Source organism: Camelus dromedarius, chromosome 12 (genome assembly GCF_036321535.1).
Source record: "Camelus dromedarius isolate mCamDro1 chromosome 12, mCamDro1.pat, whole genome shotgun sequence".
NCBI lineage: Eukaryota > Metazoa > Chordata > Mammalia > Artiodactyla > Camelidae > Camelus > Camelus dromedarius.
The window spans coordinates 12,689,116-12,758,023 of record NC_087447.1 but is presented as its reverse complement, the minus strand read 5'-3'; the positions used below and the strand labels follow the sequence as shown (position 1 = coordinate 12,758,023).

General features: G+C 36.0%; 8 protein-coding genes across 8 annotated transcripts; 6 read left to right on the top strand and 2 right to left on the bottom strand.

The window, feature by feature from the left end:
- Positions 1-542: 542 nt before the first annotated feature.
- Positions 543-1,480, bottom strand: LOC105090076 (olfactory receptor 5J3). Its single transcript, XM_010981263.3, is given in 2 exon segments — positions 543-1,174; positions 1,177-1,480. Coding segments are annotated over 2 exon segments (936 nt in total).
- Positions 1,481-11,832: 10,352 nt separating this feature from the next.
- LOC105090075 (olfactory receptor 8K5) lies at positions 11,833-12,814 on the top strand. Its single transcript, XM_010981262.3, has one exon. It carries the CDS (start codon positions 11,873-11,875, stop codon positions 12,812-12,814), a length of 942 nt encoding a protein of 313 aa, XP_010979564.3. The 5' UTR covers positions 11,833-11,872.
- Positions 12,815-16,962: 4,148 nt separating this feature from the next.
- On the top strand, positions 16,963-17,933 carry LOC105090073 (olfactory receptor 8K1). Its single transcript, XM_010981261.3, is given in 2 exon segments — positions 16,963-17,091; positions 17,094-17,933. Coding segments are annotated over 2 exon segments (969 nt in total).
- Positions 17,934-24,342: 6,409 nt separating this feature from the next.
- Positions 24,343-25,311, top strand: LOC135322599 (olfactory receptor 8J3-like). Its single transcript, XM_064491875.1, is given in 1 exon segment — positions 24,343-25,311. A coding segment is annotated over 1 exon segment (969 nt).
- Positions 25,312-32,477: 7,166 nt separating this feature from the next.
- On the top strand, positions 32,478-33,437 carry LOC135322569 (olfactory receptor 8U9). Its single transcript, XM_064491829.1, has one exon. The coding sequence runs from the start codon at positions 32,478-32,480 to the stop codon at positions 33,435-33,437; it is 960 nt and encodes a 319-aa protein (XP_064347899.1).
- Positions 33,438-44,539: 11,102 nt separating this feature from the next.
- Positions 44,540-45,499, top strand: LOC105090071 (olfactory receptor 8U9). Its single transcript, XM_010981259.3, has one exon. It carries the CDS (start codon positions 44,540-44,542, stop codon positions 45,497-45,499), a length of 960 nt encoding a protein of 319 aa, XP_010979561.3.
- A 4,606-nt stretch (positions 45,500-50,105) lies between these two features.
- Positions 50,106-51,042, top strand: LOC105090070 (olfactory receptor 5AL1). Its single transcript, XM_031459344.2, is given in 3 exon segments — positions 50,106-50,130; positions 50,133-50,813; positions 50,816-51,042. Coding segments are annotated over 3 exon segments (933 nt in total).
- Positions 51,043-54,439: 3,397 nt separating this feature from the next.
- On the bottom strand, positions 54,440-55,399 carry LOC105090038 (olfactory receptor 8U3). The gene has a single exon (XM_010981228.3). The coding sequence runs from the start codon at positions 55,397-55,399 to the stop codon at positions 54,440-54,442; it is 960 nt and encodes a 319-aa protein (XP_010979530.3).
- Positions 55,400-68,908: the final 13,509 nt, after the last annotated feature.

The window sequence follows — 68,908 nt, the reverse complement described above, 5'->3', positions numbered from 1 at the left end:
ACTGAGGTCACTGAAGTCTAAGAAAGGGAAGAAAAGTAAGCAAATCACTGCCAGTTGAAAAACCTCACTTGGAATTGTCCTCTCATTTTGAGCTAACATGGGGATTTACCAATATTTAACATTTAATGCATGTTTTAAAAAATAAGAGAAAATGTCATGTAAACAATTAATTTTCTTAGTAAATAATTTTAAGTATCTTAGAAAAAGTTTTAACTCCTTGTATCTCAAAAAGTACATACACATTCATAAAGACTCAGTTTTCCAAACACCAGAAAGTATGAATGCAATTTTATGGAGGAATAAAATAATTTTATTAAATTTATTGTATTAAGAGGGATTAGTGCAAATATTAATAACCTGAAGTTTAATGCAGTTGTGAGTAAGTCACTTCTAATTCTTAGTCTCATTTTCTCATGTGAAAAGCACTATGTAGGATAAAATGATTTGTACTATCCTAGAAATTCTAGAATTCATTGGATTCATGCTAATGTTAGCAAGTGAAGAACTGACTGTTGAGTGCTGTAGGAGTAAATGACTTGGAATTAACAGGGGGAATGTTTCATTTCTATGGCTCTTCTCACAGCATCCTTCACCTCTTTGTTTCTCAGACTGTAAATCAGGGGGTTTAACGTGGGAATCACTAGTGTGCAGAACACAGACACCACCTTCTCCTGTTCTACAGAATGCTGGGAATTTGGCTGAATGTAATTAAAGCTTATGGTACCATAGAATATGGTCACAGCAGTCAGATGAGAGGCACAGGGGGAGAAAGCTTTCTGTCTGCCTGCTGCTCAGTGGATCCTCAGAATAGCAACAGCAATGAACATGTAGGAAATGATCACAGTCAAGAAGGTGGCCATGGCGATGACCCCAGTGAAGGTTAATAGCAGCAGCTCACTCATGGAGGTATCAGAACAAGACAGCTTTAGCAGTGGGGGAACATCACAGAAGAAGTGACCAACAACATTGGAGCCACAGAAGGACAGTCTCCCTAAGCTTATGGTGTGTGTCAGTGAGTTAATCATTCCACCAATGAATGATCCAGTGACCAGCCCTACACATGTCCTCTTAGACACGGCTATCTTGTAAAGCAAAGGGTTGACAATGGCCACGTAACGGTCGTATGCCATCACCGACAGCAGGAAGCCTTCTGTGGTGATGAACACCCCAAAAACAAATGCTGCATTAGGCAGGCAGAGAACGAGATGGTTTCCCTCACAACCAAGAAGCTGGTGAGCATTTTTGGTGCGATAACAGATGAGTAGCAGGCAGCCACAAATGAAAGGCAGCTGAGGAAAAAGTACATGGGAGTGTGGAGCCTGGGACTGATTTGGATTAAGAAGATCATGCCCAGGTTCCCCACCAAAGTAACAGCATAAACCACCAGGAACAACACAAAAAGCACAACTTTCAGCTCAGCCCGGTCTGTCAGTCCCAAGAGAATAAATTCAGTGACAACCGCAAAATTCTCTTCAGCCATTGGTTAATTCTTTATCTTGAAGTCTGAGGTGAAAAATATATGTGAGTTAGAATGGACACAGGAGAATCTGATATTTATTATTAAAAGATAACAGAAACATTATAGGATTCTGTCCTTGGAGCTTGATTAGATTGCTTTGATTTGTGTGTGTGTGTGTGTGTGTGTGTGTGTGTGTTACGTGTAGTTCTATTCTGTAAGAAAATGATGAAAATGCATTTTGGCTCTCACAAATTTAATTTTGTCTCCAAAGTGCCTGCCTCTATAAGTAAATGACACCTGGCATGAAGGACATTGATGACAAGTGAAAATTTACAAAATTTAATTTAAGCCTTCTTTAAAACTCCTCATTTTTAGATATAAAAGAAGTGAATTACAAGAAGATCTCAAATGAGCTCTGCTATTACCTATGTAACTAATCCACAAAAGCACTATGATATAAGCAGAGATAGACAAAGATTATGAGATGGGATTCTGACCACCAAAGATGATGTCATGATCCTCTTAAAAGTGCCTAAATTTCTGGCCCCTTCTGATGCCTCCTTATCAGCACCATGGAAGGAGATCATCAGTGGACTCACTCAACTGCGAGACCCAGAGCACAGAGAACTACATCTTGCCTGCGTGGAGCAGTTAGAAGACATCGTAAATTATATGCTGATTTTTTTTCTTATGCATATTATGCTTATATACTTATTTATGTGTTGTTATATAAATTTCTATAAAAATGATATGCCTAATATTTTCTATATTTAATTATTTAATATATCAATTATAGTTATGCGCATATAAATATATATATGTACATACCCACATACACACATACATAGATAAGATAAAATTTAACATGTAGATAACCACAATTACCTATTGGTCTGGAATACTTTTTCTTATCCTTTATATAATTATATATATATATACATACATATATATAAACTGTTATGGTTTTCTAAATCCAGTTTCCATTCATTAAATAGTTTTTGTTACTTAGGCTTTTTGTTCTAATATATCCTGCTTTTTTAAGAAAATATATATATCCAAAATAGAATAGAGCTCTTCCATATTCTATATTTAGTCAAGATTAAGTATATTTTTAGGAATAAAGATATAAACACAATGATAAGATTTGGTTTATCTACATCAATTCTATTGATTTATTTTAATTAATATACTTAAGTATATTTTTAGGAATAAAGATATAAACACAATGATAAAATTTGGTTTATCTACATCAATTCTATTGATTTATTTTAATTAATATACTTAAGTGTATTTTTAGGAATAAAGATATAAACACAATGATAAAATTTGGTTTATCTATGTCAATTCTATTGATTTACTTTAATTAATATACTTCAGTTGCCACAAAAGGGAAGTGGTTGGCATTAGCCCAAACTGCTTTTAAAATATGTTTCTGTCATTTATTGATTTATTGACTTTGGTAAAGTAATTTATATTCTCTCAGACAGAGCATAATTACACCTACATCACACAATTTCTTATATGCTTCTTAGCCACTACCAAAATACTTGCCAAAATGTATTAGTTCTTTCAGCAATAATATTAAATCTAGGTATTTCAAAACCAAATATAACATTAGTCCATGACACCTGAACTATCCAAAACAGTAGCTAGTAACTTTATGTGAATATTTAAATAGAACTAGAGGAAATTTCTGCTCTTTGAATTAATTCCGAGTTCAAGCGTTCTATAGCCATTTGCAGCTAGTAGCCACTGCATTGAATGGCACTAATTACAGAACACTTCCATCACTGCAGGAATACGTGTGTTGGTTAGAAAGCTCCCCTAGCTCTCTGACTCATGTTTTAGAGTACCAATTAAATAAAATTTTCTCAAAGAAGGATTGTGAATAGTGTTCATTGAAAGCATAATTAAGGAGATGGGATTTCCAGACAGAATTTAGAAATTAAACTATATTCCTTGTTCAGGGATGCCCATCTCCTGCATAACTTAAGGTGGTATTGTGAATAGAACTGAATGACAGAGGGGGCATGGATAGAATGGAATTGGATTAAATATTGTAAACATTCATGATTCTATCTGATTTAAAACAAACTTTCGGATAATAAGGAAATTCTAAAAAGAAAAGAAAAAGATCAGTTTTTATAAAATAAGTTTAACTTACCAAAAGAAAATATTTTAAAATTTCAGCTCTAGAAACCTCATGTCCTTTTCCATGTTTTCTTACTTATAACAAAAACAATATATTAATAGTATGTAACTGAAGACACCTGCAGGTAAAAGGATTGAAGGTAAATCTTTACTATTAATACACAACAAGCAGAATACTGAACCAACAAATAAAGTCTTAACATATTGTTTTTTCCTCCAAGAGGACAAATTTGGATAAAAGAGAGAACTGTATACACATATACATTTTACATCAGCCTCTAATGAGCCCTTACAGCTTAAATGTTACAGAGCAATGCATGAAACCTTGGGAGGCCCTGCTCTTAAGGGACTTTACATTTTCCCATGACTCATAAATCTCCCTAAAGTCTGTAATTAACTAAAATGCTATAAAGAATTTAAGAAAACATCAAGCTAGGGGGAGGGGATTCTTGAATTCAGTAACATATAATAGGAATAATAATTGAGAAGAATTTCCTCCATAGAACAGAAAATGACCTAAGTGATAAGTGGTTAGACATTGCTAGGTTTGTTACAAATTTTGTCTTTATGCAGATGTTCAAGATAAGGAACCCGAAAATGCTGTTACTTTTAAAGACCCTTTAAAGACCACATGCACACACAACACACACAAACACAAGTTCTGATGGTTAGGTCGCCTGTCACTAATTTCAGCTTACTGTGTAGAGTACGTTGGAAAGAATTCTAGAAATGTGTAAATTCAAGACTTACATTCATCAAACTAATATTTACCGAAGGATGCCACCCTCTAGGCATCATGTTACACACCAGAGACAAGGGGGTTACCAGAATGATCAAATCTTCATTTTTAGAAAGATTGAATAATAAATATACTCCCAAAGACACTTAGATTATCTAGGAATCCGTTACTAAAACAGGAAATAGGCTTTTATAAATCATGGAGAAAACATGGAACATCACTATAGGGAAAAATGGGAAAGATGCTCAAATTAGACCGGTAGGGAAACTGGTAGTATGCATTTCCTGAGGGCTTTTGTCAGTCTTGGTACCTGGAATGTTGAATTTTAATAAATAGGCTGCTGAAAACAACTGGAAAATTAGAGGGAGGCATGTAACAGAAGTTTTCATATATTTGATGTCTCTCAGCACAAAACCAGGACCTGTGAGAGAAGGGACATGATTCTGGTCCCTGACATGGAGTGATGGTGTGTACATGGAGAACACAACAACCATGTCAAGATAAAGACACAAAGTCAGATCAGGAAGGGATAAGGTGCCTGGAACACGTGGAACTGGGTACTGGAGTGGAGACACCCAAGCTGACGAAGTGATCGCATATCAACGTGAGATGCTGGTTGATTTCTAAACTGCATCTACTCATTAAGGTGAGATTCCATAACGCTAGATCATAACAGCTACCAGGGAAAAAGAAGCCACCAGGGATCTGCATGATGAAAACCACCAGTTTACACAGGGTTGGGACACATTCAAGTTCTGTCATATCTTAGTGAGGAATCTCACTGAATCTCTAGGGCTTTCAGTGGAGACAGCAGAAGAGAGGACTGACCCCAGAGGAAAGGATGAACTGTACTCCACTCTAACAAAACTCCACATTAGCTCACAAAAGGATTAAGCAGACTTGCAAGTATATAAATTTCCTGCCAAAACAAAGCTCAACACTGTTTGAAAAAAGATTTAAAATTCTGGACTCAACTGAAAAATGGTCACAATGTCCAACATCCAAAGAAATATTTATATGCATGTTGAAGAAGAAGGAATATTTTATGCATAACCATTGACATTATGAAACATTAATAAATATTAACATTATGAAAAATAAATCATCATATCTGGACCCAGGAAAACCAGAGATGATAGAATTGGCAGATAAGAACTTTAAAACAGTGATAAACATTTCTAAGAATTCCAAGGCAAACATGAACATTAAAAAGAGAAGAATCATGATAGAAAACCCAATTGAGTGACTAGGGCAGAATACCATATCAGATATGAATATTTTATTGTGTATTTGTTAAAGGCAGATTATACATTACAGAAATAAATTAGTGAATTTGAACATAAGACAATAGAAATTATCCACACTTAAGTACCAAACGATTAAATAGAAAGCATTAAAAGTGTAGACACTTGAAAGACCTAAAAATAATACATACAGGGAAAAAAAAGATAAGAATGAACACACACTTTGTGACAAAAATAATGGGATGCAGAAGAAAATTGAGCAACCTCTTTAAAACACTGGAAAAATATCAAACAATAATTCTGTATCAGGCAAAAACATAATTTAGAAACTCAAAGAAATATACATTTTCCTTATTTGTTCCTGGTAATGACCAAGTAAGCTTTGCTAAGACATGCCACCTCACAGTTAAAAAACTAATATCTTAGAAAATACAAAACAAAACAAGCCTGCAATCAGTGGAGACAGAAAATCAGGCAGAGTCTGAAAGGCATTAGACACGAATGGAACCAGTGATTTTCTCATTTTACAAATTTTATTTTGAGAAAGGCCTTGATCCACTCCAAATGGGAAACTTGTATATAACACACTGCCTTTCTGAGCTAAAGAACGGAAAGCCAGAATGGGGACAAACACAGTCAAAGGAAAATAAAGGATGAATTCCAGGAAGGGGAAAGCCAGGGAATGTTAGATTCATACTCTGTGTACCAAGTTAACTGACCCTGAGCCATGGAAGTGTGGAGCAGATCCCAGTATGCCAGACAGAGCTAAAGATATGAAGTAACATTTGTATTACCACCCAGGAGACAGGACTTGTAGTTTGAGTCAAACCATGTTAATTTTCTGATAAAATATAAAAGAAAAAGAACAAATAAAATCAACCCTCTTAAGAAGTATATAACAATATTCAGACATCTTTGTAGCATGATATTACAATGTCCAAGATAGAATCCAAAATTCCTTGACACACAAATGTACAAGAAAATGAAAGCAACCCTTAAAGTGATGACAGAGAGTGGTTCTTGGTTCTGCTACCTTCTCAGTCATCAGAGAGTCTGTGCACCGTGGGCTGGGGCTTCACTACTTTATGGCTTCTCCTACATACCCCATCCCCTTTCCCACATCTGACTGTATATGTGGAGCGCTCAGGTGGGAGAGAGTTTTCTGCCCCTCCTAGTGGTAGCACAACTCTGCTTTGTATCACTGCAGGATCCTGGGCCAAACAACTGAAGCAATAAAACTTCTAGAAGAAAATTCGGAAGAGCTGTTTTATCCAGCACACATATAAAATTTCCAAAAAAACTGATTGAAAAATAATCACACTAAAATGGGCAAAAGTTTAGATACTTTAAAAGAAGCTAGATGAATGACCCATGGGTACAAAGGAAAGTGTTCATTATCTTTAGTCATCAAGTAAATGAAAATTAAAATCACAATGAAATGATTTCCCCCAGGTTCCATTTCAAAATAAAAAAAAAATCTACATCAAATATTGGCAAAGATATGGAGAAAATGGACATCACATATATATTTGTTGGTGATGTAAAATGCTATAGTAAGTTTGGAAAGCTTGAAGTTTTCTATAAACTTAAATATACACTTACCTCATGATAAAGTAATTTCACTTTGATCTAACAAAGAGAAATTAATCCACCTGTTCACAAATAAACTTATATAGGAGTGTTTACACTAGACTTTTTATAATAAATCAAAACTCAAATATCCATCAATAGGAGAATAAGGAATCGTGGCATATGCACACGGTGGACCGTGTATCCATAAGAACACAACAGAGATGAATTTCAAACTCATTATACTGAATGAAAGAAACCAGATTGAAAGTATGTATTGTGTGATTCTACTTATATGAAATTCAGAAATGGGAAAAATAAGTTTAGGGATAGAAACCAGAGCTGCAGTTGCTGGAGGTGGGACAATATTATTTGGGGAGTCAAGAGATAAGGAAAATTTCCTCCTGATGGGCATGGTCTAGGTTGTAGGGGGTATAAAGCATCAGGGAGATGTCTTTGGTGTTGAAAATGTTCTATATCTTGATTTAGGTATTAGGAACAAATAAATTATTCTTCAAAATGTATGCATCTTTAGCTGTATGTGAATTTCCCTCAATTCTTGTACATATGGAAGTTATAGAGAAAGAGGGCATGAGCGAAATGTTACGAGAAGGAAAGTAGTATCTTATATTAGATTTTATTCTTAATGAGGTTGTACTGAACATTACCCAAGAGTGGTGGGATTTCAGCTCAAGAAACACTACAGTTGAGGCAATCATTAGAGTAATACATGGCATTGCAACAATCGTTGTGGGTTTACCATAGGAAAGGACAAGGCAGGTATAGCACTCATTTAAAGATGAGGTTTTAATTTCTTTATATATCTTTAACCCAGTGCCTACTACATAGTTTTATCTGAATAATAAATTCAAAGAAAAAATCTTATGTGATGATGATAATGTCACGTAAAATGTATCATGAGTTTTGAACTGTTCCAGTTTTACTAGGATAAAGCTGATGTCAAAGTATTTTCCATTGTTACTTTAATCATCGACTCTGCATGGGAGTGAGTGCATTTATGTAGGTCTCCATAAACTGTACAGATCATTTATCTTATTTTGTCCCTTTCCTTAAATTGCCTGTTACATTTTTTTCACTAGGGAGTATATAGGATGGCCTGGATAATTAGTAAGCACCACAGGCAATTTAAAAAAAAATCACTGAGATAATTTGGGCTTAATCATCTGAATAAATTATATGCTATTTCCTCAGGCATCATCACAAAGAGAGAGGAAAGGCCTATATTCTCCCTACCCAGAGAAAAAGTAAATGTAATTTTGGAGAAAACCCAGTACTTCATTAAAGGTGAGTAGAGAGGAAGGTTGATTTTGATTATCACCTGGGTGTTGGTAATTTCCCATGGTTTCTGGCTGCTGACCATTGACACTCTTATAGTCACTGACAGCTGATACTTTATACCACAAAAGTTCATTATTTCCCTTTTTAACTGGAGTACTACAGTATTGTTAGGACTTTAAATCCTATGAATTTACTAGATGTCATATATCCTTTTGATTTCTGAATGTTGAAAGTGCATTTGGATATTGCATGTGAAGAAGAAGTTGGAAATATCTGAAAAAATCATCGCTGATCTCATCTATTAGAATCTATTAAGGTTAGGATTTCTAGATAAAATACAGGATGCCCAGTCACATCTGAATTTCAGATTAAACTTTTTTTCTTAGTATATGTCCTATATAATATTTGATAAGTATAGTTTTATATAAACACATCCAATGCAATGTTTGAAACATAATATGTTACAATATGTACTATATTATAATATTTTATAAAATTTTGCAATATTTTTAAATGAACATAATTTGAATATAAGGATACAAGTCCTTCTATATAAGGATAAACTCCCATGCATGAATATATAGATTTTTTTAGTTGTCTGCTTGTTTTCCCTACTGGTTGCTTACCCTTTGGTTAATTTTTTTTTTTCAGAACAGGCTTTACAAACTGAGTTAGTAGACTGGCAAATAAATAGAATTATTTAAGAGTTATGGAGAAAGCCCTGAAACCCAAATAATTCCAAACTGCTATCACCAGGTCTGAGGATGGAAAAGCAGTCATCCTTTTGCGTCATTTTTGTATCCTGCCTGTGCTAATGGTTAGCCCTAAATGGAAGTATATAAAATGTTGCATCAAGATGTCCAAACATGACCAGAGATATCCTTTCCCAAATAAGAAGAATGGGCAAGGTATTAATATCACTTTAATATCCTGATGGCAATGCTTTTCATAAATGCCCAGAAATGAGATTGCTGGATCATATGGGGAATTGCTAATCAACAAATATGAAATTTAAATTATGCAAGATGAACAGTATCAGAGATCTGCTGTACAACATTGTGTATAGTTAGCAATACTGTATTTTTCACTTAGCACATTCTCTTACTAGAATGGGCAAGCCCAAAGAATCAAGACATCTTCAGAGGGAAGTAATAACTGACACTGAAAATGGAGACAAACTCAGTAAACACTAGAATCATTCTTAGCAACACTGAAAACTTCAGAGTGATAAGATCGGGACTGGAATTTTGATTTCCTTTGCTTAACTCAGTGTGTCTCTCATTCTGCAGGAAAACCTTAATAGAAGGTCCTGAAACACTTGACTATTATTTGTAAAATGGTAAAAAAAACAAAACAAAACAAAAAAAAAAGCAAAACAAAAATCCTGTAAGCAGAATGGGACTCAATGGAGGAACAACAGACAGAATCATCCAGGAAAAAGAGAGAAATGGCTCAGCGATATTCACTATTGCCTTCCTCCCTCATTCCTATTCCTTGGATCGAACTGGCTAAATCCACACTAAAAACGAGCGATATCTAGAGTCCTGCCAAGTGCCGCTGGTGGCTTCATACTCCAGGTGACATTTTGCTGGACTCTGTAGGGGAGCAACTCCCCCCCTCCACCAAAAGTTTCTTTGGCATGTGGATTATTTCCACCTGAAAACCACCAAGGCCCAAAAGATTCAGGAAGAAACATTGAACTTCTCCCTTATCCCCAAGTAATTAGATAAATGGCTTGTTCCCAGAATAGAACTATCACCAGTGGCAGCTAAAGAGACAGTTGCCTAGTGTGGTGAGGGAAACTCAGGCAGTGCATCGAGATGAGATCAGTATTCACGCTGTGTACCATTGTCTGTGCATGGCCCAGCAAACATCTGTTTACCAAATACTTGCTTTTCCATCTCCATGTGAATTGCCTCCCTCACTTTTGAAATTTCAAACCACTACCCCCAACATCCTCTTCTGTCTTTAGCTGAAGATGGTATTTAAGGTGAGGACTTCAGTCATTTGGGCGAGTTACTCAAATTTCCTGGGTCTCTCTCATGTATACACAGTATATAAATTTTATTTGATTTTCTCCTGTTAATCTGTCTCACAGCAATTTAATTCTTAGACCAGCCAAAAGAACTTAGAAGGGTAGAGGAAAATTTCTTCCTCCCTGACAGCTCTGATGAAATAAAAATTTATACTCTAAGGCAAGTCAAAGAACTTTAAACATAAAAACTTTCCTCTGCCTTTTAAGCTCTTCTCCCCCCTTCTGTGCATTGAGTGCCTGCATTATGTACCAAACCGCCCCCATCAGCAGAAATACCCATCAGCTCAGCCATAAAGAGCAATGTTCTATCAATGAGGTAACTCCTTAGGAGAGAGCTTTCCTTTCTAATCTTGTCAGGGACCACGATGACCCATGACCCACTACTCACCTTGTACGGGTAGAGCTGGATCGTGTAAACTGTCAATAATACATCACTTAATGCACGTTCCTCTGTTTCAAAAAATTATGTAGCTGTGTTTTGACCTCTAATAGGTGGACAGTTCTCAGAGCTTTCTGAGAGGCTGTTCCTGGATTATAATCCTCAATTTGGTTTGAATAAAATCCTCCATTTCTTTCTTAGATCGACTGATTAAATTTTTCTTCAACAACTCCCAGAATTTTCACCTGATAGAGAGGAGTTTCTGCCTTGGTCCATTTGGACTGGGCAGGCTAGAACTGAGCATTTTATTACATTATAATAATTCTACCCTGCATTTTGCCTGATTGAGTATGTTGAACTCCAATGACTCCTCCAACTGAAAATCATGCTTACAGGGTTCCAGAGTTTCATGGAGAAGAAACTGAATGTGAAAGGAAGGGAATCCAGGTGGATTAAGATAAAGCAGGTTCATTATCTTCAATCAGAGTGGTTCCACTTGGTTTTACTAACTTCCTACATAAATTTATAAAATGCAGAGGTTGACACTTATCACTGAAATATTTTAAAATTCCAGTGTTATGTTCTTTATATACACTTTTGTACAATTTGAGAGCGCTGCAAGAATTCTCAGACAAAAATGGAAGTGTACAAAAGAAAAATTGGGATATGATTGTGTAGATGAAATGAAGTCTAACATTTCTCTGTTAACACCTATATGGATTTTTCTAAATCAATGGATATATTCTAAATATTTCTGATGCTTTAGAATCTCATGTGTCATAACAGAGCATGTGTTTCATTTGACTACCCTTTCTTGGGAAGTAAAAGAGTCTATCATTTATTTTAGTTTCAAAATCAGATGTGGAAATTATTTTCCAATGTCCTATTACTAAGAAAACATCCATTCTGTCTACATATATTATACTTTGTGTAGGTGACGCTACATGAAACTAATAATAAACCCACTGTTTTTTCCCAGAAAAGCTAACTGGACTAAATGGGCCAACAGAATCTATCATCGTTGACTGAATTCATTCTGATGGGAGTCACAAGGCAGCCTGAACTGCAGGTCCCCCTTTTTGGGGTCTTCCTCATCATCTACACAGTCACAGTGGTGGGCAATCTGGGCATGATTACCTTGACCCAAGTGGACTCTCATCTACACACACCTATGTATTTTTTTATCAAACATCTGGCTTTCATTGATCTTGGTAATTCTACTGTCATTTGTCCCAAGATGCTGGTAAGTTTCATTGTGGATCAAAATACCATATCCTATTATGCATGTGCCACACAGTTGGCTTGCTTTCTTATGTTCATTATCAGTGAATTTTTTATCTTGTCAGCCATGGCCTATGATCGCTATTTGGCCATCTGTCACCCTCTGCACTACAGTGTCATCATGTCCCAGAGACTTTGTCATGTGCTGGTGGGCATCCCATATCTCTATGGTACCTTTCAGGCTCTAATGTTCACTATTAAGATTTTTACTTTACCCTTTTGTGGCTCTAATGTCATCAGTCATTTCTACTGTGATGATGTCCCCTTGTTACTTACGCTCTGCTCAAATGCACAAGAAATAGAATTGTTGATCATACTATTTTCAGCACTTAATTTGATCTCTTCCCTCCTGGCCATCCTACTGTCCTATGTACTGATTCTGATATCCATATTTCGAATGCGTTCTGCAGAGGGCAGGAGAAAAGCTTTCTCTACGTGTGGTTCACATCTGACAGTGGTGGTTGTGTTCTACGGGTCTCTACTCTTTATGTACATGGAGCCTAACTCTGCTCACTCCTTCCATACTGATAAACTGGCCTCCGTGTTTTACACTTTAGTGATCCCCATGCTTAACCCCTTCATCTACAGCTTAAGGAACAAAGAAGTAAAAAACGCCTTTTATAGGATCTTTAAGAATCAATGCAAACTTTGTACCTAATATCCAATACGGAATATTGTTTTAATAAACTATGATAAAGGCAAACGTTACTTGATAATATTTCTAATAAATATAATTGCATTCTTTTTGGCTCCAGAGCAAAGGCTAATTAAAATGCACAGGTAAATGCATTGTTTTGCTTATATTCAGCCAAATGAATCTTCATATTTTAGATCTCAATTAAATGTCACTCCTTCCCCAACATCCCAACATTCCTTGCTGTTGATCCAATGCTTCCTTTAATGGTTCCACAGAATCCCCCATCTCTCCCAACAGAAACATTTATTAAACTCTATGTCACCAAACTGTGTTTGTTTCTGCCAGGTTTTTTTTTTTTTTTCTTTATGGCAGGTATCTTTTCAATTATGTTTTCATTGTATTTTCTGCACAAAACAGCAGTGTAAACAGTAATCCTCTTAAAGAGCAGATAATTGGATCGTGATTTTTTTTTTAATTCATTCTACTAGTCTCTGCCTTTGGAGACTTTAATCCATTTACATTTAAAGTAACAATTTTACAAGATTTCTTTGAGTTTCTTACTGAACATTAATTTGGTCATGCCTACAGTCAAAATGCACAAATCTATTAGCAAAGAATAATCACAGAATTATAAGCTGAATAATTCCAGAGATGACAAAGCCCAGGAAGACATTATAGTTACAAAAAGCCAGAAAGCAGAATCTTTGTTCAACACCTGGGCATCCAGTATAGAGGATCTCAGAGGTAAGATCTACTTTAGACTTCTGCTCATACAATTTGAAAACAAGTCCTAAACAGAGCCACCAAATCCCTGTTTAAAACATTTAACATTCTTTTAAGAAGACAGAAAAAAATGCAACACTTATTAACATAAAAATTCACAATATTTAGCCTTCAATCCCAAATACTAGTTGTGTGTGAGAGCAGGAACATGTGATCTCATCCAGGAGATGATTAAAATGGATTCTTAGATGACCGCGATGATGGAATTATTGGGCAAGGACTTTAAATTTATTATAAATATGTTCAACATACTGAATAACTTAATAAAAACACTAACCTTTTGAGGAGGCAAAAAAAAAAAAGATTAAAAATAACCAAATGGGACTTCAGGAGATGAAAATAGAGTACTAGATATAAACTAATATTTGCTGAATAAGGGTAACAGCAGATTATACAGTGAAAAAGAAACAGTAACTGCTCTTAAACACATTACAACAGACGTTACCTAAAATAAAGCCAGAGAGAAACAAAAATACTGAATAAATACCATGAAAATAGTCTTAGCGATCTGTAGAAAAATAACAAGCTACATACTGTACATCTAAGTGTAGATCCAAGTGGAAAGAAGACATTACATGGTGCAGCAAAACCATTGGAAGAATGTTGGACAGAATTTAAAAAAAAAGAAACCCTATAACCCAAGATATAAGAAGCTAAAATAATTCTAAGCAGGATAAACAGAAAGGAAATTATACCAAATCACATCACATAAAATGTCTGAAAACCAATGATAAAGAGAAATCCTTGGAATTCAACCTGAAATTGTCAACCTATAGGTTGACATAGGGATTATATGTCCATCAAAAATATTCTTGGTTAATGGACACTGTATTATCAAATATTGCATAATCTTTTGCTACAAAGTCATTTGTTCATTTGCTCGTGCATTTTGTGTGCATGTGTGTGTGATACATCTAATATGCATATTATATTTTGTAATTGAGATGATGACAAAGTTATACTTATGTTTTTCAGTGTTTAGTGATGTATAATTTATTTCATTAGACCCAGGCACAAAATATTTTTATTTTTCCTAGTAGAACATTTGGAGAATAATTAACAGGTATACAAGGCACCCTCCCTCAGGTGATTAGGTACATTTTTTTAATCCTTGAATCAGATCAAAACGTTAACAAAATGAGTCTCAAGGGGATAGCAAAACACTTAAAAACATTCTGCAACAGACAATGAGGATTAAAACAGTAAAAGTCAAAGCAGATTCTCCAGTAAGGTGAGTAGAAAACACTGATCTTCCACAATTTCTCAGGACATACAGCTTAAACCTAATCATCACCGTAGAGCTTGAAGGGCGTTAAGTTCTGCAAAACAGTTTCTCCCCTTGCAATGTACTTTCCGGTCATCAGTAGGACTCGTGTGCAGGACAGATCTGTTATGTCATCTCTGATACTCTGTTCTGTGCATTTAGATCATTTCAGTTTTTCAAATAAACTTAATGCTTCAGTTATCTATCTTAACAAGAATCTTTTTCTATCCTAATCCAACTGGTGTCCCTCCTGTCCCACTTTCCTTTCCTCTCTGCTTAGGGTGACCTTAATAAAGCAGAAGAATGTCTCTGTGTTTATGAGGATATATTCTGAAGACAGAGTAACTTTTATTAATACCACTTATTTCCTGGGTGACATTAGTTATTTCACTTCCTGTGCCCCAGTTTCCTTGACACTCAGATGGATTATGCTAATACAGTTGACCTTCGAACAACATGGGTTTGAACTACACAATCCACTTACATGCAGATCTTTTTTTCAGTACGTATGCTACTATGTTCATCAGTGATGGTTTGTTGAATCTGCAGGTGCAGAATCCCCTGTGGATATGGAAGGTGGACCATAAGGTTTAAGCATTTGCAGATGTTGGCATCTGCAGCAGGTCCTGGAAGCAATCCCCTGTGAAAACAGACAGCTGACTGTACAGTTTATTTCCTAGAGTTATTGTGTGGATCATATGAATCACTATATGTAAAGTGCTCAGGTAAATGCCTGGCATTTAATGAGTTCTCTATCAGTGCTTGATATTCATTTGTATTCTTCTTTCCAGTGGGTCTCTTTACATCAATTTCCATAATCCACCAGCATTGATAAATAATCAGAATGGCCAAGCCCTTTTTATGTAGAAGAGGGATGTATGATTGGAAGATCATTCGAGGTGATTCAATAGTCAGAAACAACTGATGTGGCAAATGAGGACAAAGATATTAACAATGAAATTCTGAAATTAAAATATTATAACATTGGATCTTCTGTTGGGAAAACAAGCTGGGCTATAGTTGGTGAAAAGTACTGGAATTTGTACTCAGTACTCAGAGGTTTTTCTAATCACCGTCTAACTCATCACTCCAACTGTTTAGAAAGTCTTTTTGTGTCTTGCAACTTTAAACAGATATGGTGATTGTTAATAATATAAGGTTTATGGTTTGGGTGTAGATTTTTTTCTTTTACAAATTACTTGGAAATTTTTAAAACCTGAAATATAATAAGTCACTTGATATATTTCAAAAGACTTGGGTAAAAAGAAGTAGGCCATAGTAGCTATCTCAAAAAAATGTCTTCAAAATGTCTTGCCCCCTTAAAACATGCTTTACTAAAGTGTCAGTGAATCTGTGTTTCGTGTTAGTCTCAGCCTATTGGTAGTGATTCTATCAACGAGGAAAGCCTGTGGGCACTCTAGTACCCCTTACTATTTGCAGTGGGCCCCCACAGACATTTCCCGAGCCAGAGCCATTGTGTGGTGGCTGGACCAGCCCTTGTGAATTTTGTTACAATTGCAGGATGCACCTAAGCAACAATTTTCAGGGAACTTTTGAAAAACAAGGTTTATTGCACACATTCTGGAGGGTACATGGCATACTCAGGGCCAGGCAGAGAGGCTGAGGAGAGAGGGAGAGAGAGAATACCATGAGTTCTGGCTTGATTGTGGTCAAGGGTGGGGCACCTAGATTCACTTTTTAATGGTGCGTTTAAAACATGAGTAGGAATTAAAATGCAGGAAGGGAAAAGCAGGGTCAATCAAGCAGTCAGTTACCTATATCATCTAGGATTTTCTAAAAGAGAATTTAACAGACAGGGAAGGCTGGCTACCTGATTGTGTAGCTGGAAATATATTTATTTGAGAAGGATGTCTTTGAAATCCTCAGCAATCAAAAGCTTAATGTCAGGAACTTATATTACAATCAAAAAAGCTAATCATTAGGCCCTTTCACTGCAGTGTGAATGTAGATGTGTATAGTTTTGGCCTGATGGGAAGAGGAATCTTTATTTACAATTTGAGACAAAGAAAAATGACTGTATCTCATGCACCATGTATGAAATTCTCTTAGAAGATAGCATCTCAAGTATAATCAGTACTGATTTTACACACAGGTCACCAGGATGAACCATATGGAGAAACATAATCATACTGCAATCTCCAAAGTGACAGAATTTATTCTCCTGGGGCTCACTGACAGCCCGGGGCTGCAGGCACCTCTTTTTGGAATCTTCCTGGTCATATAGTGGTGGGCATATTGGTCACAGTAATGGGCAATCTGGGCATGGTTATCTTGACCCATTCGGACTCCAAGCCACATACTCCCATGTACTTTTTCCTTAGACATTTGTCGATTACTGATCTTGGTTACTCTGCTGTCATTGGCCCCAAAATGATGATCAACTTTGTGGTGCATAGAAATACAATTTCCTACCATTGGTGTGCCACCCAGCTAGCCTTCTTTGAGGTTTTCATCATCACTGAACTGTTCATCCTATCAGCAATGGCCTATGATCGCTATGTCGCCATCTGCAAGCCTCTTCTGTACGGGGTCATCATGGCAGAGAAAGTGTGTTGGGGGCTGGTACTCACTCCCTATCTCTATGGCACCTTTGTGTCACTATTTCTCACCATTAAGTTATTTCAATTGTCCTTCTGTGACTCTAACATCATCAGTTACCTTTACTGTGACCGCCTGCCTCTGATATCCATGCTCTGCTCCAACACACATGAGTTAGAATTGATCATTTTGATCTTTTCAGGGTGCAGTTTGCTCTCTTCCCTCTTGGTGGTTCTTGTGTCTTACATGTTTATTCTTGTGACCATTCTCAGAATGAACTCAACGGAGGGGAGATACAAAGACTTCTCCACTTGCAGTTCCCACCTGACAGTGGTGGTCGTGTTCTATGAGACATTATTGTTTATTTACCTGCAACCCAAATCCAGCCATGCTTTTGCTATTGATAAAATGGCCTCTGTGTTTTACACCCTAGTGATCCCTATGCTGAATCCATTGATCTATAGCCTGAGGAACAAAGAAGTAAAAGATGCTCTGAAGAGAACTTTAACCAATCGATGCAAAATGTCCCATTAATATCTTAATATTCAGTTACAAATTAAGTCCAAAGATTGTTGTTTAATACCCTGTCACTCTGATTATAGCATCAAAAAGTGGGAATGTTTTACCAGATTCTTTTTCTCTTTTTCTGAATAAAACACTTTCTCTTAAAACTCCTTGTACTCTTTTCCAATTCAATTGAATAAATATGGCAGCCAGATAATTTAAGTCCCAAATGATTTTCAAGGTCATATTGGAACTTAAATTTTTTTAGAGGTAAGGCAGATCATGACAAATTTTTGCTCAAATTTGGACTTGCAGAGGTGAAAGAAAAAGTCTTAAATAGTCAACGTGGAGTACCATTAACCAGAAAATTAGTAATGTATATGTCACAGCAGTCGCTGTATATTAAATATAAATAAAATCGAACCGTGAAAAATGTGTAGGTTAGACAAGAGGCAAGAAAGTAACTAAATCTCTGATTATAACACAATATGAACAAGCTGCTTCAAGAATCTAAGCTGAATAAGAAATAAAGCATGAACTTCAGAATGGAATTTTCAATCTGATTGTGTTCATATTTTTTAATCTCAAGGCTAGAATGAGCATTTGGGAAGTTTTTTTTTTTTTTTAATTAAAAACCATGAGAGCTGAACACTGGAATTTGACACAACATAGTAAAATGATCATAAATCAATAAAAAATGTTAAAAAAAAAAAAACCGTGAGAAAAATATAGGCTAACTCTGGGTCTCCCATAGACTGTCAAACTATAGCTAACTTTGGCTTATGATAGCCTCCCAACAAACAAGTTGCGTTAAGATTGGCAAACTCAAGAAAAGTAAGTTATCTGGTCATTTACTAAAATGACATCAATATTTTGAAAATCTTTAGCAGCGATAACAAAGATTAGAGATGAATGACACACTCTAGGGTTAACTGCACTTTTATTACGTCTATTTTGTCTTCTTCGCGGGCTCGTGTATACACAGAGCCAATATTTTGAATGGACTCCACTAACAATACTTTATTCTCATTGTGTACTCACTCAGCAAATAAACAGATTCCATGTCTTAGTCTCCTCTTTGTTGTTTGAAATGGACTTTTTAAAATTTTTTAAATATATATGCTACCCTAGTCATGCTTGCTTCAATCTATGCTAACATTTAAAGAGAAAATTGTGGGAAATTAAATCAAAATCTGAACTAGGGTCTCTTTATCCCAGATCTATGCATTTTGTTTATTTTGTCCCTTTTTAATACACTGTGGTTTACTTTATTGAGAGTTCATCTTAAGTGTTCTCACCACAAAAGAAAAAAAATTGTGTGAAGTAATGGATATGTTAATTAGCTAATTATAATAATCACATCACCTTTATACACATATATCAGAATATCATATTGTACACTGGAAATACATACAAATTTTATTTATCAATTATAATCTCTATAAAGCTGGAAAATATTTTTAAAATGTAAATAAAAAAGAAATAAAACATAAATTAAGCAAAATAAAAGAAATACAAAATTGCATTCTCCAAAAATATCAATTTTGTTTACCATGGTAGTTTTCAATGCTGTCCCTAATCATATTTACTGTTATAAATAAATTTTATTTTCTAGAGTAATATTTTGCATTATACTGCAAATACTTTTTTGGTCACATATATTTCTTTACCAAATTACAGCATTTCCATTACTTTTTACAGTATATAAATAAAGTTAATTAATATTAATAGCATTCTGCTGTATCATTCATATAGAAAGAACTTTTAAAAAATCCCAATACATCATATTCCCTACAACTTACTTTTCTAACTTGAGAATTTTTTTTATAATCCATATAGACAAAGTTTTAAAGGATATGTAAATTTATATTAAATATATGTCTATACTTTACTTAATAAATTGACAAACCATATACATATTTCCAGCATTCCTCCATACTAAGAATACTCATGAAGATTTTTGTAGATTTTACTAATTTGTATGACTTCTGCAGAGCAGATTTCGAGAAGCCGTTTTCTGCCTACTGGAGAGATGCATGTTTTCAAGTGTTTTGAAACCTAGAGCAAGATGTCCAGAATAAGTACCTCCCTCAGGTCATGACACCTTATCATTTTTAGGCCAGGCAAAGCCCTTCTCTTTTATTTATTTATTTTTCCAATTTGTTCTGGGCTGAATTGTGTCCCACCAGAATTCATATGTTGAAGACTAAGTATCTCAGAATGTAAGTGTACTTGGAGACCAGGCCTTTAAAGGAGTAATTAGTTCACGTGGGTTGTTAGGGTGAGCCCTAACCCAATAATGATTGATCATTTATCTGCAAGCCAGGGAGAGAGGCCACACAGAAGAAACCAAATGCGCTATCCTCTTGATCTGGGACTTCTAGACTCCAGAACTGAGGAAATTTATCTCTGTTGTTTAAGCCACCAAGTCTGCGGTATTATGTTATGGCAGTCCAAGAAAACGAATACATTTCTCGTCTTTATTTCTTTATTCGGTCCCGGCTACCTCCACGAGGTAACCATCCCAGTGTATTCAAGGTGAATTTGTTTTCTTGTGTTCTTGCAAAGTATACATTACTGTTCCGTGTGCATGCATATACATCCTATATAAATGGCATTTCGCTGTATACTTCAACTTCCAGCTTTAAATTTAAGGCCTACAGGGGAAAATCTTATGACAAAAAAAATAAGTATTGTTACAAAGAGGATTTAAGCCCCAAAGAAGAGAAATCCTTCAGGCCAGTTTTCTTTTTACATAATTCTCTTAGTCTTTAAACACGCAAGAATGTGTATCTAAAACATTCAGTCTTTAAAAAATATATTTGTGTGACTGGAAATTTATAGACATGACACAAAAGCTTTATTTTTAAATATTGTTTTGATTCCTCTCTAGGAGTTATCGTCTTCCTTTTCTCACCTGACATATAATCATAAAGAAAATATTAAAATAATATTTTTATTACTGAGGATTGTTTTTAGGAGGACACATCCTCCTTTTTTGGGAGGGCAGGGGGAGTGGTAATTAGGTTTATTTATTTTAATGGAGGTGCTGGGGATTGAACCCAGGACCTCTTGCACACTAAGCATGAACTCTACCACTGAGCTCTACCCTCTCCCCACATCCTCCTTTTAATATCCACTCTATCCCATTTCTTAAAATAATAACTGTACAGATTTTGTATTCTTTGAACCAAAAATGAGGGAAAAAACCCACTAGAGATAGTGGCATAATACAAATATAATTTATAGATAGAGTTTGTTCCAATTTCACCATTAGCCCAATGGTCTCTCGCTTTTCAATACTGCATTTTTGCAATAACAAATCTCTGACTGCAAATGAGTTACCTCTACAAATACACTTTAATCTGATGTCATAGAGTTGAGCTCCCTTCAATAATGTAGGTCAGACTGCCACAAAATAAGACTGCAGGGGTGTCTGGTTGAACTCCTACAGGGAGATCTTGTGAAGGAGCCAATCCCAAAAGACATCTTCCCAAAGGATGCAGAAGGCAATTTGTAGATGCTAGAGTCTCCTGTGCTTCAGAATTGGGCTCTCAGTGGTTTATAAGGCCCCATCAACCCTCACTGCCACAGAAATTCTAAGAAGCTAAAGCAGATTTTCCATTAGAGGTGGGTAGAAAATATTTATCTTATTTCTCTATAAATAACCTTCAAAAGATCCAAAACTATACCTTAAACTGAGCCACTTCACTTTCATTTTGGAAGGCACTGGGCATTATGAATGATCAAGTAATATGCTACTTAAAGTAAAGCTTATTTCCAAGATTAACATTTTTGGAGACAATACATCATTAAATATCACCCAGCTATTTATGTTTCAAAATTAGAATTGGCGTCCTTAGGTCTTCTGTATTTAAATAAATTATATCACTACTGAAACAATAGATTTTTGCTCACTGAGATTATTTATATCACAGTTATATTTCTATAATATTAGCTAAAATGAAAAAAAAGTGTGTTTCACAAAAATAACCTGTGAAAGAAAATTAGATACACAGTTACCCAAACTTTACATGATTTTCCTTTTTGAGAATATAACTATACATCAGAAATTTTAAATCGTTCTAAAAATTTTGCTCATAATTTCTATCCCCTTCCAAACATTCAATTCATTATTTTCATAATAGAAAGTTACTGTTTTAAAATGGAAAGCTGATCATATTATTCACTTATGTTAAAATTTACCAATGCCTTGCATTTCACTTAGAATAAAATTCAAATATTTATTGTGACCTACATCATCTGATTCTACTAATTCTGCATTTTCTCATTATTATTCCAGTCACATTGGCATCCATTAAATTCCTTCTCAAAAGCAAACAAGAAAGAAAAAACTCCAAAACTTAGTTACTTTTTACCCCAGAGCAGCATCTTCAAGAAATACACTTGTGCCTGGAATCCTGGAATGTTCTTCCTGTGGTTTATTCAATAGTAGGTTCCTTTCCATCCTTTAGGCTTCAGTTCAAATGTCACCTCTCAGAAAGGCCTTCTTTTAATGTCCTGTTTGAAATAGTTCTCCCAGGTTATCCTCATGCATCTTTGTGTGTAATTTACTGACTGTGCTTCCTACAATCTACAATTATCTTGTCCCTATGTTTTGTTTCAGCCCTTTGTCTCTTTCTTACTATTGGAATTGTAGATCCAGAGGTGAGGGATAAGTAATTTAACTGAATCTTGAATATTCCTTGGCATGAGTAGGAAATAAATGAGTAAGAGTATGACTCAAAGAAATTAAGGGGAAGAACAATGTTTATTGTCAGAAGCAGACGAGTAACAAATGCTCAGTAATGTTAGGAGTTATTGCGGTCTTATTGCTTCAATTCTTTTTGCATTCTTGCTTCATTCCCTTTCCTCACTGGAGAACAGTTTTCCTTTTTTTTTTTAATTTTATTCTTTTTCAAGAGATAAAATATTTCAAAGGCTCTGACCTTTTACAGTTCAGGCGTTTATGATATATATCTTTTTTCAAACCTATTTATTGAGGTATGATGAATGCGACTGACATACAAAATGCTGTACCTCTTTAATGTACACAACTTGATGAATTTGAAGATAATATACAACAGTGAAACCATTACCACAATCTATGTCATAAACATATCCAGCATTTTCAAAAGGTTCCTCTTGCCCACTTTATAATTACAATTATGATTATTTGTGCATATATGTGTGTGTGTATATATACACTTAAATTTTTGCTAAAGGTTACATCTTACATTAAATTGTGGTCTAAATGTCAATGTAGTGTTAATACTCTGGAACATAACTCCAAATTTACAGGTAAGAGACTATGACAGGACTTCCCCGGGCCAGGTGCCCATCACTGGAAATACCAATTACAACTGGGCAGGGGCTCTAACTTGCGTAGTTAGGAGCAGGTGATCATCCTTCAAACAAATATCTCTAGGAAAATATTCATGCATATTATAATTGCATGTTCATTTTTTGGCAAATATGTGTAATGTGAGGATCATAGAAGCTTTATTAAAATAAGAAACCTATTATTATTACAGTAAAAAATATAAAAAGTGTAAAATCATGTGAAGAAAAAGATCAATGGAAAATTAAGTCCATATACATTTTAAAAATTATATAAGTAATGCTATAAAATTCTACAAATTAAATTACTGGTTAAAAATAAAAATGGAAAGAATATGAAGAATGACATCAACTTGAGGCACAAGAAGGAAAAAAATTATGAGAGAAAAGAAAATGATGTATTATCTGATACAGCATAGTGGATAAAATCACAAAAATGGTCACATTTTCACAGATACCAACTTTTTAATCTAAACAGAGAATCAGCAAACCAAAAAACTGAAATGAGGACACATCTCCATGTATGTTTATCTGAGTTAACAAATGAGCAAAAGGAGTTAACAGAGAATCTGGATGGTAAAATGTGTAAGTTCAAGGTACCTCAAAGTTATAGAAGGATTTGAATAAAGAAAAAGGAGCAAGATAGTGACTAGATCATTCATTCTTCAGGAAAAGCAAGAATTTCACACGAAGAAATCACAAGGAGACATTCAATTATTTGAAATCATGCAATTACTCAAACCTTTCTCATACTCAATGCATGAGACATAAAATATGAAATATGACTTGTACTTTTTGTGAACTAATAAGATATTCATTATTTTATAAGGTTTTTGGGAAATAAATTCTCAAAATATGCATGACTCTGAATCGTCTACTTAATTTTCCATACTTGCTTTTCCTCTTTACCAAATGATTGCAAAGTTGATTTACTAGACCTAGAACCTTGAGTTTAATAACTGAGATTAATACATAATTCCAGAAAATCTCATCCAAGGAATTGCCTTTGTCACACAATGACAGTCCTAGAAAATAATTCTTAAAGTTTGTAACCGTGTCTCTTTTTCTTGCCTGAAGACATGACTTTCCAAACTCTTACATGGCTCCTAGGAATTTCAGCCAAGTCACTGAGTTTATTCTCACGGGAATCTCAGACCGTCCAGACCTCCAGATCCCACTCTTCTCTGTGTTCCTGGGTGTCTACGGGCTGACCGTGGCAGGGAACCTGACCATCATCACTCTCACCAGTGTTGACTCTCGACTTCAGACCCCCATGTATTTCTTCCTCCGACAGCGGGCCACCATCAACCTTGGGAATTCTACAGTCATTGCCCCTAAGATGCCGATCAATTTTTTAGTAAAGAAACGCACCACCTCTTACTATGAATGAGCCACCCAGCTGGGAGGGTTCCTGGTTTTCACTGTAGCTGAGGTTTTCATGTTGGCTGTGATGGCCTATGATCGCTGCATGGCCATTTGTAACCCCCTGCCCTACGTGGTGGTGGTATCTCGGCGGGTCTGCCTTCTGCTGGGTTCCCTCTCGTACCTCTACAGCTTCTCCACTGCTGTTGTAGCTTCATCCTGTGTATTCTCTGTGTCTTATTGCTCTTCCAATGTAATCAATCATTTTCTCTGTGATATTGCCCCTCTGTTAGCATTATCTTGCTCTGATACTTACTTTGCAGAAACAGTGGTATTTATATCTGCTTCGACCAATTTGGTTTTTTCCATGATTATGGCTATCATATCTTATTTCAACATCGTTTTGTCCATCCTAAGGATACATTCAACAGAGGGAAGGAAGAAAGCCTTTTCCACGTGTGCTTCACATGTGGTGGCCGTGTCAGTTTTCTATGGGACGATGCTATTCATGTATTTACAGCCTCAAACTAACCATTCTATGGACACTGATAAGATGGCTTCTGTGTTTTATACCCTGGTGATTCCCATGCTGAATCCCATGATCTACAGCCTGAGAAGCAAGGATGTGAAGGCTGCCTTAAAGAGATTTCTGACAAATTCATGCTGTTCTTTAAGTAAATGTCATCTTAGCACTATAGGTAAATGAAGAGATGGTTAAGTTAGGCTGTCATTATGTCAGAGAAAGCTAAGTTTAGGAAGCTGATTTATAGGTTTGCAAGCAATCTTGGCAATTAAAAGGGGCTAAGATTTGGGAGGCGCTAATTTAAAAAATAAACTGAAGCTCTTGGAATTATGAGGTTGATACAGAAACAAAGCATTATTTACTCATTTTCTCATGGAGTGTGCAGTTAGCTAGATTGAAAGAATTATTTCCAGAAGTTTGGAGAGACACCAGCTTAAAAAAAGTAAGTTAAAATGGAGCAACAAATTAGTGATCGAGAAAAGTAAGTCTCTCTTTCTTATTCTTTGGCTCCCTTTTTTCCTTCCTGGGTATTTTTGGGTATAGTTGATCATGGCATCTTGAGGAACTAGAATTACAGATGGCTAAAACCCTCTCACAGCTGAGTTAGCAAAATTAAACTGACAAGTTGTTTAAAATAAAACCCCCTAAATCTTTCTTAGTATTGTTTGAATGAAAAAATATACACTTCCGATAAATTTATATTTTGAATGCTAATCAAATATGATTCAATTTTTTTATTCCAATTGTTATAATCTATACAATTTCTTAATGAAAAATAAAGAATACCATCATTGAATATGCTTTCGTGCTGAGTACTATTTGATTAGACTTGGTAGAATCTGTAATAATTCCTTTCTCCCTACTATAAGAATCAGTCTTCTGTAGTATGTGTAATAAACAGACTGTATTTTTATTATTAAGTGTTCAATGAGTCATTCTTGTGAAAATTCTTTACATTATTAGAGGAAAAATTGAACTGTTTTTGTAAAATTTTTTTCTGTTTTCTGTTAGTTTTTGAGTGTACACCAACATCTATTGTACAACTGAATAAATAGAGTTAAACACACTATATCTCAGATTTATCAAATCAGAATTGAGTTAGCCAGTATGATAATAAATTAATGGGGTACTATTTATATCATGCATATAACCATTCTGGACATTTCCAGTGAAGAAGAACAATAAGCCTTTTTTGAAATTAATTTACTAAAAACCCTTAGACCTCTAGACTAGTCATGTAACTGGTACACAAACAATATCCCAGAAAATACTTGGTTTCATTTGGACTCTCAAATAGTGAAAATTAAAACACTCAGTGTTTCATGATAAAGTGCCTCGTGTCTTTTTTTTTTTTTTTTAATTTCAAGTTGTGCATACTAGTAGTGCTATGAATACAGCTTCATTTGGAAGGAAATTTCTGAATATTTTTCTTAATCCTCAGAAGTTTCTTTATAAAACTATTGAGTAAATAGTCCCCAGTCCTATCTGTTTTATAGCCCCCTCTCCGGTAGATCACAATGCTTGTGTTTCTTCAATTCCTTCCATTTATCATTCATTTTTTTAAAAAGATATGTCAACTGAAATAAATGCACAACCTAAAAGTTGAGAGTTATGGTTTACTCGGTGGACATTTCTGAGGACTTGAACCCCTTTGAGCCCAGATGACAGCCTCTCAGATGGCTCTGAGGGACTGCTCCGAAGAGGTAGGAGAGGAGCCAGGATATATAGGAGTTTTACAGCAAAGACCAGGTAGTTGGAACATTAAAATATGACTGTTAACTAAAGAAAGCCAGACATCACAAGTTAAAGATTTTAGTGCTTTTCTATGTATGGAAGGGAACAAGTGTCTCTGCTCATTGAAGTTATTCCTTTGACAAGCATCTAGCTCTCTAGGGCCTGTATCCTGGCCATTCACATTCTGAGTCCCCTCAGTCGGGGGTGGTTGCAGAGGCCAGGCTGCCTGATTGTTCGTATACTGAGTTAGTGGTAGAGGCTGATGACTTGATGGCCACAGCATCCTTTATTTACTAATACGGCTTGCAGTATTTTTCATTCACAGATGTCACATCAAAAAAAAAAAAAAAAGAAAGAAAGAAAGAAAGAAAGAAAATGCCTATAGTAACTGCACTGTGAATTTACTATAGCTATAAGTGTGTAGACACCATTCATTTGTAAACAGAAAAGGGTAATCTTGTAAAAATAGTATTTGTTAAAGGAAATGAGGAGTACCCTCTTACACTGGTAATCAAAAGTGATTTCTATATTTTTGTCTTTGAGTTAAAGTGCCCTGTTTATACAACATGAAAAAGAAATACAAATTTTACCTCCTCTTTATTATAGTGCAGTCTAGTTTTTTATAGTTAAATATTTATTTAATAGAAAATGAAGGGGAAATTTCTACATTCATAACCAGTATATAAAACACACAACTCTTCCCTTCTTTGCCCACACATTACATGGACAATGTACTCCTTATTCATCATACAGGTCAGAGCGATTATGATGTACACTAATGCCCAGAGCTTTTACTAAATGTCTTGTGCATGCAGTATTGAAGGGTAGATCCTTGGAGGAACTGGATACATATTTCATAAGAAGTTATTTGTAAGAAGTTTTAAATGAATATTCCTACCTGATTTAAAAGCCAAACTCGAAGACTGATGCTAATAAACTCCAATGACAAAAATCATTTTAAAGATAAACTAATGATAACATTTGGAGAAGAGAATCTTAGAGCAATAATACTATACTAAAAGCAGAGCTATAGATACTCAGTTCTTCAAAGATAGGGAATCACATCAATAAATCTTCAGCCTGCCTTGGCATCCCAGTGGAACATGGACCGTAATTTTTCTGATAATCTTCCTCGCATCATGCTCTGAGGTAAAATCCACTGGGACAGAGACACTGGCAAAACCATGCAATCAACTGCCATCTAAACGATTAGCAGGAGAAATAGTAACCTACTCTTCCCCAGGTAGGTTAGAAGAGTGTATTTCAGAATGGTGAGCTTTGACTCACTGAGGTGTAAAATCATCACTACAATAGCTCAAGATAAGAATTTGAAAAATTAAAGAAAATAATACAATGGACTAGAATAAAAAAAAATGTTTGGAGTATGTTTTGTAAAATAAACAGTGTTTTTTGTCTGATTTTATATTAGTTTTGGTGAAAGTTTCAAGAGCATCCAGGTTTGATGTGAACAAAACCAACTAAAGGACTAGAAGGGAAAGAAGAGCTAATCCAGTCGAATGGCTTTTTAAAATATAAATACAGATGAATAAACTGAGCTTCAGAATGTTCAAGTGAATTTCCCAAGCTCATGTATCTAATGAAAGTCAGAACCAGGTCTAGAAGGTAAGGTTGAACAAGTATGATGTAGTCATTTATTTAGAATTTGTAGAAATTATATATGTACTTTACTCTAGGTTTTTGCATAGTATCTGCTTAAAACTTTCTTTGTCTTAAATCTTTCCACGTAGTTTTGATAATGCTTACCCAAGGAAATCTTTCTGTAACCTCTCCCTCCTCAAAGTCTTCTAGTTCCAAGAACTCCTTTCATGTTTTTTTGATACCCGGCTTTTAACTCTATCAGATTATTGTAACTCACTAGTCTAAATCTGCTTGATTCCTCTCTTTACATGCTAAGCTTCTGATGGCTGAGCTTTGACCTTTATTTGTTGTCATCTCAAAACCCAGAAAGATACTTAATACATAATAGGCAACTGATCAACATGTTTTAATGCATTCAAATGGAAAATTTATATAATGACTTACATTACTCTTTTATATATATGTTTAAAATTAAAAAACATAAAAATTCCAGTTTAGAATCTTATGATAAAATTAAAAAAAAAATGGTTGTGATTGATCAGATTACAATCTATGTCAAAACTGTGCTTTCTATATTTACAGTAGATAAGATTTTACTCAGGCTTAGAGGGGAGTATTTTAGACAAAGGGCATCACTTTGTTCCTAGAGGTATCTTCCAAAGCAAAGAATACAGCTTAGGAATAAGAGGAAGAAATAGTCAAATATTATAATTTCAGTATTAATCTTAAATTAATTAATCCAAAATTAATCTTTATTTCCCCATTTCCTAACATTTAGAAGATACTTTATTAAATATTAAAAACAAAAACAAAAGCAGTGAGGTAGTCAACCATAAAGTGTTTAATGTCTATTGGGGGAAGAGGCATGGAAACAGATGATTGTTATAAATGTGAGAGGAAATATAAATGAGGTATGTCTAAAGTGATTCTAGAACACAAATATGATATATGTTAACTCAACTTGGGGAGTAACTTCAAAGAAGAGGTGATAATTCAACAGACCTTAAAGGAGAAATAGTTTTCCCTTTAACTATTCATTTTTCTTGTAGAGGAGAGGACTAGGCATGGCACAGACAGAGGAGAAGCATGGAAGGGTGTTGTTGACAAGAAGAGACCAATTATATTAATTAACCAATGGATATCCATTGCTGGTTGGGAGAGTTGAATGGAATTGGAACTATAAAAATATTCAAGGACAAGATTGTGAAAAGTTACATATGCTTTTAAATATAATTCACACCTTATTTTTAATATATAGTAAAATGATTTCTATGTACAAATGTGAGTGAAATGTGTTTTGGAAGTGCAGAAAAATGGCTGAGAGAAAAAGACAGCGAGAATTCAAGAGAAGGTGGATAAAGCTTTCTTTCCAATCTAGTCTGTTGTCCGCTCTTTCACTGCTCTTTTTTCAGACTCTGCATAGTGTCTGGAAATTAATAGTTCTCAACATACATTACTGAATGAGGGAATGAGTGAATTGAAGTAGGCTCCCAAGGAAGTAGCAGTTAGACACAATCAAATGTTAAGGATGCACAGTCTCGATTGTAGATCAGAGTGGGAGGTGTTTATGGAAAAGTTGCTTATCTACTTTTGTGAAAATCATGATGGTGTGTGGTGGACTAGAGTGTAGTTTTTGAAACTCTGCTTGTACCTGCTACTATATGATGAACTCAGTTTTTAGAATCTAAGCCAAAATTATTTGACTAAAGTAAAACAGAACATATGACAGTAGAACACAGAAGAACATTCAAGCTAAGTGCATACCAGGCAATAAGAGTGTTATTCTGGATATTATTTGCTCCAGACCATCATGTAACTGGTATTTATTTCTGTGGTTTGTGGTCAGAAGGTTTGAGTTTGAAAGCTAGTAGTCTAAGAAGGGTCTTGGTCTGAGCCTCCCCATAAAATTTTTATTTTATCTCTCTCTCTCACTTCCCTTTTTAAAAAATCAAATTTGACTTTTATTTTAAATGCAAATTAGGTATTTAGAACTGATGAGTTACTAGTTCTTATCTCAAATCTCCGTGTTGTTGGTATTACCCATTAAACCTCCATCTTTATTAGAGTTTCAGAAGGGGAAAAACAACTTATTCAGGATAAAATTAGGTGAAGAAGTATGTGTTGAAGGTTATTACTAATAGTGTTTCTCAATAAACATATTTATTAAAAAAACAAAAAAACTATAATGCGTGTTTTGATAATTTGAATAAAAGTTGCAAATACAAAAGAGCAATTGGTAAATTCTGAAGAAAATTTGAATACCAGCTCTTATTTTATTACCATATTTATTTCTGATGTAATTTTTAGACCGTATAAAACAATTCATATGAGTTTCTCAAGAAAGCTTTGTTTCTATTTTTCAGGTATAAGAGTGAGAGAGAGATGAAACAAAAACATAGAAAGGAAGAGAGTGAAAGACAGAGAGAGAGAAGATAAAGGAGTGAGAGAGAGAGATTTCATTTGACATAGTAGTAAGAACCTAGCTCTACAATTTTTACACTTTGTTAAAATTAATTTTACATGGATATTCAATAATTCAGTCATGAAAACCAGTCAAAATAAATAAGAAAAATAAATAGATTTTCAACTTAAACTAGGAAGACAAAAATTATCATCAAAATATAATTCAAATCTGTCTCTTTGATTACAGGTAAAAAAGTTGAAAGAGACTTGTAAATTGACTCATGAAGAGATGTACATTTCCAAATCGCATGGAAACAGAATATCAATATTATTCTAAATTATGACATTACAACATACTGTAAAATTTTATCAGGTTTTATTTCCTTTGATCATGTAATTCATGCTCTAGAGATAAAGATGTTTGTGGATTATTGTAGCAAGAAAAATATGAAAATAATTTAAGTTTCTCACAATAGAACAAAAAAGATACACTATAGGGACAGCGTAATAATGAGGTGTGGACTCCTGAGTCAGAAATGCGTGGATTTGTAACCCAACTAACTGTACTCAGACCAGCTTTCTGACTTCATTTTGGGTGTTTCTGTTTCAATCTCCTCTTCATCTGTAAAGTGCTCAAAGCAATATGGTCTTCACATAAAGGTTTAGTTTAAAAAAAAATGGAGTAAATAAACTCCTCATTTTACCTTCCATGCTTACCCCTTTTCAGCATTTGCATTGTTAACATAACTATGAAGATACTTTTCACTCTGTAAAGACCTTTAAGTGGTAAATTATTAAAGTAAAATAAAAAATATAAAATGGTGTTTCTGCCACTGCAGAAAGGATCCATCAAAGGCAGGTGCCACTGCAGAAGATTTGTTTTCCTTTATGTTATTAATGTTAACATTTTTTACAATGAAAGCAATAGCTAAGCATTTTAGTAAGTCAGGTTAAAGTTGTAAATGCAGACAGTTCCACAGCTCCCATCTTTGAGTAGACAATGGATTTGGGAGAAGAGAAATGTGCATTTCCCACATGTTACATCCTTGTGCTCTCCATTCCGTTCCCAGAACCCCTTATGTTAACAATCTCTATATTAGCATCAAATCTCTTTGCAAGATATTAAAGGATTAAAAACACCACTTACATATTCTAAGTGAAGTAAGCCAGAAAGAGAAAGAAAAATACCATATGAGATCACTCATATGTGGAATCTGAAAAAAAAAAAAAGAAAAAACATAAATACAAAACAGAAACAGACTCATAGACATAGAATACAAACTTGTGGTTGCCAAGGGGGCAGAGGGTGGGAAGGGCCAGACTGGGATTTTAAAATGTAGAATAGATAAATAAGACTATACTGTATAGCACAGGAAAATATATACAGGATCTTGTGGTAACTCACAGCGGAAAAACAAAATGTGACAATGAAAATATGTATGTTCATGTATAACTGAAAAATTGTGCTCTACACTGGAATTTGACACAGCATTGTAAAATGACTATTACTCAATAAAAAAAAATGCTTTAAAAAAAAAAAACCACCACTTATATACGGACAGCTTGAATTTAACTCTTTTCTCTACTTCCCCAGGCAGCTGCCTTGAAGAGATATGGCTCAGATCAACTGCACGCAGGTGACAAAGTTCATTCTCGCGGGCCTCACGGATCGTCAGGAGTTGAAGATGCCCCTCTTTGTGCTCTTCTTATCCATCTACCTCTTCACAGTAGTAGGCAACCTGGGTCTGATCTTGGTCATTAGAACGGATGCGAGACTCCACACACCAATGTACTTCTTTCTTAGCAACCTGGCCTTTGTTGATTTCTGTTATGCTTCTGTCATCACACCCAAGATGCTTGGGAACTTCTTATACCACCAAAACATGATCTCCTTCAATGCATGTGCAGCTCAGTTAGGCTGTTTCCTCACCTTCATGGTATCAGAGTGCCTGCTACTGGCTTCCATGGCGTACGATAGATACGTGGCCATTTGTAACCCTCTCCTCTATACGGTTGTGATGTCCCCAGGAATCTGCATTCAGCTCGTCACTTTCCCCTATAGCTATAGCTTTTTGATGGCACTGTTTCATACCGTCCTCACCTTTCGCCTCTCTTACTGTCACTCTAACACCATCAACCATTTCTATTGTGATGACATGCCTCTCCTCAGGCTGACGTGCTCAGACACTCACGCCAAACAGCTGTGGGTTTTGGCCTGTGCAGGTGTTACTTTCATCTCCTCTGTTCTGGTTGTCTTTGTCTCCTACCTGTTTATTATTTCCACCATCCTGGGGATGCGCTCAGCTGAGGGGAGACGCAAAGCCTTCTCCACATGTAGCTCCCACATGCTGGCAGTCACCATATTCTATGGGACCCTCATCTTCATGTACTTACAGCCAAGCTCTCACCATTCTCTCAACACAGATAAACTGGCCTCTGTCTTCTATACAGTGATCATTCCTATGTTGAACCCCTTGATCTACAGCCTCAGGAATCAGGACGTGAAAAATGCCCTGAAAAAAGTCATCATCAGTAGAAACCATACTCTTGTGTTCATAACATTTCAAAAATGATTTAATTAAACAAAAGTGGGCTTTCTTTAATGATTTTTCCCCTTAATTATTAAAACTAGTAGAGTATCTTGATCTTCTTTGGTTTTCAATAAAAATTTCTTTACTATGAAGTAAAATCATTCTCTGAATTCTTAGCAATCGAGTTTGACTTAGAATTATAATTCATATGTAGAAATTACCATAAGAATTTGTGTCATGTCATTTCTCAAATTAAAAAAAATGTGTATGTTTTAAAAATTCATCATCTCATCTGATAGCTATACAATGAGGAACTGGACAAGAGTAGACAAAACTGAGACATCTTGAACACCAAGTTTAAGATTGTAAGAGTGCTTTAATGATATATTTTGAAGAGTTTTTTAATAGTATATTCCCAGTTAAATACTAAAAGACAGTTGTGAACCAGTGGTTTCAATGTGGAACGATTTACGATTTACGATTTATTTGGAAATTTCTGGAAACAGTCTTGATTTTCACCAGGACAGGATGATGTAAAGGGATACCATTTTTTACCTAGACGGTTGAAGCTGGATGCATATGTAACCCACAGTGCACAGGAAAGTCCCTCGCAAAACATTATCCAGTCCAAAATGGTAATAGTGCCAAGGTTGAGAAAGTCTGCCCTGAACAATTTTTTCCTAATAATTGTATAGATTTCATTCAGGTTGAGCTGGTGGACGGTGCTGCTCATGTCTTCCACAGACTTGTTGGTCTTCCTTTTAGGTGTTCCATCAATTATTAAGAGTGCTGTTAAATCCTCAGTTGAATTATGTTTTCTCATCTGTCAGTTTTTATTTCATACATTTGGGGATGACGTTAGTTGTTCCTAAATTTGTAATTGCTAAATTTACTGATTTTTTTTTTACTATTATTATTAAATGTCCTTCTTTATTCCGGTAGCATTTCTTCTCTTAAAGTCTATTTTTTCTTCCTTTAATATAAGTATTCCAGCTCTTTAACAGTTATTATTGCACAGAATAGTTTTCCAATCTTTTACTTTCAATTTACTTATGTCTGAGTGTCAGTTATGTTTCATATAAAGCCAATAGTTGGATTTTTGCCTTTTTAATAAACTCTGAATATTTCTGCCTTGAAATTGGAATATTTAGTATATTTATCTGGAGGGATTGTTAAAACAGACATGGCTGGGTCAAACTCCCAGAGTTTATCATTCAGTAGGTCTGGTGTGGAGCCAAAGAATTTGCATTTCCAACAGCTAACTGCAGTTCCCAAGTGTTGGAGGAGGTCATTGAGAGGATGTGAACACAGGTTGACCTTTGAGCTGGATCTGGGCAATCAGAGGGTCCTCACCATCCCCCATGCCCTATCCTTGGAGTGTACATTGTTCTGCCCACCATTCCCACAGTGGGGGATATTGTTAAGGAGGCAGCCTTGAGAGAGTAAGATATTGTTGGACATTATACATGAGAGAACCAAGTTAATCCTCTATATAAACTTTTAAGATTCTGGTGAGCAGATGCAGAGATCTACTCATTTCTTGGCCACCAGAAGTCAAGTCTCATATGCACATTCCTTTGCTTATTAAAATTGCCACCAACCAATCTGGGATGACCTGCCTGTTCCTTTGGTCTCTCCTTTCCCTTCTTGTACAGGTGGCCAGTTTTAGGTTTCACCCAAGAAGCTCCCAAGTTGGCAGACCAACAAGTTTTCTTGATGCTTCTTGTCCAGCACTGCACTTTGATAACTGCTGCCTCAGAAGACCTCTATACCATATTTGTATACAGCTCCTGGTGCATTTCCCCTCTTAAGAAGCAGTGCCTACAACTCTTTGTTGGAAAAGCGCTTCAGGAAGCAGTTATGTCTGTATGCCAGGCAGAAGTCACTGGAAATTTACATCCCATGGGGGACAGCCCTTAGTCAATGACTGATATGTGCACAGGAGTATACAGTGGACCCTTGAACAATGCAGGTTTGAACTACACAGGTTCACTTACACATGGATATTTTTCAGTAGTAAATACAGCAGTACTACAAGGTCTGTGGTTGGTTGATTTGGGGAATGCAGAGGAACTGCTGATACGGAGGACTGACTCTAAGTTATACAGAGATTAACTCATACATTTATGGTTTAGGAGTTGTATAAGAGTCAGCTATAAATACTCAATCTCCTTTGCTCACTCTTAGCAATTCTGAAGTTTGATTTACCCTTTGTCCAGAACGCTTCCATGGAATCTGACCTAAATTTCTATCATAGGATGTTGACTCTACAACATGGCTTGGATTACTTCTTTTTTTAGGTCCCACCTCTCATCCCAATAACTATTTTGGGTACAATTCCTAATAAATCACATTTACACAAATCATTGACTCAGTGTCTCCTTTGGGGTGAACTCAACTTAAGATGGTATTATAATTTCTATACACTACATTATTTGTGTAATTTTCCAGCAAGCAATGTCATTTTGACAATAAATGTATTTTGAAACATTAAAATAGTTTGGCACTCATTAACCTTTCTTAGCCTGCTGAATCTTACTTGAGTACTTTCAGCACCTCTTCCTACCACAAAATTGGCTTAGAAGTTTAAAACATGAAACTTGGAAAATAGAAGTCTGAAGAATTCTTTAGAATATGTAATCAGACCTAGTTTGCTCTTAGTCACAAAATTCTGGGTCCCTTTTCCGAGGGAGAGGAAGACAAATGAATAGATGTGGGTGTTAGGAGGTATGGACTTGACTTAAGATAGAACCACGAGCTGAATTACTTTTGGAAATTTACTGTTTCCCTTTTAAGGTGTGCATTTTCTCATTGGTAAAATAATGGGATTGTGTTAGGTATATGGCTTTAATTTTTTTACAGAATTATTTTGCTCAAAAATGAATTCTTAATGTTAATAGCAATGAACAGTAAAGGCTACCATTACTCTGGTAGAATGAGGTGATAGACACAAATCTCTGTCCCGTTGTTCTTCTTAACACGTTTTCTACACAGCTGACTTCAGATGACTCAGAAACCACTTGAGTCATCACCAGAAAACCAGCTTATTTTTAAAGCACTGTCTGAAAACGCTGGGATTCAATATGATCTATGATCCCATGCTGTTCAGTAATTTTCTGGTTTTCCATTTCTCATAAGCATCCTAGGAATTCTGCTTTGCCAAGGGAAATCTCTCTCACCAGCTGTTACTCCTGAACCATAACTAAATCTCCTCCATTCCTTATCACATTCATGTCCATTTGTACCGGCAATTGTAAATTTCATTAAGCGTAGTAGCACTCATGAGGATCTAAAGTCCACTATGGGCTGAAAATTGTAAAACCTAAGATTAAAAAAATAAATTTTGTCTCTTGGAAAATTTGAGATCTGGACAGCCAACACTGGTTAGAAAATGTTATTCTTTTCAAACTGTTAAGGATAAATTTTCTTTAATAATACTGCTAGGGAAAACATGAAATTGTGAAAACTGCTGTGAGGTTCTGATTAAAAATATGTTATTGAAATGAGGTTAATTTTAAAGACATGTTTGGGAATCCAAGGTTTCTATGAGCCCCATTTGTCATAATTTTTGTCATAATTTATTCCCAATACGAAGAAGTTTCTAAATAACTGTATTAACACATTTAGTTTATTTATAGAGGCTCAGTTCCCAAGTTCTCACCGATCACTCTCTGGTGACAACTCAAAAAGGAATGTGAAATAAATGAGTCCCAATGGTGCTTTCTCACTGGAGATGCAATGAAAACTTTCAGCTTCTCCTGGGCTTTCAAATAAAGATCTGCTGGGTCGGGGTTGGGGAGACTCCCAAACTTTCTTTATACAAGTGAAAAACACAATGTTGAGGGATGTTTTCCAGGGGAGAATTGAAGAGAACACTGTGTGTGTATATATATGAAAGGATAAATGTGAATTTATTCTGATATCACTCCTACCCTAACCCAGGGCCACAGGATTCACTCTAGCTTCAATTTCATACTTACCTGTAAAGTTCCTCTCCAACAGTGAGAAACCTGGATCCTACCACTTAAAAGCTATTTAATTACTTGTTCAAACTCAACATATATGTACAGTAATTCCAGAATTAACTTGAACCCTCCCAGGAAACAAATTTACAAACTAGAATGTAAAGTTTGTATTCAGTTTCTTTTGCCTATAATTTTACACCTTCTAATCAAAACACCATTTTCCAAGTTACTTAGGTCAGTAAATCTCCCCACTTGAGTATGTTTTTGTCATACATTGATAACAGAATTAAACACATTTGCCATAGTGTGGCCAGCATTCTGCCAGCCACTGGTATTGGCTAACAATCTACTTAACTTTTTATTAATTTGTATACACAATTTAGCCTCTGTAATAAACAGTTCTATGAAATTTATGACAAAAATGCATAGAGTCAAGTAACTTAGATAACATGCAGAACAGTTTCTTCATCTTAAAAATTCCCTGAATGTATGTCCTAGTCAAATACTGTCCCCTCCCCAAAGCTTTGATCAACTGAATTGAACTCTTTCTCCTAAAGTTTAAGAAATGAGAAGATAAAACATTCTCTGGGAAGAGCCTTTGATGATATATAAAAAACTCATGTTGAAATAACATAGAAACACAATCCTAACAATTTGTGGCTAATAACTGCTCTTTGTTGTCATTCAAATTCAAGCTAACTTATTCGTATGCATCAGTTTATATAGAAGATTTTTAGTTAATTTTCCAACATCCCTGTACCAAGTACAACTCATGCCATTTTATAGCAAGACATAAACAAAGCCATGGCATTTTTCCATCTGTATTAAGTATGTTTGCCCATTTAAAACAACATTAAGTACTGCATATTCACAGAATACTCACATATCTTAAGCATATTTCATGCTAGTACATTTATCCTGATTAACACTGACAAACTGCGATCATGCCAAGCTGTGAGATGTAAGGATTTGCTGCTTCTTCCTGTTCAATAAACCACATGTGTTAATGCATCATGTACAGTGTCACACACTAACACACCGACCCTCCCACGGCCATTATATTGAAGCCCAGTGTTATCACTGGAAATTTGTTTCATAGAAAACTATGAAAATTGTATATTCAAAGTCAGTATATGAAACAAGTAAGTCCCCTGCTGTTTCCTCACAAACCATATTCACTATCGTTTGCTTATCCATCATCAAATCCGCAATCCCTAGAGATGCAAACTTCCCCTTGTTTTGGACCCCAGGGTTTGCATCAAATGCCTTACTGATCCTCCTTTCACTTATGTCTTTTAGTTCACTACATATAAGTTAATTTGTGTTTTTCACCTTCTGTCTATTTGAAACCTCTCAGAGATATATCTGAAGTATTTGGTGCACCTTCAATTAAATGCGGGACCCCCTCAATTACTGAGAAGACAACAGAAAATGTACTATATTGGAAAAAGAAAAATAATTCCATGTTTCCTTTCCTACCCCTCCTCCCACCAACCCAATAAAACCCTTTTCAGTACTGAGGATTATTTTGTTTCTTTAAAGATGCTGTTTTTGTTAGTTTGAGCTGCCATAACAAAATACTGTTTTTAAAAACAGGGAGGCTTTACCAACAGAAATTTATTTTCTCATGGTTCTGGAGGCAGGAAAGTCCAAGATCAGGATTCTGGACAATTTGGTTATTTGTAGGCTCTCTCTTCCTGGATTGTAGATGGCTGCTACCTGACTGTGCTCATATGACCACTTCTGTGTTAGTGCATGTGGTGGGGGTGGGGAGGGTAGGAGGGGAGTGTAGAATGAGAGAGAGAGAGAGAGGAATACTAGTGTTTCTCCTTATAAGGACACTAATTCCATCATGAAGGCCCCATTCTCATGACCTCATCTAACCCTAGCCTCCTCTGGGAGGTACCCAAAGGCCCATCTGCAGACACCATCACAGTGGAAGGGAGGGCTTCAGCCTGTGAATTTTGGGAGGATACAGTTGAGTTCATAGCAGATGCATTGTTTCTTAATAAGTTTTAAAATAAAATTCTTTCAACACCCCCTTGCTATGGACACAGATTGGCTAAGAAATCAATCTGGAAGAGTGCTCTTTAGAAGAGCTCACCAAGGAAATTAAGGAATAATGGATAGAGATAACCTGGAAGAGGAAATGAATATTTCATGAGCATTTCAAAGAGTAAGCCAAAGAGGGTCATGTCTCAACATGTTCAGAAACAGATCCTTGGAAGAGTTAGATATTTAGTTCTTTGAAAGATATGCTGTTGGAAAGTTTCTTATCTTTTTCAAGGATAGACTTAAATCCTGTTGTTGAGCAAAAACATTATGAACAATTAAGACAGCAATCAGTAAATGATAGCAGCTCAAAAACGAGGGGATGCTAGGGCAATGTCATACTAAAGGCAGAGCTGTAGCTGTGAGGTTCCTCAAACACGAGAGCGATGCTAATTGATCTCCAGCAGGCCGTGGGCTCCCTCTGGGGTGTGGTCTGTAGCTTTCCTGATGATCTTACGTCAGACCCTCAGTAAGATCCCTTGGGGTAGGTCATTGATAAAACCCTGCAGTTCATTGCTGCACAAACCCACTTGGAGAAGAAATAGGAACACCCTCTACCCAGGTAGTTATGAAGATTGTTTTTAAAAATTGTGACAAAAATCTGAATTTTTAAAGTCAACTAGAATAGAATAGATTTTAAAATAAAACTTTTTGGGTGGCATTTTAGAAACGAGGGTAAGAATGTTTCTTCTAATTTTATTTCAGCTGTATAGGTATGTGCTATTATATGATATACATTTTATTAGTTTGGAGTAAAAATTTGAGATCTCTAAGATAGAATCTACTCAATCATTTGGACAAGTCAAGCGCTTAATTGATTAGATTGTAAACTATGTCTAAACTGTTTTCATTTTTGCGAAAGCTAGTCATTTTACCCAGAATGAGAGGTGAGCACATTAAAATTGTCATCACTACATCCCTTAATATATTTGAAATAACTAAAGAACATTAATTATGAGCAAGAGAAATAAATTGAAATTTTATTACCAAAATTAATCTTTAATTCCCCATTACCAAGCATCTAGAAGGGGCTGCATTAGGAAATGAATCAAAAAGTCATGGTTTCTACCCATGTCTACAGTCTCTCCAGAAAACAAATATGGAAACAGAAAGAAACTACAAATGATGTGCAAATAATTTATGCATAAAATGTTTCCAGAATGCAAAAATGAAAACTGGCAGGTAACAGAGCATGGGAATTGGAAGTTAGGGAGATCTTTACAGGAAAGGTGGGATTTTGATAGGCCTTGAAGGATAAATACGAGTTTTTCTTCCAACCCTTCATTCACCATTCACCTGGTAGAAATGAACACAGGAAAAAGAACATATGAAGCAGGGACGCATATACAGTCTTCTTATTGTAACCGAGGACCAGAAAACAATTACTCTAATTAGATCAACGTGTGTTAGCTGTGGCAGAAGTGAAAAGATGTAAATGGAAGTCGAAGATAAAATATCATGGGTTAGATGCTAAAAGATCATATATAATATACTTTCAAATACATTTGCGTACATTTGCATGTGCCACCTTTAAGATAAGATGAAATGGCATATTGAAGTTCTTACAGCTGCTGAACAGGGGAGTCCTAGCTAGTATTATGGGGCTTGTAAGCCAGATTTCTAATCAAACAGTTGCTTGATTATTTCAAAATGGAATTTATATATTTGACCACTAACTAGGCTTTTAAATACTTCCATGACCTACTCATCTCACGTAATGATCAATAGCATCCAAGACTGTCCTCTTCCCACAGAAAGTTGTAGACACTTGCACAAAGACACAGTTAAAAATTATTTTTGATTTTGATGTCCATGATTTATGAAGAACATCTACCTTCTCCTGATGTATACTTACATCTGTTTCCTGACATAAGAAAATGTATCAAGTAGGCTATATATTCTTCTGCTAATTTATTCTATGTTGAGACTATTATTTGAAGAGCTAAAAATAAAAATGAGACACTCTTCTGTGTCTTTAATTTAACATATATATTGCATATAAATCTTTAACTACAGATGTCTGCATCCAACCGTTAAGGATTGTCTGTGTCTTGTTGTGTAAATTCCATGTTCTAGTATCTTACGCTGACCAATGAGCACTGTCTACCCCGCTACCAGTGAATTTTTAAAGTGATTACACTGACTTCACCCTACATCTACCTTTTACTAGATCAGGGGAGCAATTTTAACATAATATTTTCTATTTTAAAACCTGCTCGTGTAGGCTATGTGCAGACACATTATTTTATCTTAATGTTTGCATTTTTTAGATATAAAATAGCACCATTTACAGATTGAGAAACTGAGGGACAAATGGAATTTTTGACATGCTCAAATTAATGTAACTAGAGGGTGATAGAGCCATTTAAATATAGGTCTCCCAATTTTATTCATGGTTCTCTCCACTGTATCCCAGTTGGTATACGTATCAATGAAATGATAGTTTTCAGTAGTTACCTGTCATTCAAAAAGCAAGCGTTCCATAGTATTTCCATAGTATTTCCTTCTCATAAATACAAGTTTTTATGAGAAATTCCATAGTATTTCCTTTTCATAAATACAACAATATAAGTGAACTCAAATGGAAATTTTACATTTATTTTCTAAGAAGGAGTGTGCCTCTGTTATTTCTTTCAGTAAACAAACCAAGAAAGCCTGAGTAATTTCACTAAGAAGCACACTCACTAGTACATAACATTGCCATGATTCAAACTCTAGTCTCATACTTTTAATGGTATGCCCTACTGTATTTTGATATAAAAGATCATTATCAACATGATAAAATAAATGCTTCTAATGTAGCATGAATAGATAAGAATCAGAATGCATAGGCTGATGATTCTGCAAGTCTAATTTCTAGAATGTTCTGAGCAATTTATGTTTTCTTAAGACTTTTTAAATTTTTGTGTGGAGAAAGAGAGAAATATGACATAAGACTTTATGGGATTTACTAAAAGAAAATGTATAGCAATAAACAAAACTCATTTCTAGTTATCTTATTCTATCCTAAATTAAAGCTTATATTGAGGTTTATATTTTAATTATGAACATCAGACCATAAGGATAGGTAAAATGAATGAAGATAATCCATTTCAAATGTCAACCTAAAAAAAAGAGAGAAACTGAGGTAAGCTTAAAATTGTACAAAATGAGTTGGTTTGGGAATAGTTTGAGCTGTAATTTGGGAAACATAAACTCTAGCAAGCTGCAAACAAATCCATTGAGGGCTTAGGGTAGGCTGTGTTTATGGAGTGGATATAAACAAGGGGGAGTTCAATTAGAGTCAGTTAAAAGAAACATAGTTCATATCAGGGTGCCCTCTCCAAAAAAATTAAATTTAAACTTAAATTAAAAACAAAAACAAAAAAACAGAGACCATCCTTGATGTGTTCATGGTAAACTTCTACCAGTTACTATTCATTTACTTTGCTCTGGCTGTTTCTGAATTTTTCACAAGTCCAAGCAGCAAGTTTATGGGCTCAATGATGCAGAGAGATTCTTGAATAAATTTCAGTGTTCGGTACATCAGGCATTTAAGGGAAATCAGCCTGTCACTCCTCATCAGTCCTTACCTTTTGTTTGCCTGAGGGCATATATGTGAGATTTTCCACTTTCTATCTTCCAGTTTCATTTTAGATTGAAATTCTTTCACAAAAATACTACAGTAAAAACATGAAAATTAATATAAAAATAATCCAAATCTGTATGTTTTTAGTTTGGAGCCATGTACATTGATAAAATTCTATTAGAAAGTAAATATCACTTTTATTTTAACTAAGCAAAATGTTTTTAAAATTTGAAGGTTTTCATTGAATTTGATCAGTTCAGTTGATGCTTTACATAGAAAGATGTCTGTGAAACATTATATTGTTACGGAAACGACAGGCCAGCCAAGAAACAAGCACCACTCGGAGGGTTGGAGTACTCAGATGTATTACACCGGTGGGCTCAGAGGGGCTTCTGCTCCGAAGCTCTGAGCACTTTCAAGATGTGCGCATGAGGTTTTATAGGGTAAAGTACAAGCTTGGGGTATTCGGCCAATAGGCATGGAACAGCTTTAGCAGCATTATTATCACAAAAGTGGAGGCGGGGAGGCAGCAAACCAACATTCCAAAGCCAGATATATCTCTTTGAAAATCCAGCTGGCTAGCAAAAAAAACATAAACCACAAACCAACACTAATTAACTTAGATTTACAAGTTAGTCCAGCAGAACTCAGATCAGTATTCTGATACTTAAATTTGTGAGTTGTCTTGTTAGACCAGCCCAGCCTCTCCTTCACATTCCTAGACTTGTGAGTTATCTTGTTAGACCAAACTGGTTTTTCCTTCACAATATCAATAAACGCTTGGTGAAATCTAGGCAATGCACCAACAGAACGAATCGGGAGTATTGAGAACTTAATAGTGGGTGGGTTGCTGCCTCAGAAAAACACAAGTTTGAATCCCAGCTGTGCTAGAGACTGGCTGCCTGAGTATACTCCAGGTGCTTAATCTCTCAGACTTCTTTCTCCATCTGTAGAATGGGCACATAAGAAACAAAATAAATAAACAGCCTGTAAAGCATGCGTTAGCATCTTTCGTAAAGTTACCTATTTCCAGCATTTGCATTAACACAATTATGAAGATTCTGTAGTTGCGTATGGTGACTTCTTGGCAATAAGTAATGTTATACAACAGTTGAATATAGCATTGCAGCAATGTGGAGTTTGTATCACACGGGCAAGTCTGTCTGGGTAATGTCACTGCAGAAGATTCAATTTCCTTTATGTTATCAATGTTAGGATTTTTTTTTTGGAAAAACAATAGTTCAAAATTTTGAAATATTGATGGCAAAATTTGAATAATATAAAGTCAAGAGCTTTGAAAAGAGAGCCAGTGTGGACTGAATCATGTCCCACAGCTCTTAACGTTAAACGCAATCGACTTCGGGAAACACAATGTGCCTTTCCTACAAAAGATTTCTTTTTGATCTTTGTCCCATCCCCTGGCTCCAAGGATGCTAATGATTTTAATATTAGCATTTTCCTGTTAAAAATGAAGTGGCTTTAAAGGATATTACAATTCAAATTTAATTTAATTCAGCTGCTTTAATTCTCCTCTCTTCATGCAGACATACTGAAGACGCATGACCCAGATCAACTGCACGCAGGTGACAGAGTTCATTCTCGCGGGCCTCACGGATCGTCAGGAGTTGAAGATGCCCCTCTTTGTGCTCTTCTTATCCATCTACCTCTTCACAGTAGTAGGCAACCTGGGTCTGATCCTGGTCATTAGAATGGATGCGAGACTCCACACACTAATGTACTTCTTTCTTAGCAACCTGGCCTTTGTTGATTTCTGTTATGCTTCTGTCATCGCACCCAAGATGCTGGGGAACTTCTTGTACCAACAGAACGTGATCTCCTTCAATGCATGTGCTGCTCAATTAGGCTGTTTCCTGGCTTGCCTGACAGCTGAGTGTCTGCTCCTGGCTTCCATGGCCTATGACCGCTATGTGGCCATTTGTAAACCTCTCCTCTATATGGCTGTGATGTCCCCAAGAATCTGCATCCAGCTTGTGGCTGCCCCCTACAGCTACAGCTTCCTGGTCGCCCTGTTCCATACCCTCCTCACCTTTCACCTCTCCTATTGCCACTCCAACATCCTTAACCATTTCTACTGTGATGACATGCCTCTCCTCAGGCTGACGTGCTCAGACACTCACACCAAGCAGCTGTGGATCTTTGTCTGTGCTGGTATCATGTTCATTTCTTCCCTCCTGGTTGTCTTTGTCTCCTACCTGTTTATTATTTCCACCATCCTGGGGATGCGCTCAGCTGAGGGGAGACGCAAGGCTTTCTCCACGTGTAGCTCCCACATACTGGCAGTCACCATATTCTACGGGTCCCTCATCTTCATGTACTTACAGCCAAGCTCTCACCATTCCCTGGACACAGACAAGATGGCCTCTGTCTTCTACACGGTGATCGTTCCCATGTTGAACCCTTTAATCTACAGCCTTAGGAACAAGGAGGTGAAGGATGCCTTGAAAAAAGCGATCATCAATGGAAACCAGGTTTTTATATTCATGAAGTTAAGAAAGTGACTTGAATAAATAAAAATGAAATTTCCTTCACGTTTTTTTCTCTTAAAAATATTAGAATGCCTGTTCCTCATATGTGATTTTTACATATCTGTTCACTGTACAATAAAATTCTCTGAAGATTTTTACTTAGAATGAGATTTCATACATAAGAGTAAACATAAGAAGTTATGTCCATTCTCTTACTTTTCAAATGAAAATGCATTAAAAATAATTAATTAGCTGCTCCATAAGAATTTATTCCAGATTTCCTGTTTCTCAAATGAAGAATTGCATGAAAGCTATTATCTGTTTATATAACCAGTATAGGACAAAAGTTCAGCCTCTCCACCCGTCCAATATCCCCAGTTCAGAAGTCTCCAGCTTTATTAACAATATCCCATGTGAAAACAAAAGATGCATAGCACAAATAATTTTTCTTGATTTGCTAGTTTTTCAGAAAATATGACAATATAAAACTGTTCCATATTGATATATTTAACAAATTCTCTTTATTCAAGAGAACAGTATTGTATCGTAACTTTTTCAATGTCACTGCTTTAACATGACCTAAAGTCTGGTTTGGTCTCTAAAGACTAATTCTCAAGTGAACTGCTTTTTTTTTTTAAGCCTATGAGACCTCATTATATTTTTTCCAACTGTCTAAAAATTAATAATAATAATAATGTAATTCAGTGTAATTCAAGGTAGAATCCCAGAGGCATCATACATTCTAAATAAACACACTCAAAATAATTGAAACATCATAGACCATCTTGCCAGTAGCAAGGATTATGTACAGTTATACTGGGCAGATCTTGGGTAAGTTGGTCATTACTGGGTAAGGAATAGCTTCTTAGAACACAGTGAACCCATTAGGCAATGCATCCTTGGGAGAAGAACGTACGCCTTGTAGTCCAAGGAGGGCACTGTACTAGGTGTGGGCTCTCACCAGGTTAGTTACCAATTAAATAAGGACAATACTACAAAACTTGGAGACTTTTAAACTCTTAAACAACATACAAAAGGTAATAATAAATGGCAGGTGCATGCCTATCATCTCCCTTCCTTCTCTGAGTCTAAAGACCTGAGTTCTTGTCCCAACTCTACTAATAAACTTGAGGGAGCAATTTATACATGGGGGTTACCCTACACAACTGATAACTGTGATATGGACAGGTAGATACACAGATGGAGAGACAGAGATAGAGATGCGCCTGTATGCATTTCAAACAAATGTAATAATTTTATAATTTTCAGTTACATAGAAATTGATTTTGAGTTTGCAACTCATGCATATCATTTTAATATATATGGGTATTAATATATATATGCCATTTGAATGCTTAATGACAAAGACTACAAAGCTGCTACTAACAGCTAGAGAGGAGAGATTTAACATATATTTTCACTGCTCACAGAACACAGGGCTAGCTTAATCCATGTTTCTCAAACATTAATTTTTTCATTGTTTATTTAAACACATTTGCCTACTATTGGACCATTTCAGTGGCTCCCAGTTTTCTCCCAAAGCCCCTGCAGCAGGTTTTGAGTCTGTCCTCTAGATACCGGATGCCTGTCATTACTGTCCTTGACCTCCCATCTTGGCAGGCTGGAGCAGTCACTGCATCACAGCTCTTCTGGGAAAGGGCCTAGATTGCTTGGCATCTAAAATCCTGCTGGGTCTGACATTTCCCAGGTCAAAAAAAGATCTCTGGCAATTTTTTTCACTTCTGTATACCTTAGTTTCTTCATCAGTAAGAAGGTGAAAATAATACCAACTACTAATTTTATTGTCGTAAGATCAAAAAAGACAATGGATAAAAAACATTTAAGAGTAAAAGATTTTTGAATTAATAGTTTTCAGATTTCCTACTCCTTATTTGAATATGATGAACATTTAGAAATCTATCTACAGTAAAATTTAAGAATTTCAGGTGAAAACTGAAGATATGGTACAGAACTATGAATATAAAAGAAAAAATTGTCATGATTTTCACCTGAAATGTGGTGATTTTGTAAATTGATTTTGTCCTTTTTGAGGATGACTGCTTTCAATTACCAAAGTAGTTCAAATTTCTTAACCTATGAATCTACCTAAGAAACATATCACAATGAGACATTTCCCCCCAAAAGGTGAGATTATGAGGTGCATTTTAGTGGTAAATAATTCAAAATACTTCAGACATCCATACGGGCACCAGATAAGCACAAGTTATAGCAATAACAATATGAAAACTTAAACTGTCAATATTCATACACATGGAATGCAAGACAGAAATATACATGTGACACTGACATCAAGTGTGTGGACACAGAGTACAGCACAGACTGTGAAGACTGATTAAGAAGAACAGGAAGAAGGACCACAGTATCACCTCATAGACAGAACAACTGGTATCATTTGACACATACAATGTGAGCGTTTTTCTGTTTGCATGCATATCTCTAGGTCATTACATATGATGTGAATATACAGGAATTATTTAACACTGTATAACCTGTTTAGCATGCTGCTTTTTTAACTTGATTATATCATGAACGTTTTTCAGTATCAGTAAATGTAGACCTACTTCAGCTTTTATAGTTGCCATTTACTAACTTACTGGAGAGCCATGTAAGATCTAAACAACTATTAGAATATACCTAGACAACTTCCTGTTTTGGAGCAAGTAAAACCAGAACAATTCAGACACTTGCATACTTTTCATGACTTTCCTAAGTTCCTAGAGTTGAAGTCATTATGTCAAGGGGCAGGACTATTTTAAACAATTTTGAAGCTTACACTTACACTACCCTCCAGAAAGTTGACGACAATTATGCCTCTATTGGACGTGTAAGCCTACGTCACGTTCCCATGCCTTTACCAACAGTGGGTATCATCTATCATTTAATTTGATCAGTCTGATGGACACCTTTGTTAGCTAGTCTTTTCATATTTAATTAATTTTTCTCCTTTGTAATTAATAAATATATTGGGAAAAGACACTCATTATGTATATATTCATATAGTGTAGGGAGAGACATCATTAATTTAAAGTGCTGGTCTAGCATACAGTATAATCATATGTATATGTATCCTCTACCAAAATTATTTTGTATTATTTTGCTTAAAATACCGACCTAGTTTTATTTAACTATACCAGTGCAGTGAGTAGATACATAAAAAGTTGAAGTGTTATAAATGAGGTGAAAGAAAGGGCAGAAAATTATGGTCATTAAAAAAATTAATTTTAGATATTTAGCGTTTGCTCTATTGCCATTTAAATCATTTTTTTCAAATAGAGCCATGGAGTGGGACTTGCAAGTGGAATGATGGCAGGGCCCCCGATCCCAAGGTCAAGAATCTAAGAAGACATATTGTCATTTTTTTTTAAATGAAGTGTAGTTGATTTACAATACTGTGTTAATTTCTGTTGTGCACCATAGGGATTCAGTCATATATATATATGTTACTTTTCAGATTCTTTTCCATCATAGTTTATTACAAGATTTTGAATATTTCCCTGTGCTATACAGTAGGACTTTGTTTTATCTGTTTTATACATAGTAGTTAGTATCTTCTAACCCCAAACTCCTAATTTATCTCCTCACTCTCCTTCCCTTCCCCATAACTGCAAGTTTGTTTTCTATATGTCTATGAGTCTGTCTCTGTTTTGTAAATAAGTTCATTTGCCTCATTTTTTAAGATTCCACATGTAAGTTGTATCATATGGTATTTGTCTTTCTCTGACTTACTTCATTTAATATGATAATCTCTAGGTCCATCCTTGTTGTTTTGAATGACATTATTTCATTCTTTTTTAATGGCTGAGTAGTATTCTATTGTACATACATATACCACATTTTCTTTATCCAGTCACCTGTCAATGGACATTTAGTTTGCTTCTATGTCTTGACTTGGCCCTTGTAAATAATGCTGCTATGAACACTGGGGTGCAAATATACCTTTGAATTTGAATTTTCTCCGGATATATGCCCAGGGATGGGATTGCTGGATCATACTGTAAGTCTATTTTTAGTTTTTTAAGAAATCTCCATACTGTTTTCCATAGTGGCTGCACCAATCTACATTCCCACCAACAGTGTCCACAGTCTCTCCAACATTTATCATTTGCGGACACTGTAATGATGGCCATTCTGACAGATGTGAGGTGATACCTTATTATAGTTTTGTTTTGCATTTCTCTGATAATTAAAGATATTGAGCATCTTTTCACAGGCCTATTAGCCATCTGTATGTCTTCATTGCAGAAATGTCTGTTTAGGCCTTCTGCCCATTTTCTGATTGGGTTGTTTGTTTTATTGTTGTTGTATGAGCTGTTTTTACATTCTGGAAGTTAGCCCTTGTCAGTCACATTCTTTGCAAATATTGTCTTTTCTTTTTGCTTATGGTTTTTTTTTGCTGTGCAAAAGCTTATAAGTTTAATTAGGTCCCACTGGTTTATTTTCGCTTTTATTTCCATTGCCAGAGCTAACGTGAAGATTCTCCTCTGAACACATTCATCATAAGATCATGGTGGGTCAGAACCAGCTTCTAATACCTGCTTGATTATTGCCAAGGGAGACAGGAATACTCAGAATGTGTGCTCTGGGGGTTTTATTGTAAAAATATTTGAAAATCAGTACCATGGCAAAAGGCAATTATTCAGCAGTGTCTTTATCCTCTTGGGACTCACAGATAATCCAGAGCTTCAAGCCATTTTCTTTGGTGTATTCCTGGTAATCTATTTAGCTAGTGTCGTGGGTAATCTTGGTTTGATTGTGCTAATACAAGTCAGTCCTCAGCTTCACACACCCATGTATTTTTTTCTCAGCCACCTGGCTTTTGTTGATTTTTCTTTTACATCCTCTGTTACCCCCAACACCTTGGTGAATTTCCTACGTGATGTTAAAAGCATAACATTTTATGCATGCGCCCTTCAGGTGTGCTGCTTCATCACATTTTCAGTTTGTGAGCAGTATTTGCTCTCAGTCATTGCATATGATAGGTATGCGGCCATCTGCAGCCCTTTACTCTACGTCATTCTCATGCCTAAAAAACTCTGTAACCGAATCATCGCTAGCATGTATGTTTATGGGTTCAGTGTGGGTCTCGTACAGACAGTGGCGACATTCCAGTTGTCTTTTTGTGGCTCCAATATGGTCAACCACTTCTACTGTGATGACGTGCCCTTGGTTGCGCTGGCCTGTTCTGACATTCAGGTCAAAGAGCTGATGTTGTTAGTCATCGCTGGGTTCAATACGCTGTGCTCTCTACTGGTCGTGATCATTTCCTATGTCTTCATCCTCCTTGCCATCCTGAGGATCCATTCTGCTGAAGGAAGTCAGAAAGCCTTTCCACCTGTGCTTCCCATCTGACCTCCATCACCATATTTTATGGGACAATCATTTTTATGTACCTACTGCCCAAGTCAAGCCATTCTCTGAACACAGATAAGTTTGCCTTGGTGTTTTATGTGGTGGTGATTCCCATGTTAAACCCATTGATCTATAGCTTGAGGAATCAGGAAGTAAAAAGTGCACTGAAAAGAATTACAGGGAAGTTGTGTTTGGCTGTCAAGTAACTGAAAAATCATTGGACAGGAAGGCATCAGAAGACTTGGAATTGTGGCTCATTTAGAGTCACCATGCTGATAAATGAACCAACTTCCTCACTTCCAGGGCTCAGATCCATTCAGAATATGTCTCACCCACTGTTTCATTCTTAGTGATTTCCACATGAAACACATTTTGTAAATTATGATTTACTGAATTATAAAAGGGGAGAGAAAAAAAGAGAGAGAGACAGAGAGAGATCTTAATCCTGTTTGACCACAACACCCTCTTCCTCATTAAAGAAGCAGTATTGGAAAAGAGAGGCTTTATCTGAATTCCGTGTCATCTATTGAGAAATCTGCGTTGTACTGAAATGGTAAATCAACATCTGGTATCTTATGTTTCAAGCGTGCTGCACAGATAGTCTTGAAAGCATGTTGAAGCTTAAGAGCAAGGATATTTGGTTTTAACACTCTAGACAATCTTCCTAGCACTCCGCTTCCTGCAACTCAGCTACAAGGGCAGCCTGACATTGAACACTCGGTGACACTTATGCTGTGTCAGTTTAGTCCATTGGAGCCATTTCACACCATTTTAAATCATTGCCTGTTCTGTGTAAGTGTGTGATTAGGAACGTGGATCTTCATTCACACAGTTTGGCTAGCAATTTTAGCTTTTCCAAGTAATAGCTGTTATCTTGGGTAAATTAGTTCACAGTTCTGTTTTTTAGTTTTTTCATCAGCAAAAGGATGTAATAATTCCCTTTGTCTTGGACTAATTGTGAAGGTTCAATAAGCTTACAAATATAAAAGGCATCACACAACTCCTAGCAAAGGACAAGCACTTCATATATGTTGACTCACACCTAATGAGCAATGTTAATTATTTATAGCATTGTTATTACATCAACTTTTTTATTACATCAACATTACTCTTTTATTTGGTTTCAGGTAGTAGTCTTTTTTTTTTTCTTTCCAGAAATAGTTGCCAACATTATATGCTTTATTTTAGAATCAACAAAATGAAAATATAAAAGCTAACAAGTTATTTTATCGTAATCTTTAAAGCAATTTAACTCTTTTTAATTTCTTTTTGTGTGGGTTTATAAACATATTTTTAATGTATTTTTATTGACATATAGTCAGTTTACAATGTTGTGTCAATTTCTGGTGTGCAGCACAATGCTTCAGTCATACATGAGCATACACATATTTGTTTTCATTTTCTTTTTCACCGTAAGTTACTACAAGATATTGTATATAGTTCCCTGTGTTATACAGTATAAACTTGTTGTTTATCTATTTACAAACATATTTTAAACTGAATTTTGAATCCTTCATTTCTGCTATTAAAATAAGCATATTTTTTCTTGAAAAAAAATTAAGCTGCTTTTGTTACATTTAGTAAAAATTGCATTAATAAATTATGCATTTATTTAGTTTCAAACTTTTCAAAGTAAAAATAAAGCTACCGTCTATTGAATGTCTTTCTGTGTGTCTGGAGCTGAATGAAATGCTTTAAATAGACAGTCTCAGTTAATTTTTATAACAACCTACTGAGATAGATATTTTAAAAATAAAGAGATCCAAAACAGTTTATGTAATTTATTAATAAACATGTAGCTAAAAACTAGAAAAAAACCCACAAGATTTGAGTTTAATTTTGTTAAATCTTAGTTTTAACAAAATAAGTGAAGAGATGATGAAGGTGGAGAAACTCTGCCCCAAACGTGGTCACTTTTTCCCTTTACTTTCTTCTCCAGCGTCCAGTACGACATGAAAGGCCCGTTTGTTGTGCCAGATTCAGGCTCACATATCTTTCAAATTGTTTTCTAATTAAAAGATTAATTTAAACCTAGTTTTTGGATGACATCTTGTGAGTCACCCTTTTTTCCCTAGCTTTTAAAATTGTGTAAAGACGTGTAAACTTCGATTCAATTAGTGTTTAAGCATTGCTGTTATAAATATTATGAAGGAAAAAGATAAAATGAAAGTCCAGAAAAGTGGTGTTCGTCAGTGAGGCATTAAGATTCTATAGGTCTGAACTCCTTTGCCTGTAAGAGAGACTGGCTATGCTGCGCCTGTGGGCCCCGTACGTGATATGTGAGAGGATGTGTGTGGACATCTGTCTATACAAATATACACTCACAAGACACAGTGTGGTAAATAGAAGCACCATGCTTCTCTGTCAAACCTGCTTTAAAAAGTTGAGAATTCATTCAGTTCACAAGATTTGAAAAGCACCTCATGGCAGCATAAATGAGTTATTTACAAATTAATCTCAGAAGAAGAAATAATCCCCTTGTACTGCAAACCTCAAACAGCATTTTATATAGCGACTGTAACTGTCAGCATCTCCTTCTAAAATGGTAAAATAATAAGATAATACTAAATCACTAATTTAACTATTTTTTATGAAATGTTAAAATAATTAAAGCATGTCAAATCACTAATATTTTCCTATCATGATCCTACAAGGGTGATTGAATAAATGACATTATAAACAAAGGTTATTTCTATTTGAACAAATATGCAAATGTATCAGTTATTTATTTTAAAACACAGTTTCTTATAAACCATGTTATTTCACTTATATTTTAAAAAATCCAATAATGACATTTTTAAGTCCAGATACTCTATAATACTCATAGTGGTTAAGAAAACAAAATTCAGAAAGACTTTCATTTGCATTTAGAATTTTCATATTACTAATTATGTGACCTTACACAATTTATGAAAAGTTGAGGCCCAGAGGTGAAATCTTACCCAACTCTGAGATTTGTTTTATTGCAACAAGTAACACTACGTGATTAAGTGCCCGGCAGGTAGTAGAAACCTAATCAGGCTTTTCCTTCTTACTTAAAGACGCAAATTTTTGAGAGCTCGATGAATTATTTTTTAATTATATATAACAAACACTTATATGGCAAACAATTACATAGTACTTATTATCACAGGGTATTGCTATAAGTGTTTTATAAATATTAATATGTTTAGTCTTTAAAACCAAACAGTGAGTTGGGTCTTATTTATTTTCCAAACATGGAAAGATAGTCACACAGAGTTCAGGTTCCTGGCCCAAAGCTGCACAGTCAAAAAAGGAAGAAGATAGAATTCAAGTTTAGGCAGTCTTGGTTGCAGAGTCCTGAGTTCTAACAAAAACACAGTGATGTCCTTGCTTCGGATACATGTATGTGTATTTGAGACCATGTCTGTGTTTCTATTCGAACATAATTTCACTGATCTCTAAAGGCTATGGTGGCCTGAACAGGACTCAGAATCAAACTGACTTTCCAGAATTGACCAGGGACCTGGTAGAACATATCAAAGCCACATTTCCAGTTGATTGGGAAAGAATTATAAGAAATGTCAGAAAGAGAAAGCTTGATTCATTTACCTTCTTGTGTTTAATAAACTATTATTACTATTATTTTCTTAAATTTAACATCTTTACAGTTTCACAACCTTTCTCCAAGGCTTTCTTGGAGGCATCTTTCACGTCTTTGTTTCTGAGGCTGTAGATTAGGGGGTTCAGCATGGGGATCACCACCGTGTAGAATACGGATGCCATTTTGTCTGTGTCCAGGGAGTGGTTGGATTTGGGCTGTAGGTACATGAAGATCAGTGTGCCGTAAAAGAGAGTGACAGCCACCATGTGGGAGCCACAGGTAGAAATGGCCTTGTGTCGCCCCTGGGTAGAGTGAATCTTCAGGATGGCGGCAGTGATAAAGATGTAGGAGGTGAGGACAATGGAAGAGGAGCAGATCATATCAAAACCAGCAAAGGCAAAGATCAGAACTTCCTTCATGTGTGTGTCTGAGCAGGACAGAGCCAAGAGAGGGAGGTCATCACAGTAGAAATGGTTAATAACACTGGGGCCACAGTAAGTTAGGCGGAAGGTGATAATGGTATGGAAGAGGGCAACTAGAAAGCTGTATACATATGGAACCGCCACTAGTTGAATGCAGACCCTCTTTGACATCAATGTGGAGTAATGCAGGGGTCTACAGATGGCTACATAGCGATCATAGGCCATGGAGGCTAAAAGGAAACACTCTGTGATCATGAAGGTGAGAAAACAGCACAGTTGTATTGCACAAGCGTGGAAAGAAATCGTGTTGTGTTCCGCAACAAAATTCACCATCATCTTCGGCGTGATAGCAGAGGAGTAACAAAGGTCAACAAAGGCCAAGTGACTGAGGAAGTAGTACATGGGTGTGTGGAGCCGAGCATCCATCCTGATCAAGGAAACCAGTCCAAGGTTGCCCAGCACAGTGACCAGGTAGATGACTAAAAACACCACAAAGCATGGGGCCTGAAGCTCTGGCCAGTCTGTAATTCCGTTGAGAATGAATTCAGTAACATGAGTGACATTAACTTCAGCCATTGATTCTGATGAAGGCTGCAGATTTTACTATAAGATGAAGAACAAGAATGATATTTTTTATGGCCTGTGTCAGTGCTGGGGGAGGTGCTCACTAGCATCTTCTAGCCTTGAATTGTGTTACTTTGTGGACAAAAAGGACACCTTAGCTCTCCAACGACATGCCATTCTTGCCCCAGGGAAAGAGTTCTTTGCTCTCAGAATACACCTCTTAAGCATTATTTTGTTTTGTGATTTTAGAAACGATGGGAGAATGTTGGTTAAACTTAAATATTATCTGAAAGAAAGCACCTGAGACAGCTACCAGTAATATTTCAGTGGTTTTGGTGCCCCTAAATATTCTATGCACATATAAATATGGCAGCACAGCACAAAAATACATAATTTATAAATAAAAGCAAATTTATATTCCCGTTTTTCATTTTTGTGCACATTCCAACAGTTTTAAAAATTGTCAAAGCGATCTGTGACTGACTCACTTTCCTGCGTCCCTTCCCTGACTTACAGAGTAAGGACTGGATGCTGTAGAAGCTAAAAGGAAATTAACCAGAACTGTGGGAAAGCATCCAATTTTATCTGCATAAAAATTAAGGAGACATGTTTTTCTTTCCAATTCAAAATTAACCACACTTTGAAGTTTGTTGCCCAAAGAGTTACCATTAAGTACTTTATTAGATAACTTATTCTAAACTACATGTAGATAAACCCCTTTCGCCATAAATATGTGTCAATATTTATGAAGGGCTTGCGACACCCAAAGTCTTATTCTAGTAGGTTTCGCTTTTAGCAACGTATCCTAAAGAACAGCCAGTTGTAATCAAACTTCTCTGGAAACATATACAGGTGGGTACAGTTCTTGATGAACACTTCTGAAAAATTGCAATTATTTTTATTTCTGCCAACTCTGAAAAACAAAAGGACTAATCTCATTAAGCCCAACGTTAGTCTATTTGAAATTTATTTTTGCCCCTGGCTTTATTTTCCCACCAAGTGGAACCATAAAATATTAACAAAGAAAGGAGCCTTGGAAGATCATCACATCGAACTCCTTCATATTTTAATTTTATTTATTGCTGCTATAAGTATTTATCTGTTGCTGCTGAGGACTGCCCTTATCAGATATTCTAATTTGCGCAAAACATGAATTGACTTACGATAGTCTTTTACTGAGAGTATGATGAAATTCTATCCCATCATCCCTGATTAACAATTGAAAAAAACCCAGGTTTAGAGCTATGGTCCCAGAGATCACATGGTATAGTATGGGGGTGATCAGATTTGTCTGACTGCAAAGCCCATATTCCTAAACATCAAACTATGCTGCCCAGTGTATCTGCCAGCAACCATCCTGGCAGATACATCCATTTGTCTGTAGTATGAACCTAACGTTTCAAGCTTAGAGAAGACAAACATAAAATCTGTAGTTTCTTAAAGATTGCTAAGCTTTCCATGTGCTTTGCCAAGGTAAAATTGCAGAAGCCTGAGCTTCTAAAATGTTATTATGTCATGCTGTCCCTCCTGGTAAATGACTGTTTCACTCAAGAACACTCTCAATTAAGGGTTCTCTACAGGGCTTGAACATACTCAACGTGTTCTCACAGTCTTTTATATCAATTCCAGCTGTGATGACATGGTTTGACTGCTAGTTGAGAATAATGAAAAGGCTACCATACAATGGAAAAGTTAAGCAGACCACCCCTTGCTGAAAAATGGGGTCAGAGGAAGAGGTTGATTTATAATCTATCATAAAATTTTACTAAAATAACAAAGGCCACCTGTGCATTAGTTTCTTTTGTTTTCTATTTTATGTAACTTCAGGTTTGTGGTGGGTGCAACATACATGTCAAATCAGCTCAGTGAGAAAATAAATGCATCAATGAGAACATTAACTATGGTAGTGTGAAGGAAAAGCTGGGCTGGTGTAACAAGAGAACTCACAGGTCTAGGACTGTGAAGGAGAGGCTGGGCTGGGCTAACAAGATAACTCACAAGTCTAAGTATCGGAATACTGATCTGAGTTCTGCTGGACTAACTTGTAAATCTAAGTTAATTAGTGTTGGTTTGCTGTTTATGTTTTTTTGCTAGCCAGCTGGGTTTTCAAAGATACATATCTGGCTTTGGAATGTTGGTTTGCTGCCTCCCCGCCTCCACTTTTGTGATAATAATGCTGCTAAAGCTGTTCCATGCCTATTGGCCGAATACCCCAAGCTTGTACTTTACCCTATAAAACCTCATGCGCACGTCTTGGAGGTGCTCAGAGCTTTGGAGCAGAAACCCCTCTGAGCCCGCCGGCGTAATACATCTGAGCACTCCAACCCTCCGAGTGGTGCTTATTTCTTGACTGGCCTGTCGTTTCCGTAACAGTAGGTACTTACTATTAAGGGGAATATTTACGCAGCAAATTAATGGTACAAAAATGAAGTTTATATATAATGGAGCTGCATGTTAAGCTGGAGTTTGGATTCCAAATTTAAAAAACTTAAAAATTACATGGAAATAAAGTTACCTATGAAAACCTTTAAAATGCTTAAAGAGTGCAGCATTTATGATTTTGCACCTAATCTACAATTTTCTAGATTATTTTATTAATTCCTCTGTTTTTTAAAAGTAATGTTTCTTCGTAGGCTCCAGTTAGTTTCTGAGATTGCTCTGAAGCAGTTACCACACAAAGCCTCACCATTTATTCAGACATTCCCACACTCTATCAATTTTGAGGGAAATCCTTAAAGCATTGACACATTTGACCGCAAAATATTTTTAATGAGCAACGTGTTTCTTGCTTCATTGCATCTTTCCCTACGTGAGTTTTGCCTCAAATTTTACTGCACGTTGAAACCTATGAAGTTGTTAACATCCCAATATCCAGGCACCCCTCTACCAATTTATTCAGAACATCTGGGAAACATTGAGGCATCAGCATTTTTAAAGCTCCCCAGTGGTTCTAATGGATAGCCATGTTTGAGAATCAGTAGTCGAAAGAACAAATTCAATGATTGTGTGAACGAAAAATACTGCAAACCATATCAGTAAACAGAGAATGCTGAAGCCATCAAGTCATCAGCAGCTGCCGCCACCCCCCAGTGAAGACAAGTCTGCAGCCTGGTCTCTGCAGCCACTCACAATAGTGCACTCTGAGGGGACTCAGAATAAGAAAGGACAGGATGCTGGCCCTAGGTGGCTAGGTGCTTGTCAAAGGAATGAATTCACTGAGCCCAAATATTTGCTTCCTCCCATACACAGAAAAGTGCTAAATTCTTTAACTTGAGATGCCTGGTTTTCTTTAGTTAACAAGCAATCTTTTAATGTTCCAACTACTTGGTCTTTGCTGTAAAGCTCCTATATATCCTAGCCCCTCCCCTACCTCTTCAGAGCAGTCCCTCAGTGATCTGAGAGGCTGTCATCCCGGGCTGCATCCTCAGAATTGTCCACCGAATAAAACATAACTCAACTTTTAGGTTGTGCATTTATTTCAGTCCACAGTTTGAATGGCAGGAGTAACTCACACATACTTCCAAAGTTACTTGTTTCTCTTGGTTTTGTTTGCCCAAGCTATGACTGAATGAGTCCATCATGCCAGTCAAATTCAACTTAGAATATGCCTATTTTTTTTCATATGAAAAGACTCACCAAGGATTAGGAGGACAAGAGCAGTTTTAAGAAGATTAATTTTCAGTACCTCCGCTTCCAAGTCTGTCTGTGAAAACGATTGCCTGAGAGCACCTATGGTTTTGGTCCTTTTTTATCTTGCCTTTTCAAAGTCCAGCCTTCTCCCAGCTTACAAATGAAAATATTTCTCACTCATCTGAAATCTTATATGATTCCTTTCTCCAAAGTATAAAACTATTCAGAGTTCTAAACAGTTTAGGCATTTAGTTAATTCCTTTCAGCAAAACACTCCTATCTAATTAATAAGACAAATTTCAAACAAAAGTTAAATTTATGTTTAATGATTAATCATAAAAATTGGAAGTTTATAGGCTATTGTAATCAGTTTATACTAAAATAATTTTAATTTTAATGCAAACAAATATTTTACTGTTATAATACATAGAATCTATAGTAACTTATGGTTACAAGAATAAAATCCCAATCAGTGTGTGTGTGTGTGTGTGTGTGTGTGTGAGTTTATCTGAATTTTAAAGAAGTAAATTAAGAAAAAAGGTAAAATAACCAAAGAAATAGTTTCAGTAGTAAAAATAAACTACTTTTACACAGAAATGGCTTGCACAATTGTGTTTAATTATAAGAAAGAAGAAAAATGGTCATTGAGAAACTCCCTCTGCTCTATTAATCAAGAAATTTCCTGATTTGCTTACCACCTAGTGATACCATGTCCTGCCTGGTGCTCTACCAGGGTCTCCAGTGGCTTTTCCAAGCCAAGCATCCTTCATTCTCCAGCTACACGGAGCTTGATCTCTGTACCAGAGCCTGCAGAGGCATTGTTTACCACCAGTGCACCGCCGATGTGCAGCCCTGGCGACTTCTTCAGCCATCAGACGCTCCCTCCGTGTATCCCAAAACACATGCAAATAACATGACATGGCATGGGAAGAGGCTGGGATGCACTGGTTTGAGTCTGATTGTTTAGAGTGCAATTTGAGGGCAAATACCTATTCTGAGAAGCAATATTAGAGAAATGAAATACCAATTTCTATTTTACATTAAAAATAACAGTGAGCATCCGTTCTTTATTTAAGAAGAAATTTTTTACCTTATGTTTGGTGTTTCCAAAGACCAAAAATGGACTCAGAAAGCGTTGTTACCTACACCTAAGTATACAGCCATTCTTGGTGACCCACTCCCATGGGACAACTTTAGACAGGAAATCTCACCTACTCTCGTATTTCTAATCCATCAACCTAGAAGAGGAGCTGTTCTCTTCTGTGGGTACCACTGCAGGAGGGAAGGTAATTCTATTTGGTTAACTCAATATAAGTTCATTTAATGTATCTGTGTCTGTGTGTGTGTAAAAGAGAGAGATAAAGACAGAGTGAAGGGAGGAAGAGATTAGAAGATTGGTGCAGTATTTTAAGTACAACCACATATCCTTTACAAAGAACTGCAAAGGAGAGGACATGAAAGTAAGAAATGCAATCAGGATGTTAGAGGCATTATCTCTAAAAGCAGACTGGCTCAATTAAATGCCACAGCTCACCAAGGGGAGATGTCTTTACCGGGAAGCCAGCTTGTGGCTGGAGGGTTGGCGATTCACTCCATGTACAAACTCCGTATGACTCACTGCTTAGCCAGATCCTGGCTCCCAGAGAGCTCATTCTGAAGTTCTTCGGGTGATTTATTAGTTCCTAGATCCCTCTGAGTCTAAACTTGAACCTCTAGAGATACCTGAATGTGGTAATATTCCCTTCCCTGTTTTTCTGGAAGTAAGATGAGCTGGACAAATTATATTGGGGATTAAAAAATTACCTGTATTCTTGAAGGAACTATACTTCAAGTATACCAGTCAATCTCCAGTAAAGTTAAAGAAGGCTATACTACAGGCATAAAAAAAAAAAAAAAAAAGAACAGTAAACTTTGGTTCATTTGAATAAGAATATCAAGTTATGTGAAAGAATAAAACCAGCATTTAAATTTTGGATAACTGAACTCATGAGAATGTGGACAACATCCACATTTGTTTTTTTTTTAAGTCTCAATTTCCTCAACTGTAAAATCAAGTCAAAATGATACATCTCTTATGTTTTTGTGAATGTTAGATGAATTATTGTATGCAAATATCCCAGCAAACTCTATGATAAGTAGTTAGTATTCAAAAGATATTTGCTTAAAAAGTAAGACAAATCAGAATAATAAATAAAATGAAGATACTCCAAGAACTTACTTGAAAAACAGAACTACTTCTACCACAGTGTCAGAGTCTCTCTTGGTGAATCTACACTATAAGGGAAATGTATTATTATTAATGGTGAAATCCAGCTTTTTCCACAATTTTCAAACTAGAAAACCATTTTCCAACCAATTTCAGAATGTGTGTGTGTGTAAAACAGCTCAGAGCAGTAGCCAAAATTCTTTTTTTTTTTTTTAAGTGGGGCAGGGGAGGTAATTAGGGTTATTCATTTATTTTTTTTTTTTTAATGGAAGTACTGGGGCTCGAACCTGGGACTTCATGCATACTAAGCATATGCTCTACTACTGAGCTATACCCACCCCCTCTAGTAGCCCAAATTCTTGAAGAAATCATGCAGTTGTTCCGATTTCCTGTACACGTTTGTTCTTTCCATCCAGCTTTTCCCTACGCCACTGAAGCCAGTCCTTTCTAGCCTGACTCTCACATTATTAATAAATACAGTAAACATTTTTCCAGTCTTAGTTGAGTCTCTTTGAAATTTGAAAATGTGTACATTATCTACTTCCTGTCATTGATACCACAATTTCCTTGTCTTGTTTCTTTTTTTAATTGTATGAAGAACACTTAACGTGAGATCTCTGCTGCTAAGTTTTGAAGTACACAGTACAGTAGTATTAACTAGATAGAGTGTTGCACACCAGGTTCTAGAGCTACTTGTCTTATAAACTGACACTTTCTTTCCATTAAACAACTCTTATTCACCCCTCCTCCCAGTCCCTGGCAACCGCCATCTGACTCTGTTTCTATGACCGACTATTTCAGATACATCACAGAAGTAGAATAACGCACCATGTGTCCTTCTAGGACTGGCCTATATTACCCATCATAATATCCCCCAGGCTCATCCGTGGTTTCACATGTGGCAGGATTTCCTTCTTTTTTAAGCCCGAGTGATGTTTCACTCTACGTACCCACCACATTTTCTTTATCCATTCATCCAATGATGGACATTTAGGTTGTTTTTATGTGTTGGCTATGGTGACTAGTACTGCAATGAACATGGGAGTAAGATATCTAGTCTAGATCCTGATTTCAATGATTTTATATATATATGTATACATATAATGATATATTGATTATATATGTATCATCTAAAAGTGGGACTGCTGAATCATATGGAAGTTCTATTTTTAATTTTTTGAGGACCCTCTACACTGCTTTCTTAGTGACTATACCATCACTTCTCCTAAGTTTCCTCCTGCCACAAAACTTGGTACACTGTTTCTTCTCTCTTAGATAATGTCCCTACCTCCCATCCCTTTTGTCAACTCTTATTAGAGAATTCAAACTGAGCATCATTTTCTAAGGGATGTTTTGCTGAAACCTGAACTTCCTGGGGTTCTGTTATATTTTCTCATCACTGTGTACCTCTACCTGAAAGGAATGACCACAGCTTATGATTAAATGCCCTTTTGTCTAACTGTTTATTTAAGTCTCTCTCACAATAGACTGTCAGCTCTGTGAGACAGGGTCTGTGTCTGTTTTGCAGACTACTGAATCCCTGACTACTAACACGGTTCCTTATTGAAAAAAACAAAAACAAAACAAAACAAAAAACTTGTCAAATAAGTAAACTCATATATAATTGAATACATAAGCACTCTGAAAAGTAAGTTATAAGCATATGGAAAGACAACTTACCACCAGATGTCAAGATTGTGTTCTAACCCTTGCTTTCAATTTTTCAAGTTCCCACCACTCATTATTTGCATCACCCTCAATTGAAACATTTGAGATCAGCTAGTTTAATGTGGTCATTTAAACAGATGAGCAAAGTAAGGCTCCTCAACCTTATGTAATTATCTCTCTCCATTTCCAGCTAGGAGTGAATAAAAGAACATCACCATCTTTAATAACCTTAGGGGGAGGGTATAGCTCAGTGGTAGAATGCTTGTTTAGCATGCACAAGGTTGTGGGTTCAATCCCCAGTACCTCCATTAAAAATAAATAAATAAACCTAATTACCACCCCCCAAAAAAGAGCATAGTAACATTACTAACATTAATATCCACAAACACTTACATAGGGTCATTTATATTGTGGCAGGCACTCTTGCAAGCAGTCTGTGTGTTAGTACACGTAATGCTCAGAAGAATTCTGTTATAAATACTATCAGTATTTCTGTTTACAAGGGAAGCACTGAAGTACAGAGAGGACAGAGAGGTCGGGCACCTTGGTCAAAGTCACACACCAAGTCAGTGGAAGAGCATGCTTGTGACAGACTCCAGAGACATAACCTTCATTTACCCTTCTCCACCCTGCTCTGCTCCAAAGCACAGTCATACCCACCGTATCTCCCACACATGCCCGGTAGCCAGATCCGGGTGGATGCAGCCAATAGAAAGGGATCTATCTGGTCTGGCACTAAAAGCTAAGCCGTAGCATTCTGTTACAGAATATCAATGATTTCCCAAAACGTGAATATGAGAAAAGTTTACGTGGTAAAGGTGGTGAAGTGAGGCAAGGCAGGATCCCTCTGTAATAACGGCAGAGCACAGGCAAAACCAGTAACGCTGCCTAAACCATAAAACCGTCAGACACCCTGCCCATCCGGCCAACACAAGGGACTGCTGCTTCTCTACCACGTAAAGCTTTCGCCTTCCTCCAATATATCCACTTTCTAAACAGGAACCATTAACGTACCAACTCATTTGACATCATCCAATTGAAAGTGTAACCGTGCCTTCTTGAACCCTGTTATAAACAACCTCTTAGGTTGAAATCTCTTAGAAAGCCCGGTCCCTAAGACTTCTTACTGAGATGCCCCTGTTTGCCGTGGTGTGTGAGCTCCCTAGCTGAAGCAAGCAACAGCAACACAACTGTGGCTGCAGGTTCCTGGTGGCCTGTGCCTGGAGAATATCACTTGACGAAATGGTGTAAAGTCTGAGATTTACTTCAAAATATCTTTGGGGGTTAATAGATTGGGTAAGAGGACTGGATGAAACCTATCTGACCATGAGTGGACACGCTGAGGCCAGCAGCTTTTCTGGTGGTGGGGTGGGGATTATTCTATCAAATCTTCGAATGTTGTACATGTTTGAAAATTTCCATAATAAAGAGTTGATTATATAATAATTAGTTTCTTTAGTATAAAGATTAAAATTTGTTAAAATTTATAAGTAGCATCATTTTGGGGTTTGAAATATTAGCACGTCTCTGTTAAAAGTATTATCATAGAGGCCAAAAAATGTTTACTCAGGAAAAATAAGAAATGCATATTTACGTACATATATGTATGTATATACCTTCAAAATATTTTCTAAATAAGTAAGAAACTGTCCTTTAAAATTAATACCTCTGAATCTGACTAAGGAAGAGCTTAGAACTAAGATTTAGAAACAGGGTTTAATATATGTCAACAAAGAGAAGAAGATTTAGCTTTTAAAGCAGAGGGCACTGGTCTTAATTCCAAAAGACATAATGAATTCGGTTCTTAGTTAAAAGGGAACTAGCAATCCTTTAATAAGCATTCTGAATTAAAAAGACCTTTGAAATCTGAAGCCTTATCTAACCAAACCGATTTCCAGAAACTAGTTCTTACCCACCTCTAAGGCTTATCAGGGATGAAGCATAGATTTTTGAAAGAAAGAAGTAAAAATATGTTTTACAAATAATGTGATCAGCACACCCCAAGGAAATCAATCAGAATAATTAAAACTTCCCCCATATGACACCCCATTATAATAGAAATGTAGAAAAAACAATGGAGGAAAACTTATTTACAACAGTGTGAGACCTATTATTTGTATGTGTATTGAACTAAGATATACATTAAAAATAATCAGATAAAAAGACACTAAAGGAATGGAATTTTTGGCTTAGAAATGATACTATAATACATTGCTGCTTTCCTTTTAGATTTTATTCAAATTAGCTCAGTGTTTACTAAAATAACAAAATAATAACCTTCATTGTCACCCTATATAAATTACTGAAGTTAAAGTTATGACTCTGCTGGAGTCTGTGCCCTCAGGTAGCTCACAGCTGAGTGAGAGGAGAGACATATGGAACACGCAGATCACAACATAGTGTGAAAAACGTAACTGACACAAGGAGGTCACAGAGGATACTGAGAAATGGTCGAACAGCCCTCCTTCCACTTGGGGGTCAGGTAGAGAGAAGATTGAGGTAAACTGGGAAAAAAAAATCTCTACCACAAAGTTATCTTTTGAGCTTGTCGTGAGAAGATGAGAAGGAAATGAGACATTTACGCAGAATGGAAAAGCTGTGGGAAAGCGTTTCACTGACACAGAAAGCACAAACACAGCAGGAAGAGTCACAGTCAGGGAAGGAGAGACTGTGTGGCAGGTTGTGGAGGGGGGAGCAGGGGAGTCAGGGAGACAGTCAAGGCCCTGGACGCAGAGTGTTGCCTTTCACGTTAATGAGTTTGGACTGAATCCTATAGGAGACAGAAACAATGGGAATGTCTTATCTACAAGATTGATACAGTCAGATACTTTTCAAAGAGCTCCCTTAAACAAGATAGTGGCTTAACACTGTGGAATGACATGCAGTGAATTTGAAAGAGACTGATACACAGATAAATTAATAAAAAAATGAAATTCAGAATGAAAAATTACATGTTATATGATATGCATGTATCTTAAAAATAAGAGAATGCAGAGATGCACTTACATAGTTTACTATTCCCTGGGTTAGGTTGCTGGCTTGATAAGAGATTCATAGTTAAAGTGAAATTCTCCTTGAGGAGTGAAAAATAATTTATTTGGTTGAGATATGTAACATAATGTAATGATAAATGCATATTTATATATGTGTTTATGTATGTATGTATCTACCTACCTACTTACAGCAATATTCAAACTATTACTACAAATAAGAGAAGTATCCAAGATTTTTATTATACATACTAAAAGGGACACTATAATAACACATTCTTGAGAATTTTAGGGTTAGATTAATTTTGAACTATATATCCATTCTGCAGCTCCACCTTGAATCTTGATTCCAGCTAACATATTCATCAGTTGTGACTTGAGGCAAATTATTTAAATTCTCTGGGCTTCTCTTATCTGAAATGGGGGAACATTTTTCAACATTATAGTGTTTGCGAGGAATCGTGGTGTGCTGTATGGAGAACTTTTTGATGCCTGGCCTGGAACTTAATAAACACCTAATGAACTTCAGTCACTGTTGTCACGATTGTCATCATGATCATTCTTCTCCTAATCATCACAGAATCATCAGGTTGCAGTTTGCAAAGTAATGTAATATCTTTTAAAGGTTTTCTCCTCAAACTTGCCATGCACTGTAAGTAGTATTTTTATTTCTTAATTGAGGCTCAGGGTTTATGACCTTCCCAAGTGCACATGGGGACAGAGTAGACAAGCCTGAGTGCAAACCCAGATCCTGCTCCAAATCTTCTTCTCTTCCCACTGCTTTCTTGTCACCCAGAGGAAAGAGATTCAAGGCTGAGGAAACTGCCGCCCTTGAGGAATCAGATGATTATTTCAACACATTCAAACTACACGGCATGGTCATTAATCTGAAGTTGAAACTTCATGTTTGTTGAGATTGGTTTCTGTTAATATGTCCCATAAAAAAGCTGAGAAATGCATTGTAATAAGCCCCCTTGAAACTGATTAGCAAGTAAATCCACTTTTAGCAACTCACAGTAGGGAATTCTATTGGCAATGAAGAATTTTTTAATAAGACCCAGAGAGACTTTCATCATTAACACGTAAGCAATGACTGACTTCAATTCCTCTTTACTTAATAATCAGCAATTATTTAATTAAAGTCAACAAGAGGAGAATTACAATTGCTACCAAAAAAATGGCATTTTTCTTAATTTTCCCACATATTCTGAACTTTTGCAGCCTGACCAGAGATGGAAACGCTAACTTAATTTTTTTCATATTATACAGCACGAGCAAACAATAGGCACTTGCGAATTTCTAAATTCTGTGGAGAGACACTGCATATTGACCAATTCCCCCAAATTTGGAAATTTAATCACATATTAAAACTTTTCAAATTCGATGTCAAGCTACTACTTTTTTCACAATTAAGGTTTTTGACATATGTTATAGGCGGAATGCCCTGCTAGAATGCATGAAAGGATAGTGGTGGGTTTAATCCTTCCCTGAATGAAGAAATCCAAAAAGGTCTGAAAGGCAAAGGTCTACTCAGATGGAAATAAGATTGCAATAGCAAATGTGAAATACATCTACAGGCAGTATGAGACAGCATATACCACGTGTGCACAGTTTGGATGGAGGTGATGGTCTGTGAGCTGCAATAAGTGGGCAAAGGGTTGGTTTCTGCATACTTTCGGAATATAAATTATAATCTGAACTGTGATAAAGTGTTTATTACTCTGGTTTGATCATTTTCTAATGAAACGAGCAGGACATAAAAAATCTTACCACAATCAAAACATTATATTAAAAGATATCAAATTCAGTCACTCCATGAAAAATGAATAAAATAAACTTGCTGGAAGGAATAAGTCAAATTTGCAGCTTAAAAGCCTCAGGGAAATAACTGCATATGTGTGTGTGTTTCAATAAAAACTAAAAGAATGTGAATGAAGTTACATGCAGAAGACCCTTCATGCGGAGCCATACACTCCTTTGCCATTAAGTAAGAAAGACTGAAACTAGGTACGTTAGGAATTAAGTGCCAAAAATTGGGTGAAGAAAATAAAATGCTTAATGTAAACTGATTTAGGAATTAAAAAGAAAAAAGAACTAAATAGAAGTCCCTTTTTAGACACTTGATCTGTAGTTCCTGACACAAACTGGGGATTTAATATATTATTGTTGAGCAAAAATGAATCTCTCAGAAAGTTTTTTGGCAATTTGACTCCCACCTATGCCAAGCTCGTTATTTTTTTAAAAGGATGATTCTTCTTTTGCTAATATGTGCTTAATTATCGCTAAAATATAAATCTTACCAATGATTAATATGTAGTTTACTAATGATGAAATATACATAAAAGAGAAAACACCATTTTTAGAGAATAAGCTTGGAAAAGTAAAACCTGCATGGATAATTGTTACTGTTCCTGCAGAAAAATATGGACATGCTTACAGCTCTGCAAGAAATTGAGCTATGTCCCCCCAAAATTTAGATGTCAAGGCGATGAGGAGGAGCCAGCAAAGAACCTGCGAAGGAACGTGCAGGAGGAAAACCAGGAGAGGAGGGAATTCGAGTGGAGAAGGTTAACCAAGGAGTGGTGAGCTATGGCAAATACCACTGTTAGGCTGAATAACACGACCTCAGTAAGGGGACTTTCCACTGAATAATGGGGGGAAAAGGCTTACTGGAACGATCTTGAGAAATGTCGGAGGACCTGATTTGGAGGCAACATGGAAACACACACAACTCTGCTAGGAACAGTGCTGGAAAAGAAGATAATTTAGCAATAGGCAAAGTATTTTAAAACAGACACATTATTTTATTCATTCTATTTTTTAATATTTTATCCTAAAAATATTGGATCATTCTAAACCAATTTTGACTAAGAGAATTTATCATAGCATTATTATTTTCCAAATTAGAAAAAAATAACAAGATTTTAATATAGTAAATTAGAGACATGCTTTGGGAAGAATGTCGAATGTTATGTATCCCAGGATACCATCCGCCCTTCATATTTGTGGGTCCTGAATGTGTGATTC

Excerpts from the sequence above, each read along its gene's own strand:
- LOC105090075 (XM_010981262.3), top strand. The coding sequence starts at position 11,873 with ATGGGCCAACAGAATCTATCATCGTTGACTGAATTCATTCTGATGGGA.
- LOC135322569 (XM_064491829.1), top strand. The coding sequence starts at position 32,478 with ATGGCTCAGATCAACTGCACGCAGGTGACAAAGTTCATTCTCGCGGGC.
- LOC105090071 (XM_010981259.3), top strand. The coding sequence starts at position 44,540 with ATGACCCAGATCAACTGCACGCAGGTGACAGAGTTCATTCTCGCGGGC.
- LOC105090038 (XM_010981228.3), bottom strand. The coding sequence starts at position 55,399 with ATGGCTGAAGTTAATGTCACTCATGTTACTGAATTCATTCTCAACGGA.